General features: G+C 37.6%; 4 protein-coding genes across 5 annotated transcripts; all 4 read left to right on the top strand.

Moving 5' to 3' along the window:
• Positions 1–19,827: 19,827 nt before the first annotated feature.
• On the top strand, positions 19,828–23,481 carry LOC141708620 (outer envelope pore protein 16-4, chloroplastic). Its single transcript, XM_074512336.1, has 6 exons — positions 19,828–19,982; positions 20,095–20,146; positions 20,258–20,289; positions 20,413–20,446; positions 22,506–22,573; positions 23,021–23,481. The coding sequence occupies exons 1-6, from the start codon at positions 19,908–19,910 to the stop codon at positions 23,153–23,155; spliced, it is 396 nt and encodes a 131-aa protein (XP_074368437.1). The 5' UTR covers positions 19,828–19,907; the 3' UTR covers positions 23,156–23,481.
• A 3,281-nt stretch (positions 23,482–26,762) lies between these two features.
• On the top strand, positions 26,763–45,435 carry LOC141702243 (uncharacterized). The gene is made up of 3 exons (XM_074505937.1): positions 26,763–26,963; positions 44,403–44,831; positions 44,887–45,435. The coding sequence occupies exons 1-3, from the start codon at positions 26,763–26,765 to the stop codon at positions 45,433–45,435; spliced, it is 1,179 nt and encodes a 392-aa protein (XP_074362038.1).
• Positions 45,436–47,165: 1,730 nt separating this feature from the next.
• Positions 47,166–47,639, top strand: LOC141702228 (uncharacterized). The gene has a single exon (XM_074505920.1). It carries the CDS (start codon positions 47,166–47,168, stop codon positions 47,637–47,639), a length of 474 nt encoding a protein of 157 aa, XP_074362021.1.
• A 7,833-nt stretch (positions 47,640–55,472) lies between these two features.
• Positions 55,473–59,431, top strand: LOC141708619 (caffeoylshikimate esterase). Of its 2 annotated transcripts, XM_074512334.1 has the most exons (9): positions 55,473–55,741; positions 55,831–55,857; positions 55,968–56,058; positions 56,178–56,210; positions 57,045–57,191; positions 57,470–57,600; positions 57,710–57,847; positions 57,939–58,037; positions 58,799–59,431. In XM_074512334.1, the coding sequence occupies exons 1-9, from the start codon at positions 55,721–55,723 to the stop codon at positions 59,183–59,185; spliced, it is 1,074 nt and encodes a 357-aa protein (XP_074368435.1). In that variant the 5' UTR covers positions 55,473–55,720; the 3' UTR covers positions 59,186–59,431. The 2 variants fall into 2 exon arrangements, with proteins under 2 accessions (XP_074368435.1, XP_074368436.1); XM_074512335.1 differs by lacking the exon at positions 55,831–55,857 and having other exon boundaries at positions 55,474–55,741; positions 58,799–59,429.
• The last annotated feature ends 12,658 nt before the right edge of the window (positions 59,432–72,089 follow it).

The raw sequence follows: 72,089 nt of genomic DNA, 5'->3' as shown, positions 1-72,089 counted from the left end.
ATATTCGAATATGGGGTTGTCCAGCACATGTGCTGAACAAGAACGCGACTAAGTTAGAATCTCGTACAGAAGTAAGGTTGTTTGTAGGCTACCCCATGGGAACGAAAGGATATTTATTATATAGTCCGAAGAATTGGGATGTCATTGTTAACACCAATGCAAGATTCTTAGAGGAGGAATATATAATGAATCACAAACCCATGAGTAGTGTCGTTTTAGAGGAACTAATGGGAGGGACAAATATTGCCCATGAAGCTGTAGTACAAGTAGAACAACCACAACATAATGTACAACCTGTCACTAATACCGCACCAGTGCCTCGTCGTAGTGGGAGGGTTGTTCAACAGCCTGATAGATTCATATTTTTGGGAGAGTCTTCAGACTTGGTCCCTGGTGAACATGATGATGATCCCCGTACATACGAAGAGGCAGTACAAGACAAAGATGCAGATCTTTGGCAAAAGGCGATGGAATCTGAGATAGAATCAATGTATTTTAATCAGGTCTGGGAGCTCGTGGAACCACCCAAAGGTATAAAACCTATTGGATGTAAGTGGATCTACAAGAAAAAGAGGGGATTAGATAAAAAGGTGAAAGCCTGGAAATCAAGACTTGTTGCGAAAGGGTATACTCAGAAAGAAGGTATCGATTATGAGGAAACCTTTTTACCGGTAGTCATGCTTAAGCCAATCCGTATTCTTTTATCTATAGCAGCTCATCTCGATTATGAGATTTGGCAAATGGATGTCAAGACAGCTTTTCTTAATGGAAGTCTTGAAGAAACCATCTATATGCAGCAACCAAAAGGATTCATTAAGGAAGGCCAAGAGCATCTGGTATGTAAGCTTAAGAGGTCTATTTATGGACTTAAACAAGCTTCTAGAGACTGGAATATTCGTTTTGATCAGGCAGTCCAGTCATATGGATTTGATCAAAGTCCAAGCGAATCGTGCATGTATAAGAGAAGTGAAGGTAATGCAGTGGTTTTTCTAGTACTATATGTAGATGATATTTTAGTCATTGGAAACAATGTTGAGATATTGTCATCAGTAAAGGCATGGTTGTTCAAACAATTTGACATGAAGGACTTAGGTGAAGCGGCATACATCCTTGGGATCAAAGTTATAAGGGATCGCAAGAAAAAGGATGTTAGCTTTATCTCAAGAGCCCTACATTTATTAAGTATTAGCTCGTTTTAACATGCAGAACTCCAAGAAAGGTTTTTTACCTTTTAAGCATGGAGTTGCTCTATCTAAGAAGCAGTGTCCTTCGACACCTAAGGATATAGAGAGCATGAAAGCAGTTCCTTATGCTTCAGCATGTGGAAGCTTAATGTATGCTATGTTATGTATGAGGCCTGACATCTACTTTGCTGTAGGCATGGTTAGTAGATATCAGTCGAACCCAGGTCAGGAACATTGGAGTGCAGTAAAAACTATACTCAAGTACCTGAGAAGGACTAAGGAGTATATGTTAATTTACAAGGCCTCAGATCTATTTCCTTTGGGATATACTGATTCAGATTTCCAATCAGATAGGGATAAGAGGAAATCAACCTCGGGATATGTTTTTACTTTGGGAGGTGGAGCCGTTATATGGAGGAGTGTAAAGCAGAAATGCATTGCAGACTCCACCATGGAGGCCGAGTACGTGGCGGCCTCTGAGGCTGCCAAGGAGGCTGTATGGTTCAGGAACTTCCTTTTGGACTTAGATGTGGTACCTAATTTGTCTAGGAGCTTGACGGTGTATTGTGATAACACTGGTGTTGTGGCAAATTCAAAGGAACCGCGAGACCACAAAGCAGCTAAATATATTGAACGTAAGTATCATCTCATACGAGGAATCGTAAAGTGAGGGGATATAGTTGTGGCTCACATATCATCAGAAGACAACCGAGCAGATCCTTTCACAAAGAGCTTGCCAACCAAGGTTTTTGACAAGCATGTGGAAGCGATAGGAGTCAGATGGATGGACACATAGATATTTATGTAATATTGGATTAAATAAACACTGATTTACACATAGAATATTTTGAGTATAAGTGGGAGATTGTTAGTGTATACTGAAAATATTTATTTGAAGTATGCACATTTATTTCTGGCCAGTTTATTTGAGAATCATTTGAATGTTTACATGTTGTCTAATATTATATATTGTGAACAATCTAGTATCAAATGGGATACAGAATATTAGATTGTTAAATACGGTTATATAATATAATAAGGTTCACAGCACAGGTGGTGTTGGACAATCCACTGGTATGGCTGTAGTATTATTTAGATTAGTTTATATTGACTAATAAATAATGCTAGTATACTTTGTGTATATTGAACAGGATCAAATTTAGAATTGTTCCGATTAAGAAGGAGAACTAAGAGTCTATGTTATTATTAATGCTTAGATTCTTAATCCGGAAATAGTAATTGACACGTGTATATTATTTACATGCTTTGATTTATATATGAAATAATTCTTTTAAATTATATCATTATATTTTGGGTGATGGAATTATATACATGGTGGATATTATTTATTGAAGAAATCCATGTCCTGATAATATTCGGGTTAATGATGTCCCCTTGAAAGCTCAAAAAGATTTAATTATGTGAAACCCTGCAGGTGGAATTTATTCTGGCATAATTAAATAAAGGTTGAGTGGATGATCAAGGATAAAAGATATTAATTAAATAAATTATCAGTAATTTATTTAATTAATGGACATATGATATTTTAAACATGGGGAATTTAATAAGCAAATAATATTGGAACCGAATTAATTAAATTACGGTATTAGGAAAGGTAGTGCAAATATTAATTCTTTAGTGGATTGAATTAATATTTAATTACATTGGGCTAGGCTCAAGATGTAATTAGAAGGCCCAACCTAATTATCCATGGTCCCTATTGTAGTCTATATATATTCTTATTCTCTTCTTGCTTGACAATTGTGTGAAAACATATTGTAGCCACCAAGGAGCAAGAAGAGAGGATAACTTGAGAAGACGGAGGCCACACTTCGCTCAAGGGAATTTGGGAATACAATAGAAGAGCGTGGAATCAACCATTAACAAGGTAATCCTCTTTTCGTAATCTTTATCGTAAAATGTAGTAACACCCTAAGTCCGTGGTTCCCAACATCCAATTCCATCATAGTTATAGCATCTTTCCTTTGACTTGTCAAATTTTCCAGACTTTGATTCCTTCCAATCAGTATTTCTTATGACATTCCTCTTATCAGAGTTTGAGGAACTAGAACCTTTTCTGGAAAAACTTTTCCCTTTCTTGAAGTTCTTGTAGACCATCTTCTTGAAGCTTTTAACCAATAGAGCAGCCATTTGTTCCATGTCCTCATTGTTATCATGATCAGTATCAGTATCTCATTTACTATCAGTATTTGAGTCATCATCAGAGTTTGATGACTCAGTATCAGACTTTGCAATCATAGCTTTTCCTTTGGAGTGAATTTTCTCCTAGCTTTTTTCCTTTGGCTTCGCTTCAACTCTAAGTGCAATTGGTCTAGTCTTGGATCCTTTTCTCTTGCTTCTTTGCTCCATCTCTAGTTCATGAGTCTTCAATATACCATAGATCTCATCTAGAGGTATTTCATCAAGTTCATAATTATCCCATATTGATGTGACCTTAAAGTCCCACTTTTCAGGGAGTGCAAGTAGAAACTTCAAGTTTGAGTCCTATAAATCATATTTTTTGTTGACAAGAGATAAGTCATTCAACAACTTTTAAAATCTGTCATAGATCTCAGTTACAGAATCATTATCTCTTGAGTCAAAGTGACCAGATTCTTGAGTAAGTAATGTCCTCCTGTTCTTCTTGATAACAGTGGTACCTTGACACTTTACTTCTAAAGTATCTCAAATCTCCTTTGCTATTTTACATCCAATAACCCTATTGGACATAACACTATCAAGATTGTTATGCAAGATATGTCTTACTTTTACATCTTTCATAATTATTGAAAGATCTTCAGGAGTATAGTCCTTCTTATCCTTATCAACCATCTTTTCTTCTTCTCCTGCAACAGAAACAACTACCTTCATTGGTCTATGAGGACCATCATAAATCCTACTTAGATATTTAGGATCTGTAGCTTCCAAGCACATGGCCATCCTAACTTTCCAGATTGGATATTCATGTATCTTTAGGATTATAACCTTGATAGCTTCATACCTACTCATATTACTGTTAATCTGTGATGTGGTTGGGGTGGTTGTGGTGGATTTCTGTGGTGCTTCTTTGTCTACCATTAAAGATTGATTTTCAGATCTTAAATTGTTTATATGTCAACAACAAGCGCTGATACCAATTATTAGGTATGTAATCAACTATAGAGGGAGTGAATACAGTTTATGTAAAAAATTCGATAGAGTTTTAACAAAATCAACAGTTTTTATATTAATCTGATAAAAACTGTTACACAAGTACTCTCTCAAAGGATGAACAATTATCCTTGAGAGCTGCTAGGTTATCTGAAAGATACTATAATTCTTTAACGCAACGCATAAAGAGTAAACCTAATATGTGCTTATATAGTGCACAATTATACAATCAATAAGGAATCATATTCTATTACAATAAGGAAACCTAATACATATCCATGTATGATTGCTTCTGGATAAAGTTCTTGATTGCCTTATATTCTGCAATCCTTTTCCTTCTCGAATATTTACTGAAGTGTCTAAGTCCTGATGACATCAACTTCTGATCATCAAGTACTGATGGACAAGTACCGATGACGTCACCTCTAGTAAGTACTGATATTAACTCTTGATAGTTTATCACAAGTTTTACTAAGTAGTTTTTATCAGTTATCTTTGCATAAAATTTCAACAAAAATTTATAATGCTCCCTTGATTTGGGCGTGCTCTTCCGTATAACTATGAAGGTTCTTCCAACCATTCGAGAACTTTAAATATTTTCCAAGGCAATTTTGTCAAGGCGTTTCCACCGTTAATGCGCGCCCTAAAAATTAGATACCATCTAAGAATGTATAAATATTTCGAAGATCGAAATATTTTCTAAGTCGTAATCTTGAGGACGCGCCTGTTTAGTCATGGCATGTCCCAGGACTTTTGCTTTATCTGACCACAAATGCTTTACTTGCTGCTTTTGCCACATATTTAGAACATGTCTCTCGATTATTTAAACATTATAAGTTAAGTATTATTTGGGCGCTTCCCTTACAGGGCGCGTCCTCAAACATTTATTTATGAGTTCTTTACATGAATTTGCTTAAATAAATTTCACAAGTAAATTTTGTTAGAGGCGCTTCTACCCTTAGGGCATGCCTTGATGTACTAGTTCAATGTAATGTTGTGGGCGCACCATAAATAACCTAGGACGCATCCTTTAATACACGCAGTTGGATTCTTTTTTCTTTTATTGATAATGCGCTTTAGTGTGAAAATGACACCAGTCCCACGGCTACTATGCTATGTGGGGGAATTATTTGAAAATTTTATCCTGCAACTAGTTCTAAGTTATGTAGTCACATATACTACCCCCCCTTGGCTAGGAGGAATTTATTTGCTACTAGTCTATTACATAAAATTAATCATGGAAATGAGGGGGACAAGGCCACGCCCTACTGATAATACTTTCGCAAGTACTCCGCATTCTAGGCTCGGGGAATGAGCTTGCCATCCAAATCTTCCAAGCGATAAGTCCCTTTCCAAAGTATAGCTTTAACTTTGTATGGTCCTTCCCAATTAGCTCTAAGCACTCCATGTTGCGTTACCCTTGTATTTGGCATAACCTTTCTCAAAATGAGATTTCCCACTTTATGGGGTATGGATTTCACCTTTTTATTGAAGTACCTGGAAGTCCTCTGTTGATAAGCAGCGAGCTTCAACTGGTAGTTTATTCTAGCTTCGTCCAAAAAATCCAAGGGGAGCCTCTGATTAACCACTGCATCTTCCTCAATGACCCAGCTCCCACTTCCACGGGAATCATAGCTTCATACCCGTAAGTTAACATGAAAGGGGAATCACCAGTAGTTGACCTTGGAGTTGTGTTATAATACCAAAAAACCATTAGCAGCTCCTCTGGCCAGTTTCTTTTCTTTTCATCCCACTTGTCCTTCAGAGTATGCTTAATGATCTTATTTATGGCTTCAGTCTGACCATTACTTTGTGGATGATAGACTGCAACAAAGTCCTTTTTAATGTGCAGATCTTCACAAAGCTTCTTTAATTCTTTACTATCAAATTGCTTCCCATTATCAGATATGAGCTTGTACGGAATACCAAATTTGCAGACTATGAAATTGAAAATGAAATCTCTGATTTTCTTAGCCATGATCATGGCCAGTGGCATAACTTCTGCCCACTTTGTAAAATAATCAACAACAACAATAACATATTTCACACCCCCTTGGCCTTGGGAAGTTCTCCAATGAGATCGATTCCCCACATGGTGAAGGGCCAAGGACTTGCCAACGAAGTTATGGATGTTGCAGGGGTGTTGGAATAATTGGCAAACCGTTGGCAGTGATCACATGCCCTGACAAATTTGAAAGCATCCTCTTTCATAGATGGCCAATAATATCCTTGTCTAAGGACTTTAAGTGCCAACGAGCCACCCCCCGAGTGGTTGCCACAGATACCTTCATGCACCTCCCTGAGAATATGATATCCCTCATCAAGATCCATACACCGCAAAAGTGGTTGGTTAAAACCCCTCTTATATAAAATTCCGAGTCCCAGTAACACGCTGTCCATTTGTCAGCCCATTTTTGCCAAAGCATCCGCATTTCCATTCTCTTTTCTTGGCCCACCTTCCAACTTAACATTACCAAATCTTTGGAGCAAGTGCTGCACACACCTCATGTATAGCTCAGTTCGAGGGCCTCGAGCTTGGAACCCTCCATTAACTTGATTTACCACCAACTCTGAATCACTATGAGCTATCAAATTCATAACCCCTACTTCCAAGGCTATTTTTAAACCATTAATTAGGGCTTCGTATTCGGCATCATTATTTATAAGTGAATAACACTCATCAAATGGTGCCCTTCCGGGGTAATCAGAACATTCCCGACACCTGCTCCATTACTATTTACAGCCCCATCAACATGCAGAATCCACCAAGGGTGTGGGAACTCTTCTCTCACTTTGTTGGGGTTATTTCCTGTGAGGAAGGTTCTGCCAACACTATAGCCTTCTCATCTACCTCTGAATCAAAACTCTAGTAAGAAATCAGCCAAAGCCTGTCCTTTAATTGCGGTGCGGGTGCAATATTCCTAATCAAATTGTCCCAACTCAACCGCCCACTTCAACATTCTACCTGATGATTCTGGCTTATGCAAGACGTTCCTAAGAGGGTAGGCAGTGCGTACCTCTATCTGATGAGCTTGGAAATATGGTCTCAACTTTTGTGCCGCAAGGACAAGAGCATATACAAACTTTTCCATGTTGGTGTACCTAGTTACGATATCTAACAATCTCTTACTAACATAATACACTAGTGACTGGCGACCTTCTTCTTCTCTTACCAATGCCGCACCGATGGAATACTCCGATACTGTCAAGTAGAGGATTAACGTTTCCCCCTCCTCTAGATTTGCCAGCATATGAGGGTTTCCCAATTGTTATTTGATCTTCTGAAAAGCCTCCTCATATTCCGAGATCCATACAAAATCCTTTCTCATCCCCTTAATAACCTTAAAGAATTCCTTGCACATGTATGAATATTTAGAAACAAATCGGTTTAGTGCCGCAATCCTTCCCGTTAGGCTCTGTACCTGCTTAACGCTGGTAGGTTATTTCATGTCAAGCAGAGCTTTGATTTTTACGAGATTTGCCTTGATTCCTTGGTGGTTCACCATGAATCCCAAGAATTTCCCTGACTCCACGCCAAACACACATTTTTAAGGATTCAGCTTCATTCTATATTTCCTCAAAATATGGAACATTTCAGCCGGGTTTGCTATATGATCTCCATCTTCCTTGGATTTTACCAGCATATCGTCTACATATACCTCCATTGTCTTTCCTATCTATCTTTTATACATCTTGTTTACCAACCTTTGATAAGTTGCCCTAGTGTTGATAAGTCCAAACGGCATTCCAATGTAGCAATACAGGCCTTGATCGGTGATAAATGAAGTGTGCTCTTGGTCGGGTTCATACATAGGGATTTGATTGTAACCTGAGTATGCATCCAAAAAACTTAGCAAAGCATGACCTGCCGTGGCATCAACCTACTGATCAATTTTCGGAAAAGGGAAACTATTATTTGGACAGACTTTGTTTAGATCAATAAAATCCACACAAGTGCTCCACTTCCCATTAGGTTTCTTCACTAACACCAGGTTTGCCAACCATTCCGGGTAAAAAGATTACCTGATCAATCCGACTTTTAAGAGCCTATCTACTTCCTCTTCCAAGGCTACGACTTTGTCTCCACTTCCTGCTTTGCGCTTTTGTCTAACCCCTTTGTTTTTAGAGTCGATATTCAATCGATGGCACATGACTTTCAGATCAATCCCAACCATATCTGTATGGCTCCATGCAAATACATCGAGATTTGCCAAGAGAAATTTCAAAAGTCCTTCTTTCAGCTTAAGATTCAACTGAGAACCATCAAAAATTTGCTTGCATCCTTCTCGTCAATTTGGATTTCAATCGTATCCTCAACTGGCCCCATTTTTTCCATGGGAAATAGAATTTGTGGATCCAAATCAAGCTGATTGTGATCTTTGTTACTTCGTTTAGAAGGCGCATCCTTTAGAGGGGAGGAGTATCAACTTCTTCATAAATCTTTCTGAAAGAAGGCGCGCCCTATGTCCCAGGGGCATCAGCTTCTTTTGAGTTCTTTGGTGTTAAGGGTGCACCCTCATGAAGAGGGGCATCCACCTTGTACACAACTTGCTCTAGCATCTGTAAAACATCAGCTCCTACTTCGAGCCGTTCTCCATTAACATTTGCTTGGATTATGTTGTTATTTGGGAGCTTTTCTTCTTCCAAAATTTTGACCCTGAGAGAATATTTTAAGAATAACGTTGCTGAAGGCCTCTTGGTGGAATATTCATCCTCTTATTCCACATAGTAATGGATATGAATCTCCTCAATTGGTTGCTCGATTGTTCCCTCTGGTTCGTCGTTGGAGGCATCCCCGACTTGGACATCCTTTTTTGAAAACCCCTCATAGCCTGTCGGTAACATTCTCGGGAGTCATATAGGGAACCTTTTATACTGCCAACCCCATTTGGGTTAGGGAACTTGATTGTTAGGTGGTGAATTAAAGTGATGACCCTCATCTCCCTGAGAAAAGGTCATCCCAACAGCACATTGTGGGACGACTCCTGATTTAAGACCTTAAACTCGAGCATCTTTATTATGGAGAGAGGACTTTCACCCAGAGTACATGGAAATTGAATTGATCCCGTGACTCTAACGCCTTCACCAGAAAAAACCATAAACCCAAGAATTCTCCCCTGACATGTCTCGATCAGGAAAACCCATTTTCTTATAAGTGCTGTAGTAAAGGATATTTTATGAGCTTCCATTATCCATGAAAGCTCTGTAGACGTTCTGAGTTCCAATTTGGAGAAAAATGACCAGAGCATCATTGTGAGGGTGATGTACCCACCTAGCATATGCCTCTCCGAAGGTGATATCCATTGATTCTCCCTTGAATACTTTCGGTGGTCGAGTTTCCACCCTATGAATGTCATTCAATTTACTGAACTGGGCTTCCCTTGCATATCTTTCCAAGGCTCGATTACTACATTCCATTCCAGGGTCTCCTCCTAATATTGCTTGAATGCTACCATCCCTGACAAATTTGTTCTCCTCCAAAATCTCATTATTGGACCCACAAGGAGCGCGACCTCCTTCCTCTATTACTTTGTAAGACCATTCTTGTTCCTCCTTACTTCCTAAACCACCCATTCGCCAAGATAACCCTCTTTTATCAGAGCCTCGGTTTCATCTTTTAGCTGCTGGCATTCATGAGTGTTGTGCCCGGATGATTCATGAAACTGGAAACACTACTTTTTGTCTTTCCTTTGCCTAGATGATAGAGCCTCTAGCTTCCTGAAAAGTCCCTTATTATTATTTACTTCAAAGATGTGCTCAATCGAAGTGGCCAAAGGGGTATATCTGCTGGTTCTGCTGTCATAACTTGAGGGGGACTCCATTCCCTTCGCATGGTTGTGGCATTCACCCGATTTGGGCTTCGACTATCTCTTCGGTATCTGGGGCTTAGGGATCTGTCCCTCTTTCTTGCTCTACCTCTCTGGCTTGCTTGCGAGGCCGGTCAAACCTCCGCCAAAGATTGTTCCACTGCTTTAAACGATTCTGCTAAGGCCAAGACATCTGCCATAATAGCTGGATCCTTCCCTTGCACGTGCTTCTAGAAATCCGAACCAACTCTCAATCTTGCTATCAAGAAACATTTTAAAGCTTCATTTGAAGCCCCTCTCACACCGGTTGATTCGGCGTCGAACCTTTTAAAGTAAGACGTCAGACTTTCATTCTCCCTCTGTTTGACGTTGGCCAAAGTCATAACCGATGGAGCATACCTCACAGCTGCTTGGAAATTTTTCAAGAATAAAGTTTTTATTTGATCCCAGGAGGTGATTACTCCCGGTCCAAGTTTTCGGAACCAGTGCTGAGCACTTTCTCTAAAAGTTGCAGCCAAGAGTCTACATTCGGCCAAGTTCAGAACTTGATAAACATCCATCTCTATGTTAAAATGTCCCAGAAACTCCACAGGATCTGAACTTCCATGGAACCGCAAGTCAGTAGTCATTTTATGATATCCAACCGACAACTGAGCCTCTCTTACTGCTACAGAGAATGGTGAAGGAATTTCAGCTGTTGATGTTACCCTTCCTCCTTCCAGATGAATAAGTAGCCTTTGTGGGTCATCCACATCAAAATTTCCCATTCTAGGGATGGTTTGCACATTGTGTTGTGGATCCTAAGGTTGAGGCGGAGGTTGCACTACTTGATTTCCACCTGAAGGTGCTGGCTGTTGATTAATATTTTGGGCATCTGTTTGTCCTCCTCCCGGAGGTACTGGTATCTCTTGATTTTGCCCTTGATTTCCTTCCGGATTTTCTCCTTGACCTCGTCCGTGGCCTTGAAGAATCTCACGGTCATAAGTCTGAACATCCCTTCGGTCGTCGTCTCTCGTGTGATTATCTCTTTCAGCTCAATCATACGTACGAGAATCCCTATAATTACGATAATTTGCGGCGGTTGTCATCCAGGTATCTTCCACGACCTCCACCCATTCCTCTTCATTGAGGTCTTCTCCCACGATCGCTTTCATAGTCCCGACCATACCTATCCATCGATCCCCGGAGAGGAGCTCTCTCATGGTCATGGTGCCTCTCCTGATTCCCAGTAGGATTCAGGGGCACACGCGTTGATCCACGGGTCGTCACATCTCCTCAATCGGCTTCTTCCTACCACTCTAAAAGTAGCATCCTTAGTTCATCATCTCCCAAACGAATCCCCAAACGATATTTCAAGGCAGCAAAACCTCGTTGCTCATTGGTCGACATGGATTCCGCTTGTCGCCGCTCCTCCAAAGTCCGCCCAGATCGGAGCGGGTGAGTAACCACCCGATTATCAGCTCGCGGAACCTCTCGCCCATCAGTATCTTCATCAACAAGTTCAACAATCAGGGTTGTGTCATTGGAGTAATTCAGACACCGCAGTGTAATTGGCACACGCTCGCCTCTGGATTGGCCTTGGCCAACCGGAGTGTCCCTTCTAACCATGGGAGCCTTTCTAGATGCATGAGAAGAGCGGTTATAATGAAGGCCTCTCCTTATCTTACTTCGTTCCACCGTGCTTAGCCTTGAGTCGAAACAATTTAAGGCATCTCCCATGCGATACAGGTGCTCCAACAAATCCACGTTGCTAATCAGACTGGTGGTTGGCCCCCAATGTTTGGGGTAGGACTATCCAACGGAGTTGGAACATAAGGTTCATCATAACCCTGCCCAAATCTTGATTAGCCCCTCCTTCTTGTGCTAATTTGTTGACGGAGGAATTTGATAGTAATAAAATTTGAGGTTTGTAGCCGGAAACAAGATTTGTGAAGGTGTTATTCGTCGAAAAATGTGAACAATATTTGTTTGGAAACGTGAAAAGTGTTTGGTGGTGGTGATTATTGGTGACTGAGATTGCTTAGGGTTAGTGGTGGCTCCTTTGCGCTCTCAACTCCTGACCCCTTGTAATTTTCCTATGTATCCCTATTTAAAGGGAATCAATTCTTGGGGAACAAGAAACCTAATGGGCTTAGATCTCTTATCCCGAGGCCTAATAGGAAACCTACTGGAAACCGTCTTCTACGAGGTTTAGGAATCTCCGCTGATGAGGCCTAACCACAAAGGCCCAAGACTCGTCCGCAGCTTCAAGACTCCGCGGATAAGACAACTCCATGGCCAATGATAACCTTCCGCTACCAGCTGTTTCTCTAATCCGTGGACGCATGTATAGTCGTGGTTCACCCTAAATGTTGGACTCATTCTTGTCCCCCGGATAAGGAGCCCCTACCAGATTGCAGGACAAGTGATCCCAAACTTTTGGGTGCGAAGTGTAGGATGTTTCAAAGTCTCCCAACGAGGACACCCGTTGACAACAAAGATAGAGCTCCCAAAGCACACACCAGAATTTACCCCACATCTCCAATTAGGACACTCATTGACTACAGGAGGAGGCCTTCCGTCCAGGCATACCCCTGGAGGTCTCTGACCACGGACACCATCTTCCTATGATTACATTACAGGAAGGAGTTCTTCAATAAAGTACCTGCAGCAGATACGTTAGTAATAATAACCTCCTTCCTCTTTGATGCATCCATAGAACTCATCGAAGTAACATGTTTAAGTTCATTCCCAAGCCACTTCCTTTACCAAGGGCGCGCCCTAACACCTCCATATGTTACGGGCCAGCTCAAAGATCATTCCAAAATCCCTTCACATAACAGTAGGGCGCGCCTTCTCATATCTATGAGGGCGCGCCTTGAAGAATCAAATCATCAATCTGTTAGTGTGTGTGCCCTAGAGATAACACTATTATGTTTATGTTATGAGACATTTGAATTATTAATTATGATTCTATGGATTATTCTTTAGTAATTTATTATATCTTAATTTTCTGCGATAAAATGTTAGATTAATAAATATCCTTGGAATATGATATGTAAATCTATATCTCTAAGTACGTGACTTAGAAATGAGATTATGAGAATAATATTGATATTCCTAAAGGTCCCAAGTCAAGTACTATTGTCAAGGGACGATAATAAATACGTTGAGACTAATGTGTTTGTTGACCGATGATCACATCTAATTGATCATAGGTGTGGTGATACTAAAGTCAAAACACTGGCACATGTATTAGATTCATGGTGCTGGATTGACCAATTGTGATGTGACGCCCTCAATCTCGGGGTTAGGAAAAGAGGACCCACACACCTTTAATCTACTAATTAAATAAACATAAACCCCGATTAGCTACTAACAGGATCAAACAGGATAAAGTATGAGACAAGATTACAACTACCAACCATAAAATATAACTTACAACCCCAAAATAAATCCAAATAAACATAGTCGATCCCGGCTTGGAACCGACAGATAACCCATTGTATCTTTACAACTCTCTGGCTAAGCGCTTGCTCACTTAAAACATTACTACCTGCTCTGGCAACCGGAAGCCCTCAACACGATAGGGACCACCAGGTACGCTCTTACGAGCAGTGCGCCTAAGCCTGGCATCTTCTTGCTTAACTACCATGGTTAGATTAAAACAAAACATATGAGTATAAAACTCAGCAAGTAACTAAACAACAGTTCTATGATATAAAATCCACAATATACTTTACTGATCTCAGGGCATTCTACTTTATCAATTCTAGGTGGCAGATTTCTATTTTTAGGTTATGCAAAGGGGCTATGAAGAAGATTTTTGGGCTTTCAAGGAACAAGGCTCAAGGCAGGGTGAAAGCCGATATTCATCACAAACCATTAACAGGATCACAAATGATCTTTCGAATGGAAAAAGACAATCTTTTCATTATAAAGAATCAATTATATGATCAACAAAATTAAAAATCAGGGTTCACGAGCTATAAGCTTCACAATATCACAATCAACTCTTTACAAAGCAACATAAACCATTTTCATTTTCAAAGAATCAATTACTGAGTAGGAAGTTTAATTCCTTTTTAAAATCAATATGGAACCCTTGATTTGACCACTTTATCTTTCATTTCATAATAATAATACGGGTGATCATCCCATACCAACCTCCATCCAGTCTTTAAGTTACCAATGGCATAATTTCAGCCTTAAACTGGACTAGCCCCGCTAGCCTCTTACTATGACTGGACTAGTCCCACTAACCTCTTACATCCCAATCCAATCCATTTGGAATTCGTTTGGAAAACCTTGAGTTGGAAAAAGGTAGGTTTTCTAAATTCATTTTATCATTACCAAGAATATGAAATCATTCAGACTCTTTCAAGTCGAAACTCTTTCTTAAATTTAATTTTGAGAATTCAAAGTTAAGGGAATGAATCAGGAATAAGCAAGGTTCAATTCTAGGGATCTTGATCAATGATAACATGGTACTCAAGTTAGCGAAACCAAAACCGTTTCAAGGATCAATAGGGAATAGGGTAAACAAGGAATGAAGCATCATTACAAGGGGTTCGTAAAGGTACTTATAAGGTTTATAATCGTTCATGGTATAACAAATAAGTAGAACAGGAAAAAGAGTTACCAAAGGGGTTGGATCAATAAGCTTATCAATAACAATTTCACAGGATCAAAGACAGGGTATCTCAATTCAATAACAGGGGTTCATTACTTTAACATTTCAATACTCTACATGGCATGAACAATATCCTCTCTATAACTATTTACACAAGTAATTAGAGTTACTTTACTGAATTCGTTTTCCTGAAGGTTGAACTACTGCCACCTAGTATACCTTTCCCTTTCCTAGCCTGAATGCCCTCACGCTCCGAATCTACAATCAAAACCAAAACCTTAATCAGTTTCTCAACTCTCGTTCTCAGAACGTTCATTCAATACGATAGCTTGATTATACTCTTGACTCGAACTATACGAGTATAGTTAATGCACACATGCATATAGCACATAACACATTCCTTTTCATAACCTTTATACCTTTATATACTCAATAATCAACTTATACTCGCTTAACCTTGACTATTCTTCAAATCAAATGATTATAACTCATGCGAGTACACGATTCATACACAACTAAATCTTTACGACCATAACTATCACTTATAGCTTTTAAAATCAATCAACTTAGTTTCATTTTCTATTATTCCTTAATTCGAACCACATACCACAATCAAACAATCAAATCCATAAATATTCACATATACACACCCAATCATTCTTTGATTACCATAAATCAAGTTTTAAGTTTAAGTTCATATGGCCTATTCGGCCTTATTGCAAATTCCAACCACAAAATCAACCAATTTCCACTTTAGCTCACATAAACATATAGCACAATTAAAAACCTTTAAAAAGAATCACTATCCTTTCTTTTAACATCAAAATTCGAACCATAACCATATATATACAATCAAATTTCTCAAAAATTACCTCATGCAACTTTAGTTCTAGCATAATCCAACATTTAAACTAACATCCTTCTCTTTATTAACAAAATTCGAACCAAATTATACATGTATGCTTTTATGTAATTCAAATTCATTTCTTAATTAAATCAAACACTCATTTTAATCACAATTTCGAATTACTCATTAAAACACCGCTTAGTGACTAAATCCCTAATCGAACTTTTCAATTAACATACATGCATCACTTAGCATCAAACCAATCCCTTTATACTCATTTTTCATTCGGCTATAACCATAAATCATATTTTAAAAATCAAACAATGACATGCATCACTAATTCCTCTTTTAAATCAACATGCAATCTCATTTCTTGCTAATTAACTTAGTTTATACCAAGAATCAAGTCACAAAATCCCATACCCTTTCATTAGTACAAAACCCGAACCAAACCATTGCATGCAACAACAATTTCACTTCTTTTAAACCACTAACCAATCTAATTTCTCACTATTATTCTAAAATAACAATCCACAATCACTTTATTCAACAAAAATCAAATCAATAACTTCAAAGATCAAAACCATTCGGTTTTTAGACAATCACCACATGCAAGTACCGAAACTAAGTTTTAAGTGTATTAGAGCTCAGTAATTACATCATCACTCACAACCGGTTCACCGTGGTGCCCTCATTCGAGGGTGTCCCACCACGAAACCCCCATTTTTCCATTAATTCCTCAAAATAACTAACATGCACATCTCATATATCATTCATTTGCAAAGAATCATGCTTAAACAAGATGATGTTAACAAGAACAACAAGAACCGAGAGGTTCTCGGGTGAACACACACACATCGAGCACACACAACACACACACCTACATGCAAGTGGATATACACATATGCACACTCTTCTACCTACATATATGTGTTTATCATGAGGACTTGGGAAGGATTTGTGAGATTTAGCAAAGGAACAAGAGATATACCGAGAGAGAGAAGAAAGCCGAGAGAGAGAGAGAGAGAGAGAGAGAGAGAGAGTGATCGAGAGATAGTGAGAAAGAAAGAGAGAGAAAGAGAGCCACGGAAAGAAAGAAAGCAAAGGGGGGGGGGGGGAGAAATGAGCTTATATATAATAATGGGCAAGGGTTGTTTGGTAATTTACTAATCCTTTCTTTTGGTTAATTTACTCTCTCTTTTTACTCCAATAAAATAAAAATTGAATATTAAATATATCCCTCTCAGAAAGTTGAAAATTATTGCGAATGACAACTTTAAGACGTAGATCTCGAAATTAGCTTTCCAACTATTACTCATAATAGACGTTTGAGCGTACGGTTGATTTTATATGATTTTTACAAGTTTGTGCCAATAATAACATTTTATCACATAAAAATCATTTTAAAAACAACGATCATGAAATAAATTCGTCTATCATTTTTAGAAAGTCTCTAGGACTATTTCGAAGATAAAAAAACAAATCCCATGCCTTTTAATTACTTAGAAAATTTTATAAAAATGTACAAAGGTTAAATAAACCTTATTTATATCAAATAATTCCCTTAAAAAAATATCACAGATCACGTATTTACGCATACAGACAAGCAAGCACGTATACTCACACATCACAACTTATGTCTGATCTTAAAATTTCCCTTTTTATCATTATTTCTCTTTTCGCGTACCGGGTCACGTTCAGCCGGACGGCCCGACACTCAGCGTTTCAATTACGCTTCACAATATCATTACTGACCGACACGTCACTTAGAACACAATACTTTATTTAAACATTCATTTCACATAATAACACATATTTCACATTTTAAACACTTTAATCCCTTTTTAGGACGGGTTCCGTTCTACCTGACGGCCCATCAACACAACTTAACTCCTAAGCTGACTCTTTAAATTGGAACGCTTCTTTCTACGCTTCTAGATACTTATATACCATAAAGACAATTAATCAACACCTTAATCACATAATTTATAATCACATCACATAAATCATACTTTATTGACTTAATTACGTCGCAAAATTCTCAATCATCACATGTGAGATACTACATGTTTATAATGTCATAAGTTAATCTCACAATGATAATGATGTATAGGTCCTTAGACCTGAAATCATTATATTTCTATACGAGAATTATTATTATTTTGATACTATTAAAAGTTATCCTTGACCGGGTAATAATAAAAGTAGACATTGAGTATATTATGAATCATATGAGAAATATGAATGATATATATGAGATTTAGTCCTCCTATATTAAAGGAGTGATATTATAGGCCTCTTGATTGAGTAAAATTATAAAATGCATGGTCGTGCTCAAATATTGATTTGTTTAATAGTTTACTCATTAATCAAGGAAACAAGGATTAAACGTTAACAGAGGATGACACAATGCATGTCTCGAGTTTGATCTATAATATAAGGCTAAAGGGATTATATTACATTGTAAATTATTCACGAAATGTTTAATTGAATCACCAATTAATATTATTACTAGATGCCACTCATTCTTTATAATTTTATTATTAAAAAATAAAATTATTGCCAATGTAATAATAACCTAAAGGGTCACACATAAAGAATGTTTAAAACAAAGTGTTATTTAAAATATGAATTCAAATATTTTATTATTATTAATTCGAATTTAATTATTAAATTAATTAAGTGAGACTTGATTAATTTTATATATATTAGAATTTGAATTTAATAATAATATAAACCCGAAATCAAAATAGGTCATTTTTCAGAAGCCCATTAGGTTTAAGGTTAGGCTTTAATCCTCTCTCCCCTATATATACATTAAGATGTATATTTTTAGGGTTACTTGTCACATTACGTTTTTGAGAAAAAAAACCTAGCAACTCTACATCTTAGAGAGGCTAGAGAGAAAGAGAGAGAGAGTGGAAGAGGCAACCAAATTGGCTAGTACCGGCTCCGGTGATTGTTGGACGATCGAACGTTCGTGTGGATACCTTGGAGAGCAGATCTTCGCAAGGAGGGTTGCTATGGTTCATCAAGATCATAACTTCCATTACAATCAGAAGGAAAGCTTTATTAAGGTAAGTATATATTCTCCATAATTATTCAGTCATTATACATAGATCATGTGGTAGGGATTCATTTTTTTTCTTTTCCGTTGCGTTTTATTGCTTGAATCCCTAACACAATCAACAAACTTCTTTCCCCCTCATCAATCTGAGGACTCTTTTTCCTGCTAATGCATTATCTGGGTGCGTGTTCAGGTCTGGAGGTTTTTCCTATTTTCACTATTTCAAGGGTGCGCCCACTTCATTTACAACAAAAATAACTTGCCTTCTCTTTTCCTTAATTTCAGGAATAAATATTCTAATTTCATCTAATTAACCCGATTTTGACCCGAATATTCTTTATACCGATATTTGGGCATAACAACAGTGTCAGTAATCGAGTAATTCCTAACAAAGTTTAAATTTTAACTTAAATGCCATACGTGAACTTTTGCCAAAATATTCTTCACTTTGTTGCATGAGATTGGTGCAATCCATTTTATATTCACCCATATTTTTACTAAATTATACATATAGTTAAACATGAAATGTTATGGCAGTTGTCTCACATCAACCTAAACAAATAAAATATACACGGATTCTCTGTATAAAGTGAACTGATACCGTTCTCCTAATAATAGGTCCTTACTTTGAATAATTTGGATCAAACTAATCAAAAGTCCATAAGAATCATATTGAGCCAATCAAAAATTTATAAGAATATCACTTCAATTAGCGTGTCTTTATGATATGTGTTATGCTATTACGCAAATATAAGATACATTGTCTCTTATAATATATTTACGGGTAATGTTACGCAACTCAACGTATTTGTCAATCACGATGCATTATGTATCGTATTTTCTTGGCATCGGTATTGTGGACACTTAAGGTCATCACCGTCGAAATGCCACTTTAGATATAATTTATAAATTATGATTTTAAAATGGAATTCCATCATAGTATCTATTTTACTGAATTAATATTCTAACACTTGTTAAATTATTTAAGGTATTTGCATATATATTTACTTATAAGAAAATAATCAGTAAAAAAACAATAACTCATTTTTGAGAAAGTTCTGATAAAAAGTATGGTAATACTAAAAATACCCGTTCGGTTAATATTTTTAATTCAAAAACATAAATGTTTGGGTTAGGTGAACAAGTTGGGCCAACAAAATTTAGCAAAGCCCACCGTTTTATTTTCGATAACAATAATGTAAAGAAATTAAAACGAGAAGAAGAAAGGTAGAAAACGGAGATGGAAACGGAAGAATTGACCGACGACACTCCCTGTTCTTCGATCGCCGTTGATTCCATCCTCCGTATTGGATATGTACTCTCTCTCTCTCTCTCTCTCTCTCTCCCCCTCTCCCCCTCCCTCGCTATATACATGAACAACTATCTGTACGTATTAATGCTGTATACACATTGGTATATTTTGGCAGGCAGGGTTTTTATGGGGATTGTGCTCAGCTCCTTACTCTGCTAGCAAATTAGGTTATTTTTCTTTTTCTTACTTCTTTTTATGTTTTTTTTTTTACTTTTTGTGATAAAAATTAAAATTTTAAGTTGCTGTTCTGGTTTTATTTTGTGTCTTGATTACTATAGGTCTGGCTGGTGTTCCTCGCGCATCTTTCGTGGTAATTTAACTGCATTGCACTTTTTTTGGTAATATCAGTTCATTTTTGGTATAATTATTCGTGTATTTGCGTGTGTGCTGTGTTGAGTTACGGTGTTGTGGCTCATTCTATTTTTTGCGACAGGCGAAGACAGTTGGAACATGTGGACTTCAATGTGGTAATTATATACTATTTTTGAATAACTTTCGATGTGCCTAGTGATGCTTAATATATCAATTTTTTTCTATCTCTACATTCGGTATTGCACTATGATGTTTGTGTAACTGCATGCCATTTGAATTTGAAGTACTTGGAATGTTGTTTTTCACCAATTGGGGCTGTTGCTGGTGTCATTTTACTATTAGTAGAACTTTTTTTGCTAGGCTTTTTACCGCTCTTATGCAGATCCCTTGTTTGCATTGTCACCACTATATGACACATTTCTACACCTGTTTTTTTGTGTTCGATTTTAAATTCTGGTGTTGCACATGTTTGTATTTTACCTGATACATATTTCATACTTAATAAAAAAAACATTACAAATTCTTCTTTGCAGTTTCTTTTAGAGCCGGTCAACTCTTTCATGCAAACATGAGGCTTTGAAGATGAAGCCTATCCCCCCTCCCAAAAAAAAAATCAGTGAATCATATAGCCAATCAAATACGATTAAATAAGTTATAATTTGGAAAAGAAGATGGGACCTGATTATGTTGATATGATATGCCAGATGAATTATAATCTTAAACTCATAGATCAATTCTCCGAAGCTAGGTTCAATTACAAAGAGATACACGAGTTATTTAAATAATATAAACTACCCTATACTAAGCGAAATAAGGAATGGAGAAAAGATAAAGGAAAGGAAACTTACCTTCACCTAAGACCTTAAAAAAGAAATATTTGAAATTTAAACAATATGCACTATAGGCTTTTTTTGGCGTCGCCCTATCTTGCTGGAGGCAGATAAAAAGCGTTTGATTTTTATTATAAGCATGACCTTTATTGATTTTAGTATAGGAGAGATCACATATTTAGTTTAAAAAATCTTTGCAAGCATGTGTTTTTTCATGTAAGACCCTGGGTTATAGCAGGTTTTTGTATTCATCCCTGTGATTCCTATTTAATAAAATAATTTACAAGTCTTCCTCTTCGAGGTGACAACTCATAATGGTGTGGATTTCTTTTTAGTCTTCCTCGGTTTTTTGTATGCGTCCGTGTGATTCCTATTTAATGTAAAAGCCTTCCTCTTCGAGTTGACAGCTCATAATGGTGTGGATTTCTTTTTAGTCTTCCTCTTTTTTTCTTGTGGTTCATCTACTGGCCATTGGCTAGCTCACGCTCAAACAATCTTGAGCTGTTTGACATTGATGAAGAATAATTTGGTTTTGGGAGCTTTACCATTACTTGTGAATCTGAAAATTAAGTGTCTCCGGAGGACAAAAGATGAAAATAGTTCAGTAGAGAAAATATAAATTTTGATAACTTTTTAAGGTTCAACTCTTGTTAGAAAGAAAAGGAGACTGATTAATTGCAGTATGAATAGGCATTATTGATGTGCAATATGTAGGAATTTTTTTCCTGTAGAATATATGTAATCTGTTTTAAGCATATTTTATCTTTCCTTGTGTATAACTTTGAACTGGACTATGTGTCTATGTGTTTATGAGTTTTCGTTTGTTATAATTATACAGTTTGCAAAGCTTGTAAACAGAGAAAGCCATGATATTTAGTTGATTACAAATATTATTGCAATTTCTGCCACCATTAGGAACATTACAGTCTACAATTCTGTAACTTAAAATTTTTGACCATTTAGTTAGTGGGTCGTGTACTTATGTGCAAGTTTAATTGGGACTAATTACTTGTAAATATGTCCATATAGATGGATGAAATGCATGAGTGAAAATCATAAAAGAAATAGGCCTACAAACATGGAAATAGCTGAAAGTGTATAAATGATAGAATGCAATTTTCATTTGAAATTGAAGAGAAATGCGTGGAAAGAAAGTACTCATTTTTATTTTGGAAGGAACACCCTCTTTATTAAAATTATGGTCCGTTTAATCCAGGTAGACACAACCTTGGACTTGAATAAGCACTGAGTATTTTAATTTGGCTTGATCCAAACACAACCTGTAAATTAAATTCACTCTCATGAATTAACCATACTCTCTTGTTTCATTCGGATATTATTTATAATCTCTTGTTTTATGTTAAGATTTTTCAATCTTTGTTAGGATTGTTTGCTGGAATTTTCTCCTTTTCAAGTTGTTGGATGCAAAGATATCGAAGGGAGAAGGATTGGGTAAGTCAGCTATCTTTGCTGGAACTGCTGGAGAGACAAAATTTATATGTTGAATTGATTGACCGCATAACGCGTTTTTTATTTATTATTTATTATTATTATTATTATTATTATTATTATTATTATTATTATTATTATTATTATTATTATTATGTGCATGGATCTGACCAGTTAGGCGTATTTGCTTCTTAAGACCTCTTCCTTGTTCCTACCTCCTACTATAAAGTTTTAAGTTTTGTATGCATCTAACTGTAACAGATTCTTGTGTATAATTGTGTGTGACAAGGTGTTGGTTGATTTTAACTATAATTACATTAGTTAGAACTTAGAAAAGCAAGTTCTCTGTCTAGGTTTATGTAAAAATGCTTGGATCCTGAAGTGTCAGTTTCATTTATTAATACGTAAATATATTTCAAATGGATGGCCTTATTCTATGTGATTCTGCAGGTAAATGCCTTATTTGGTGGTGCTATAGCAGGTGCTGCTGTTGGTGCAGGGACTCGAAACTGGAAACAGGTAGCTGTGCTTGCTAGTGTTGTATCTGCCACTCTATCGGCTGCTAATGGCTCTAAAGTACTATAAAGTGCATCTTTAGAAGAAGTTGAGGTAGCAGGATGCTGCACATACATTGATTCTTTTTCTTCTGTCGCTTGCTGCTTGCGATTTGAGGAGTTTTGGTTGTACTATGGAAATGACTAACTGAGTATGTTACTTGCCTTTAAGCAAAGAAGTAGTTTCAGAGGCTTTTCTAAATATCTTACCAACTTTTGTAGATTGGGTTTGGGTGTATCTGTAAAATAGATTATGCATGTCAGGGAAGAAAATCCAAGTATACATTGTCACTTGAAGGATAGTGTCTCAGAACGTGTGATTGTCAAATAATTCAAAGTCAGGCTTGTAAAATGATCCATCTGCTCTTTTCGTCTAATCGACAATTAACAATTAAAGGGTAATCTAAGTCCTAAGAACCTCACCCAGAAGAGGGAGCAATCTATACAGTATATAATGATGGAAATGAGGTATACCTTAGTATACCCTAGGAACCTCACCCAAAAGGGGAGCAATCTATACAGTATATAATGATGGAAATGAGGTATAATTGGTGTGTTTGGAAAAGAATTGGTGTGTTTGGAAAAGAACGCTATTGTAGTTTTTAGATTTGAATCATAGGTATTGGCTTCAAATCTTATCTACCAGTAACAAATATTTATATTATTAATTATATTTTACCAGCTTTATACCCGTGTCGCACGGGATAATTATAAATATTTTTTGATAAAAAATTTGAAGTCAAAAATTATTTTTTACTTTACTAAATTTTAATACAAAAAATTTATTCCTTAATTTTTTATATTTTTTAAGTATTTTGTATTTATATATTTAGTTATTATTACATTTTTATATTTTATCATGACAACTTTTGTATAGTATATTACTATTTTAAAAAAAATTACGCCTTTTAAAGTGTTGTTAATATTTATAACTCTATTTCATAATTATGCATAATTATTTTTTTATTTTATTTCAATATTTTAACATTCTAATAACATGTAATATATATTTGTACATATTTATTTTTAAAAGATGTATTTTTCAAAAGAATTTTTTTTTCAAACTTGTTTATTTAGTTGTTATTACATTTTATATTTGATTGTGAAACATAATTAAAGGAGTTTGATCAAAAATTGAAAAGTTGGTTGCAATTTGTACTTTACTACTTTTTCAAGTGTGTTTTTAATAATATTTTATAAATTTTCAGTTTTTGTAATAATGTGTACTAAACTTATAATAATTGTTTTTATTATTTAATAATATAAAAAGTTAATTTACACCTGGGCCATGCACATGAAAATTTATAAATAATTTTTTACATAAGAATTGTTTTTTGACAAAATGAGTTGGATTATCTATTTTTTTCATATGAATATCTTTTACCAAAAGTACTATTGTTTTTTTATTTTAATAACTTTATTTAAATGATGATGATTCTGCTATTCATAAATTTTCAGCGTATATATTATAATGTATATATATAATAACAACATACTCGGAGTAGATAGGGTTGGATAATGATATAATAGGTTAATGATTCATTATTAATTATAATATTCTCCCTCATCACCAATCCTTAATTACAATATTAGCCTCTGCGACCGAACCATACCTCTTTTAATCCCATTAGCCACGATGACCAAACCATACCATCTTATCTCCTTTATCGAATTATATATAGGATATAATAATAACTTGGTATACCACACCATACCATTTATCTCCTTTACTCCAATTATATATGTTATACCCAAAATTTGGTATTGGATCAATGCGGATCAAGTGCGGGTTAATTACAGTCAAACTCGGCGTTGCGTTGCAAAGGAGGGCATCAGGACGCGTCCATGATGCCTAGGACGCGTCCACCATGGTGAGAGTATTCACTAAAGGATGGTTTCGTGGCAAAGAAGTTTGAAATACGCGCCTACGAGGTAGGACGCGCCCTGTATGTATGGAATGTCATACAAGCGTCCATGAAGGTCAGGACGCGCTCAGTGTCGTAGGACGCGTCCTGCGATGGGGAGATGTAATTTCAGGAGTGAGCTGGGGGCAATGCATGCATGGAAATGAGCAATGAAAGGTTATTTACACTAACGTATCTGTTGCAGGAACTCTTTGAAGAATTCCCTCCTTGAGACGGTCAAGGAGGGGGATGTCCGTGAAAAACTTGAAGGCCTCCAGTGGTATGCCTGATGATTGAAGGCCTCCTCCCGTATTCAACGGGTGTCCTCGTTGGGGATACGGGGTCAACTCTGGTATGTGCTCTGGGAATTCTGTTCTTGTATTCAACGGGTGTCCTCGTTGGAGAATTTTGGAGTCATCCTGCACTTTGCACCCAAGAGCTTGGGATGACCTGTCCTGTTATCTGGTGGGTTATCCTCATTCGGGGGATAGGCACGCATCCGGAATTTGGGATGAACCGTGGCTATACCTGCGTCCGTAAATCAAGGGAGATAGCTGTAACAGAGTATTATCCTTGCGCAGGGAGATGCATTATCCGTGAAGTACTACGATTACGAACGAGTCTTGGGCCTTCGCGGTTGGGCCTCATAGTTGGGCATTCCTAAAGCTAGCGTAAGATGGATTCTGGATGGGTTTCTACCGGGCCTAGGAATAAGAAGTTTAAGCCCATTAGATTTCTTGTTCCCCAAGAACTACGTCAGGCTTGATCCCTATATAAAGGGTACGCAGGCACATTGAGAGGGGTAAAAAATTGAGAGCTGAAAAGGAGCCACCACTTGCCCTAATCAATCTCAGCCACCAATTAACACACAACCACCATACACCGCTTGATTTTCCGGCGAAGAACCATCGTCATAGATCTTAATTCTGCCGAGAAACCTCAAACTTTGTTGTTACTGGATTCCTCCGTTAACAAATTGGCGCTAGGAGGAGGGGTGCTGATTAATATCATAGTCTTTGGAGGAAAAGATGTCTTACAATCATGATAGAAGTTCTTACGATGGAAGTGATAGCAGATCTGAAGGAGAGGGCGAGGGAGGCTACACTCGCCATGAACCCTACGTACCCAGAAACATGGAAGATCCTTCGAGAGCTTCATATGTGGGAGGAACACCTCCAGTTCTCATCAGCAACGCTGATATCTTGGAGCAGCTGTACCGCATGGGGGACACTCTGAACAACTTTCACTCAAGGCTGAGTACGGTGGAGCGTCGCAAAACGAGGAGGAGTGAACGTTTACCCCGCCGTGGCCACGCCGTGGCCACGCCATGGGGAAAGCACCTGCGGTTGAGGGAGATGCCCAGGATGCTCGTGTTCAAGCCCGTGGAGGGAACCCACGTATCACTCCGCGACGCTTGGAATATTCTGATGATGTAGAGCCTATTGTGGAGTTTATTGATGAGGACACTGATGGAAGAGAGAGGCCTCACACCAACAATCAGGTTTTCCCGCATCCGCATAGGTCAGGGCGTACGATGGACGAGCATCGTCGTGCGGAAAATACCCAGAATCGAGATGAGGACAAAAAGACATTTTTCAACCCTAAAGAGAAGGCTTGACATAAGGTTGGAAGACGATGATTTGAGAATATTGCTGCTAGAATGACAAAAGGAAGGAAACGCTGGAGAAACGAGGCCCCGTGATACGACGCGTGTGCCCCCTACATATTCAAGGGATGATAGGGTGCGGCACCGCGAGCACGAGCGTGCCCCTCCGCGAGGAAGGTTTGGAAATTACGGTCGAGGCTACCAAAGGAATGGACGAGGAAGGATGGGATACCAATATGCAAGGGCGCCATATAATGGGAGACGAGATGGAGCACCCTCAACTGATGAAGCACCTGTCGTCGTTTCGATGGCTTCTCACAGTGTTACAGGCAATGGGTACAGGACGCGTGCTAATGACCGGGACGACGTTCGAATTCAAGAGAGGTTGCAAAACAATGATGAAATACTAAGGCGTGTGAAAGGATATCTTCGATATATTATTTATTTTGGTATTTTTACGATTAACATAAAATTAAGAACACGTAGATCCTCTCCATTAGGACATGAATTTAATTGATCCAAATCAGAGTCAAAAAGTCAAACTAGCAAAATCATGTCTTTTAAACAGATAAAAGAGATATTCCAATTTTACAAAACATCAAAACTATATCTTTATGAAATATATCTCTAAGGAAATATGATCAAAGAAGAAATATTAAGATATGATGTTTCTTAGATCTGTGTTGCAACAGGAATATAGCAATAAGCTCGAATAAGGAATATTGCAGAAATATTCTTTAGAGGTCTCGTGCTATATCAAAAATATTTAACTCTTCACTCCAAAATATATCTCTACATATATTAAAAGAGTTTTTATTCAAAGATTATTAATATTTAAGGTTGGAATATTAATATCCAGTTCTGCAACTCATTTATGAATACTTACAGTAATTTTCTCCCGTTTCGAAAAATAAGCATTTCTCAGAGAAAATTATTCAAAAATACTAAAACACATTTCCTATCATCCAAATATATTTTATATATTAGGAAATATATTTTAAGTATTTATACAAGTCAAAACTTTGGTCAAAAGATCCATCTCCTTTATTTCAAGACCAACGATATTTTTATTCGGAAGAAAGGTTGATATAACAGTTTCATTTTTAGATAAAATACTTCCACATACTAGAATGACTTGAAATTTGGTATGGATCATTTAAATGGTATTTTCTAAGTATGGTAAAAATTTCGTAGCATTCAGAGAATTTTTGTCTGGGCACAAAAATCGAGGCAGTTGGTCCCACAGTTGACCACGTTTGACCTAGTTACCATTGACTAAAGTTGACCAAAAATTTTAGGACATCATTTTATATTATTTAAGTATTTATCATATTTTTTATGGTATTTATTTAGGATTTTTTAAGGTGATCATAATTAATGGTGTTTAATCCTTAATTAAAGTGATTAAACAATGATTAAAAGAAAAGGAAAATATATATTTAATATATATATATATATATATATATATATATATATATCAGCTGAGATTTGAATGAATACTAGTTTGTGCTTCCTTCCCACTTGCAAAAAAACACAACCTACTTGCCATGTCATCAATCCATGTGATCACTCCATCCACCATTCATTCCTTCTCAAATCTCAACCATTCAATCCACACAACTTTTCCTATAAATAAACCCCCACCCCAACCCATTTTCTTTAAGCTAAAGAGAGACAAAGTTTCTGGGATTTTTTCAAGAAGTGCTTCTCTACATCTCTTTTAAATTCTATACACACATCTCTTCTCAAAAACCTTCTCTCTCTTCTATATACTTATATATATACAAGGTTCTTGAAACCCAAGCTTAGCTTCACCCAACCAAGCTTTATCCCACCAAGTGAGCTCATCCACTACCACTTCCCGGCCTCCCGAAGGGCTGCCCAAGTTCGATCAAAGTGCCAAAATCCGGCCGAACCTCCGGCGAACTTTTCCGACCGTTTTTCAAAAGTGGTTAGTTTTAGCTTCTTATTTGAGTTCTTTTTATTTGAGCTTTGTACTTAATCTCTCTACTTCATCTTAAGCTCTAATACAAGATCTCTTATAAACAAAGTTCTCAAGAGAACTAAGATTCGAACTCGGAATTCGAATAAGTACTTGATCTTCACATAAATCATCTCAAAAAGAAGATCTATAAACAAAAGTACTTTATCTCCAAAGGGGAAATTATATTTGACCCAAGTTCACGAGTTAGCCAATTATTTTTATTATTGGATCTTGGATAACATTATTCGTGCACATAAAATATTACGAAGTAAAGTTTTAATCCCTTCTAACATCTCTAGTGTTCCGGGGGATTATAACTCGATCTATAAACACTTCGTAATTTGTCAAATATCAAAACGGATTAAGTTCACGAGTTAGCCAATTACTTGCACTTTATTTAATTGGATCTTGGCTAACCATTTCGTGCACATAAATTATTACGAAGCAAAGTTTTAATCCCTTCTAACATCTTTAGTGTTCCGGGGGATTATAACTCGATCTAAAAACACTTCGTAATCATCCGTTAAAATTAAGGACGAATCAAATCCACGAGTTAGCCAATTAATTTACGCTATTTAATTGGATCTTGGCTAACACATATCGTGTATATAAACAATTACGAGTCATATCGTATAAGCCCCTTCTAACATCTTTCAGTGTTCCGTGGGGTTATACTACGATATCTATAAAATACTCGTAATTATTCGTCCAAACTTCGAAAGCCCAATCTTAAGCCAATTACTTGCACTTATTTAATTGGATCTTGGCTAAGACTCATAAATCTTATAAACGTGCTTGAAGTTAAAAGAGTATACTTTGACCTTATAATCGTCAATATACAAGTATACCTTAAAACCTTAAGTTGATATACTTAAAGGTAAAATTACAACTCCGAGGTTGTAATTAAAGTATTCTTCGATCTATAAATATATAATCGAAAGAAGAAGAATACTAAAGAAGTCATAAACCATAAGTGCTTAATATAAAAAGACTTCTCATATTACTCCACCTATCTATTTAATCTATAAAGGAGTAATCATAAAAATACTTGGACTACTATTTATTATCTTAAAACTCAAGTATTCTTATTTTGTTTAATATTCTTATTTGAATATTATACTATTTGTGGGCTAGTATAGTAACATACTAGTTCAAACTATCTTTTTTATCCTTGGTTTGTGTTAGGTCACACACACTGTAGAGGGGGTGAATACAGTGTATAATACAATCAAATCGAACTTTAATATATTAAGTAACAGAAAACAAACTTTATTGAAACAATAAACTCTGTTACAGTATGGAACTGTTACCTCTCAGTGATGAACAAATATCACGAGAGCTGCTAGGGTTACAATGAATAATCTTCTCGAATATATTAACACTTTTAGTGTAAACCCTATGTCTGTGTTTATATACTACACAGTTACAAGATAATTGCTAATTGATATGGAATATAATTCTGCTTCCTAAAATATATCAATCAGATATCTTTTCTTCCAAGTATTCCATTCTTCATGGAATTCCTTCTTCATGCATATCTCTTCTTATGTTTATCTCGATCTTCTTTCTTTTAATCAGCTACTGTCCTTCTCTGATCATCCTTCAGCACTTAAGTTCTGATATCTAACTTCTGATGATTATCTCCTGATAATATAAGTACTGATATCCTTAAATCCTGACTTCCAGTATAAGTACTGATTAACAGTTAAGTAAGTAAGATCTGAAATCTAAACATAAATTATATTAGCCATGACATTATCAAATATATCTAACAATCTCCCCCAACTTGTAAATTAGCATAATATACAAGTTTAACAGATATTTGATGATGTCAAAAACATTAAGTACAAATGCATGAGAATTAGACTAGATAACTACAACTTACAGTCCTTAAAGCTTTACCAATATTCAACTTCTGATAACAACTTCAGTTTGTACAAATATCAGAATTTAAGCAGTTGTAGATCTTCGACTTGGCTTCATCATCTGATCTCTCTGATGTCAGGAGTTGTTCTGAGATAGTTCTTCAACAAACATTTCTCGGCATATCTGAGTTCATCAATCATTCTCCTTTTGGCATCTTTAAGCTCTGCAGTATCTTCACCAGTTTGAAAGATTGCAGCTCTGAGATCATTGATCTTTGCTTTTCTCAACTCCTGATCTAGTCTTATGACATAGGCTTTGTCAGACTCCAGATTGAATTCAAGTCCCTTAATACCAAGATATGTTCTGATCTGTGCAGTATTAGGCTTCATATCAACAATATCACCATTGTGATCTCTGTACTTTGGAATATATGTGCTGTCAGACTTAACAAAATAAAGCATTTTCTGTCTCTGAATCTGTTCTTTTAAGTAGTTTGCAGCAGTCCCTGTTATTCTGTCATCCACTTGAAGTAAGAAAAGTACATGCTCCAATTCTTCAAAATACTTCAATGGAATGGCATTTTGTCTTATATGATAAACCCTACCATCTGTCATGAAATACAACATGATGTATTCTTTCAAGTAGGTATGGTAAACCATCTGTACAGATTCCAGTTGATTCAATCTCTCAGGAGTTGCTCCAATACCTGGTTCACTCAAGGAAGTTGGATCATTAGTAGTGTTGTGTACTCTTCTTTCATCAGCACTTCCCAATCCAGTTTTATCTCTTGCTTCCTTTCCAGTGACTACTCTAGCTTCAAAACCACTTGCAGTAGTCTTCAAAGATTGAGTCTGTTTTGCTTTAGTGAATCCTGGTAGGAGTGTCTTTGATCTATTTTCTAATATCAAGTTAACTTGAGCTATGTCAGAGGTAACTTGCTTCTTCTGAATATCAGAACTTACAATTTCTTGACTCTGAACAACTTGAGCCATGTCAGAGGTTGTTTTAAGAACTTTTCTTGAAGTCAGAGCAAGATCATCCTTTTCATAAGTAATTTCTTCATCCTCAGGAGGTACATAAACCTTGATAGGTTCACCAACCTTTTCTTTACCCTTGGATCTTGGATCTATCTGTGGTTGTGATCTAGCCAATGTTGCTTCAGTATGTGTCCTTTCTTTGATCACAATGCCTTTGAGTTTTGGAAGTGGCTTTTTACCAGAAGCTTGAGATTTAGATGTGACTTTCTCTGATTTAAGTCTGGCTTCTTCTTCCTTTAAACTTTCCAAGTCCATTCCTGGATTTTCCTGAAGAAATAACTGTCTTGACATTTCCTCATCAAGATCTAGAAGATCATCAGAACTTATCCTTTTACCAGCAGCAGAACTTATTCTTTTCCCAGTATCAGAACTTGTCCTGTGACTAGCTTGTCTTGATGTGAATCCTCTACCTTGACTATGACCTCTACCCATTCCATAGCTTCCTTGATCATCTTTTTCATTATCCTTTCCTGTCAGTGTCTTGTCAGTCTTGCATTTGGACTTAATCACTTTCTCCCCTTTTTTGGCATCAGCAGGTAGTAGAAGAGAGAGAAGCAATTCCACTGAGGATTGGATTTCAGTTAGTTGTGATTGCTGAGAAGCTTGATTTTTCAGAATTTCATCAATCTGAGCTTGTTGATGATCTTGAGTCTTCTCAATATAAGCAATCCTGTCAATGGTAGGTTGGAAGAACTTTTTCTTATCAATTTTTCAAACTTGTTCCTGTTTGATAAAGTTCTCCTGAATCTTGTGTAGCTCTGCATGAGTAGTTGAATGAAGACCTTGTAAATGTTTATTACTCAATGCAGTGATTCTAAGCTGAGTTTTGAAATCATCAGAATTTAACATCTCATCAGCTTTAGTCAAGTTCTCAGCAAGATGCTTGTCAGTTGGAACACATGAAACTGAGTTCCATTCCTTAGTCCACTCCTGGCCTGCACGAGTTTCACTCCAAGGTACTGGTGCTTCTCCGGTAACAAACTTCTTAACCAGTTCAGACTTAGGAAGAGTCTGTTGAGGAGTAAGTCCTGAAGGACCTGCTTCATCAGCATCTACAGTTGGAGCAGCATCACCATTATCTCCAGCATGTGCAGCATCAGAACTTAAAGAATCAGTATCTTCTGATAAGACAACAGTGTGAGTAGCAATGGAGGCTTCAGCATCCTCTAATTGCTGATCTTGTTCTAACTTCTGATCAACAGCCATATCCTGATGCTCACCTAAATTCTGATCATCAGCATCTTGATGCAGAGAAGGTGTTGTTGATAACTCTGGAGTTTGAACAACATCAGTAACAAGTGTTGTGGAAGGAATATTTGTTGTTGGAGCTTCTAAGAGAATTACTGCAGGCACAACCAAGTTTTGAACATCAATATCAGCACTTGTGCCTGGATCAACAGAAGACACAGAGGGTGTGTTAGCCTTTTCAGAAACAACTTCCTGGGATGGAGTTGATGGAGAAGAAGTGACTGGAGCAAATTCCTTGTCTTGTGAGATTAGAGATTCCTGATCCCCTTCCTTAGCTGCTTCCTCTTCATCATCTGAAACTGGCCTTTTTGCCCTCTGTTTCTTGTATCTCGTTGTTGATTTGGATTCCTTGGGAGTTTCAGGAACTGTCATTCTTCTAAGCCGTTTGAGAAGCCTAGATCCCCCAATTCCAGAATCCTTCTGAGAAGTCACTTTCTCAGCTTCACCTACAACAGCTTCGGAAGAAGGAACCTGTTCCTCAGTATCAGATTCATCTCTCAGTACAGTCCTCCTCCTCTTTTGAGGTGTTTGAGGAATAGTTTTTATTCTTTTTGGCTTGGAGGATTAGGGTTGAACAGTCTGTGAAGTAGAGAGATAGGATTTGAGATAAGTCCTGAGGGTAGGTTGAGTAGTATGAGAGGTAGTTGCTGAGGATGATGGTTTTTGGGTGTTTGTGGTTGGTTGGACATCAGAGTAAACAGATCTATAAGTATCAGGATCAGCATTTACTAGGATCTATTTTACAGACTGAGGAATCTGTAATGGTCTAACCACTTTTTTCTTAGTATCAGCATTTACCAGATCATTAAAATATCGTTTTGCAACTCTAAAAGGTGGGGTTGAGGAACTGACTAATGGAGGTTCATCAGTACAAAAAGTATATATGAGTTGACAGAATCTAGCAAAATAAACAATATTTCTATCCTCTGTCATCCTATCCCCAATAAAACTAATTATTCCAGTTGCAAAATCAAAATGAGTTTGATGGATAATAGCATACCCTAAGTGCTGACTCAGAATTGGGATAGCATCAAAATTCGAACATTTGATCCCAAAAGCTTTGGTGATGCAGTCAAAGAAAAAACTCCATTCTCTTCTGATATTGGCCCTTTTTAACTGCCCAAGCTTTGCCACACTCTTTTCATATCCCAAATCAGCCATTAACTCCTGAAGTGCTGATTCCTCTGTAGTTGAAAAAGTACAATTTTTTGGGAGATGTAGAGCTTTGCGTATTGTACCATGAGTGACTGCATAAGATGAATCACCCACTTCAAAAACAATACTGGGAGTGCCATATTTACCACCATCATCAAAGTGCCCAGTCCGCCAAAACGTCAGAACTTGTTGACTCGAAAAGACTCCAGGCTGAGTTAATGCATACCTAATCTCACTGTGTGCAAGAAGATCTTGCACAAAATGCAATTCAGATGGAGCTTCAGCATGATCAAGAATTGCAGCATAGTTGTTTGGAACAAACTTAGCTCCATCAATGATTAAATCCTTAGGTGCCATGTGAAAAATTGAGATTCAAAAGTGCTTGTTAGGTGTTTGATAAAATGTCTGTATGAAAAACCAACGTGAGAAGAAAGAGAGTAAAAGTAAGTAAAGAGAAAAAAATACGAAGAAAATAAAGGATTAAAGAAATCCTCTCTCTGTTGTACTTATACTCTGAACAAAAATGTTACCGTTGGACACCTGTCAGACATGTAGTTTAACGGATAGTTACTGGGCTCGAGAAAACAGGAATCATTACTTACTCAGTTGCCTGTTTTCAAGGAAAAACCGTTCCACTTACCCAGATATTCCATTAATCAAGGTAAAACAGTATTATTTCAAAATTGAAACCGTTCCCACTGAGTTAATTATTTTTCACTGCATCATTAATATTCGGAAAACAAATCACGTAAAAATGACCAAGATAAATGAGATGAGTAAGTGCTGATAAAAAAATCAGAACTTAAATTAAAACAGAATTTATATGGTCATCAGAATATCAATCAGGATTTAGCAATGCATTACTAAATATCTTAGAGACAAAATCTTGAAGCAAACACAAATTTCATTAATATATCAAGAGAATATATTTATGAAATTGAAATTACATCAGTACTTATACAAGATTTCCCTAAGCTACGAAACCTAACATCAACAGCCTTAGTCCTAGCTAAGAAGCCTGACAAAGCTGATGATGAAGAAAAACAGGAAGAAGACAAGATTAAATCATTTCTTCTTCTTCCTACTCTCGACAAATAGAATGGCGAGTCTGATGATTCGCTCTTGCTGGCGGAGAGCTGCCAGTCTTTCCTCCTCCATGCGCTCCAGATGGCGATGGTAATCCATATAGAAGAACAGGAGGTTTGTCAGTACCTCCTGTGGGACAGAGTCCCATATCTCCTCAGGAATGACTGTGACATGCCATTCCTGCTGCCAGTCGGCACAGCTTAGCTCCATATTGAAGTTTTGGTAGTTCAAAAACATGTTGTATCTGACCATTGTGTTTTTGAAAGAAAAAGTATGAAGATAAGTGTGTGAGAAGAATTTGATGGAAAGGCTGATGCGAAGTGGCTGCTTATAAAGGCAAGAGAATGCCAGGAGACGTAAAAGTATTTAATGCTGACATGTAGAATTAATTCTACCTCGTCTCCCTAGACTTTGAAAAAGAATAACATTCATTGGAAAGAGGAAACATGGTTTAAAGCGCACAACAAACAAGTAACATTGGACTGTTCAGGTACAAATACCATTAACCCTAACCATAGTGACTATTAATCTTCCACTTCAACATATTCAAATATTAACTGAGACTGTTATCAAATTTTATTCACAGATAAGTCAAGTAAAACATTAGACTGTAATATCAGAACTTAGACTTATATCAGAACTTAACAGTCATCAGAACATAATTTCTGAACTCGAAAAAGGAATGTCTATCTTAGTAAGTTCTTATACAAGTTCTGAGTTATACTCTTCAGAACTTAATCATCAGAATATGCAACCAGAGCTTGTCCTCAGAATTTGTGCATTAATGACACAATGACTGTTTATCTAAAATAACACAGACCACCACAGAAATTTTCATCATTCAGGTGGAGTGATTAGTGTGTGCATTAAGCTAAATAACAGACAAAGAGTAAGGTCTGATTCACTTCAGTACATCTTAGAAATAAGGCATAACTAAAATTTTGCTAAAGAGCTGTCATTGTCCTGAAACCTACTGATGAATGAGTTCATGCTTGAGTCCACCTCAACTATTTTGTGCTAATTTTATGCATCTTTTGAAATTCTATTTTACAGTGGCTTCTCAGTGTAAGTGAGTCACGACTGCTTATAAGAGTTTATGCTATTATCAGAGTATTTCTCCAGTAATCATAGAGTGTGAAAAGTCACCAAGAAAATTTGCTTTTCTAATGCATATTTACTTAATACCAGCAATGCACTTGGGTCGTCCCTTCCACATTTTTACTCTAGATCTCAAAGGAGTACCTGATTTTATTCTTTGAACTTTTTGCTTTTTCTTTTGATAAGTGAGGTTTATCAGCACTTAGTACAATCAGCAGTTTTACTAGTATCAGAACTTAACAGATGAGTAGCACTATTCTAATTTATGACTTAGTAATAAGATAAACAAAGTAAACTCAACTAAGCTCAATTATCAGAATTTGCTAGTGTCATAAGATTTCCACTGAAATAATTACTTCTTACATGGAATCATTTGTTTATTGGAGACTACTAGGTCAGTATCTAGCACAGTTATCCTCATAGGATTGAATAGTTACTTGAACAGACATATCACTTATCAGAGTTTAGAAACATATATCAGACAACAATCAGTACTTAAACGTGTATTTCAATTAAGCACAGAATAAACAAAGAGATTACATTCTGTAAATACTGATCATAAAGTCTGATGCATCAGAACAAAACTAGACATATTTAGAAAAAGAACCTGAGACCATTCCAAGTTCATTTACCAATCTTGTAAAAGTGGCTTCACATAGTGATTTTGTGAAGATATCTGCTAGTTGTTGATCTGTTGGAACAAAGTGCAATTCCACTGTACCTTCATCCACATGTTCCCTTATGAAGTGGTACCTGATGCTGATGTGCTTTGTCATAGAGTGTTGAACTGGATTACCTGTCATAATAATAGCACTTTGATTATCACAGTAAATAGGGATTTTGAAATATGTTAACCCATAATCCAGTAACTGATTCTTCATCGAAAGAATCTGTGCACAACAGCTTCCTGCAGCAATATACTCTGCTTCTGCAGTTGATGTGGAAATTGACTTTTGTTTCTTGCTGTACCAAGAAACCAATCTGCCTCCAAGAAATTGGCAGCTTCCACTTGTGCTTTTCCTGTCAATTTTGCAACCTGCAAAATCTGCATCTGAGTAACCTATTAGTTTAAAATCTGATTCTCTAGGATACCATAATCCCAGAGCAGCTGTTCCTTTAAGATACTTAAAGATTCTTTTTACAGTTGTTAAGTGAGGTTCTCTTGGATCTGCTTGAAATCTTGCACAAAGACAGGTAGCATACATGATATCAGGTCTACTAGCAGTTAGATAGAGTAGAGAGCCAATCATACCTCTAAGTCAGTAATATCTACTGATTTACCGGTATCCTTATCCAGTTTTGTTGCAGTGGCCATAGGAGTGGATGCACTTGAACAATCTTGCATTCCAAATTTCTTCAGCAAGTTTCTGGTGTACTTGGTTTGACAAATAAAAGTGCCTTCTTCATTCTGCTTGACTTGAAGGCCCAGAAAATAGCTAAGTTCCCCCATCATACTCATCTGATATCTTGACTGCATTAGTTTGGCAAACTTCTTGCAAAGTTTGTTATTTGTAGACCCAAAAATGATATCATCAACATAAATCTGAACCAGAAGTAAGTCCTTTCCATGGTTGAGGTAGAACAATGTTTTGTCTATTGTTCCTCTGTTGAATCCACTTTCCAGAAGAAACTGAGCTAAAGTCTCATACCATACTCTAGGAGCTTGTTTGCGTCCATAAAGTGCTTTATCAAGCCTGTAGACATAATCTGGATGTTTGGTATCTACAAAGTCTGGAGGTTGTTCAACATATACCTCCTCCTCCAATTCTCCATTGAGAAAAGCACTTTTCACATCCATTTGAAAGACAGTAAACTTTTTGTGAGCAGCATAAGCCAAAAATATCCTTATGGCTTCTAACCTAGCAATTGGTGCAAATGTTTCATCATAATCAATTCCCTCCTGTTGAGAATATCCTTTTTCAACCAGCCTTGCCTTATTTCTTGTAATTATGCCATCACTGTCAGTTTTGTTTCTGAATACCCACTTTGTACCAACAACAGATCTATTCTTTGGTCTTGGCACTAGGGTCCAGACTTTGTTTCTTTCAAATTCATTTAACTCTTCCTGCATTGCTTGCACCCAATCAGCATCTTGAAGAGCTTCTTCCACTTTCTTTGGCTCAGTCTGAGAGAGAAAAGAATTGTAGAGACATTCATTTGAAGTACCTGTTCTAGTTTTGACACTGCAGCAGGATTTCCAATTATCAAATCAGGTGTATGTGATTTTGTCCACTTCCTTGTAGATGGAAGGTTTTCTCTAGAACTGGATGCTCCCCCATGATCCATGCTATCTTTATTTTCATTTTCTGATGCTCCCCCTGAAACTATGCTCTCTGAGTTGGATTCTTCAGTATTTAGATTTTCAGCACTATCACAACTTGGCTTATCAGAACTTGAAAAGCCAGATGCATGTTTTGATGTTTCTTGAGATGTGGTAGGATCTTGAGTATGCTCCCCCTGCATATGTGCATCTTCCTTTGGCGTAGTCACCACAGTTTCAATAACATCAGAGTTTAATCCATCAGAGTTTATAGTATCAGGACTTAGACTGTCAGGATTTTCAGTATCAGAATTTGAGTCTTCATTTTCAAATCTCAGCTGATCATGGTCAATGAAATCTTCAAGACCAGTAATCTTCTTGTCATTAAAAGAGACATTGATAGATTCCATGACCACTTTTGTTCTCAAATTATAGACTCTGAAGGCTTTTGTGGAAAGTGGATATCCAACAAAGATTCCTTCATCAGCTTTTAGATCAAACTTTGATAGCTGTTCAGGATGAGTCTTGAGAACAAAACACTTGCATCCAAATACATGAAAATATTTCAGATTTGGCTTCTTTTTCTTCACCATCTCATATGGTGTTTTTCCATGCTTGTTAATGAGTGTTGCATTTTGAGTAAAACAAGCAGTCTGCACAGCTTCAGCCCAGAAATAGGTTGGAAGCTTTGCTTCTTCAAGCATTGTACGTGCAGCTTCAATGAGAGTTCTATTCTTCCTTTCAACAACTCCATTTTGCTGTGGAGTTCCAGGAGCAGAAAATTCATGCTTTATTCCATGGTTTTTGCAGAACTCTTCCATTATCAAATTCTTGAACTCAGTGCCATTATCACTCCTTAAAATTTTTACAGAATCTTTGACCATTTTATCCAGTTGTTTGACATGATCAATCAAGATAGATGCAGTTTCACTTTTTATGTGCAAGAAATACACCCATGTGTATCTGGTGAACTCATCCACTATGACCAACGCATACTTCTTCTTTGCAATAGACATGACATTTACTGGACCAAATAGATCAACATGTAGTAGATGATAAGGCTCAAGAATTGATGATTCAGTCTTACTCTTGAATGAAGATTTTCTTTGTTTGGCTTTCTGACAGGAATCACAAAGACCATCAGGAGCAAATACTGACTTTGGCAGTCCTCTCACAAGATTTTTCTTGACCAGTTCATTTATATTGTTGAAATTTAAATGAGAGAGTTTCTTATGCCAATTCCAGCTTTCTTCAATTGATGCTCTACTCATCAGACAGATTGTAGAACCATTAGTACTTGTTGAAAGCTTAGCTTCATAAATGTTACCATGCCTGTATCCTTTCAGAACAACTTTGCCTTTAGATTTACTCACAATTTCACAGTGTTCTTCAAAGAAATCAACATGATAACCTCTGTCACAGATTTAACTTATACTCAGTAGGTTGTGTTTAAGTCCTGAGACCAGAGCTACTTGTTTAATTATGACATTTCCAAGATTGATATTGCCATATCCCAATGTTTTTCCAATGTTGCCATCTCCATAAGAAATACTTGGGCCAGCTTTCTCCATAAAGTCTGATAGCAGGGCCTTATTTCCAGTCATATGTCCTGAACATCCACTGTCCAGAACTAGAATATTTTTCCTGTTGCCCTGCAATCATAAAGACCACTAATTATTAGTTTTAAGGACCCAGACTTGCTTGGATCCTTTGGCCTTATTAAGTTTGTTAACATTTGCAGCGGATTTAGCATCAGAGTTTATGTTAACATTTTTCTTATCAGAACTTACACTATCAGACTTTGAATCAGAATTTACACTAGAGGGAACAATGAAAACTTTCTTCAAAGAAGGTTTTATTTGATAATAATCATAGTACAAGCTATGATATTCCTTACAAGTATAAATGGAATGCCATAAACTACCACAATGAAAACAAGGATTTTGTGGTTTGTATCTAACAGACTGACTCTTAACTCCTGATTTTGAAGGTAAGGAGTTAATATTCTTATTCTTCCTGCAAAAAGAAGCCAGATGGTTAGAACTTCCACAGTTATGACATATTTTCCTAGAGGCATCAGGAACAGGTTTATAATTATTGCTTTTATTCACACCTTCCTTTCCATTCCTATTTTTCATAGGTGATTTTACCTTGTTTGCATTCTTAACATCTTCCAGCTTATGCTTAAGCTGCTTCTTTGTCATTAAGCCTATGTTCACTTCAGCTGTCTTTTCCTATTTTAGTTTGTCAGAAGTTAATTCCTTTGTAACTTCTGATTTCTCATTTTCAGACTTTACAGTTACAAACTTAACATGTTTTAACTTTGGCTTTTGCTTATCAACAGGCTTAATTTCTTCAGTTCCTTTATCATTCTTATCTTCTCCATAACCTAAGCCCTCTTTCCAGTTTCCACTACTTAGCAAATTTTGAGTTGTTTTGCCAGAATTAGTCCAAGTCCTGATAATCTCTCTTTCCTTTTCTAACTCAGTTTTTAGAGATTCATTCATTTTTAGCACTTCATCCCTAACATAAAAAGCATCATCTCTATCCTTCTGAGTTTGATGGAACATGACTAACTCTTTTTCTAAGAAATCATTTCTTTTCTTAAATGCAAGATTTTCAGAAGTTAATCTTTCACATGTTAAAGTTTGATCTCTATAACTAACAAACATGGTTTTAAGATATCTTCTCAACTCATTAATATCATCAGTATGAAAAGCATAAGTAGTCTGAGGTACCTTTGTTTCAGCAGCTTCAGAACTGCTCTCAGCACTTTCTTTATTAGCATTTGCCATCAATGCATAGTTTTCCTCACTTTCAGAGTCTGAGGTGTCTGTCCAACTTTTCTGCTTTGTGACAAGAGCCTTACCTTTGTCACCCTTTACCTTCTTGCAATCAGGAGATATGTGGCCTTTCTCACCACAGTTATAGCATTTAACATTGGTGTAATCTCCTCTGTCAGACTTTCCTCCTCTGCCTTCAGATCTTCTGAAATTCTTCTTATCAGAACTTATGCCTTTCCTGGAAAACTTCTTTCCCTTCTTGAACTTCCTGTATGCAATCTTTGTGATTCCTTTCACCATAAGAGCACACAACTTCATCATCTCCTCATCAGCATCAGTCTCAGGCAAGCTTTCAGAATCTGAGTCATTATCACTTTCAGAACTTGATGACTCAGTTTCAGACTTTATGACAAGAGCTTTACCCTTGTCTTTCCTTGAGGAAACTGCTTTGGGAATTCTTCTTCAGCCTTAAGAGCAACTATCCTTGACTTTCCTCCTTTCCTCTTGCTTCTTTGTTCCATCTCAAGCTCATGAGTCTTGAACATACCATAGATTTCGTCAAGAGTTGTTTCATCAAGATTATAGTTGTCTCTTATTGTCGTTGCCTTCAAATCCCAGCATTCAGGAAGAGCTAACAGGAACTTAAGGTTTGAATCTTCAAAAGTTTGACAAATCTATCATATAAATCATTCAATGACTCATTAGTCTTTGAGTCAAAGTGTTCATACTCTTGAGTGAGTATTGTCTTCCTGTTCTTCTTAATTGTCTCCGTTCCCTGACACCTTGTTTCCAGAGCATCCCATATCTCCTTAGCAGTCTTGCAGTTGATTACCCTATTTGACATTACATTATCAATGGCACTATGCAATAAGTGTCGTACCTTGGCATCCTTAGCAATTGATGCTATATCTTCAGCAGTATAATCACTCTTCTCCTTTGGTACGGTCTTTGCTGCTTCACCTGCAACTGCAACAGCGAGCTTGGTTGGTTTGTGAGGGCCTTTCTTGATTCTATCAAGGTATTCTGGATCTTTTGCTTCCAAGAACATGGTCATCCTTACCTTCCATATGGGATATTCAGATGATCTCAGTATGGGAACCCTGATAGTCTCATACCGACTTTGAATTTGTGGCTTTGGAGGTTCTTCAGTTTTGGTAGGCTTAGTTGGAGTTTCTGTGTCAGACATGATTGTGTATGGATCTTTAGCTGTATGTGTGTTAACAGATTGGCTCTGATACCACTTGCTAAGTCACACACACTGTAGAGGGGGTGAATACAGTGTATAATACAATCAAATCGAACTTTAATATATTAAGTAACAGAAAACAAACTTTATTGAAACAATAAACTCTGTTACAGTATGGAACTGTTACCTCTCAGTGATGAACAAATATCACGAGAGCTGCTAGGGTTACAATGAATAATCTTCTCGAATATATTAACACTTTTAGTGTAAACCCTATGTCTGTGTTTATATACTACACAGTTACAAGATAATTGCTAATTGATATGAAATATAATTCTGCTTCCTAAAATATATCAATCAGATATCTTTTCTTCCAAGTATTCCATTCTTCATGGAATTCCTTCTTCATGCATATCTCTTTTTATGTTTATCTCGATCTTCTTTCCTTTAATCAGCTACTGTCCTTCTCTGATCATCCTTCAGCACTTAAGTTCTGATATCTAACTTCTGATGATTATCTCCTGATAATATAAGTACTGATATCCTTAAGTCCTGACTTCCAGTATAAGTACTGATCAACAGTTAAGTACTGATTTGTCCTGTTAAGTAAGATCTGAAATCTAAACATAAATTATATTAGCCATGACATTATCAAATATATCTAACAGTTTGTTTCGTGGATTGTCTTATTAGTGTTGTAGTGAGGTGAAGTGACGTGAGGTGATTCTCGTTCTAAGACCCAAGTCCTAGACGTACTAACGGGGAGTTAGTAGTCTTCGCACCGTGAAGAAGAGGAAAGACCCAAGACCAGATCACTAAGATCCAAGACCGACAAAAGCTAAGGAAGCCAAGTCCACACAAAGGATCTACAACAACTTTGAAGAAATAGCGGGGAGTTATTGTCTAAGATAAGTTGTGTAGGTAATACATTTATTTTGAGGCAGTGACCCTTGTATTATGCACCAAGACAAATACTTATAAAGGGTGTAAAGGCTTCTCCGCCTACTAAAGGAGCGAGTTTATTATAAGGGAAAATCCCGAGTCCGGGAGAGAAGCTCGGGGACTGGAGTAGGGGTGAGCGAATCTATTAGAGGTTGTGCCATCGCGAACCTGGATAAAATCACCGTGTGGTATTTTCTTTCCTTGCACTTTATTTTCCGCACATATAAACTGCATAACCACTCGGTAAAGTTTTAAAAAGGGATAAAATATTTTTAAAATGCCACAACAATTTTTAAATTGGTAATTAAGCTATTCAACCCCCCTTTTAGCTTAAAATAGCCCTCTTACGGGACCTTACAGCGTGGTCAGGAAGAACCTCGTGCACTGGGGAATGTCCAAAATTAAGATGAAAATTTACCACAGCCGCAACCTCAGGGCGAGGGGCGGCAAGATCCACCGGTACACCCGGGGGGTAACCAAGTTGAACAACCAGCTGTAGAGCAACCCTAACAACTTAACGTTCAGACCATTCCTGGAGTAGGAACATTTAATGTGAATGATCTTAAGAGGCTGCTCAATCATCTTGAAGAAGGTAGGGTAACAACGACCGCTCAAGCCCCATCCCCTTCATCGGTTGTAGTGAGGGAAGCACAGCTGCCTGCGTGATACATGAACACAACTAATGACTTACGTTTTCATGGAAACTCCGACCCCGTGGAATTCTTGGGACGTTTCAAGATTGAGATGGATGTCTATCAGGTACCTGACTTGGCACGATGCCGTCTTCTTGCGGCCACCTTTAGAGAAGGTGCTCAACAGTGGTTCCAAAAACTTGGTCCAGGAGTTATCACATCTTGGGAATAGATGAAAACCTTGTTTCTGACTCAGTTCCAGATTGCGGTGAAGTATACGCCACCTGTTACCACGCTGTCCAATGTGAAATAGAAGAAGGGGAAAGCTTGACTTCGTATTTCAAAAGGTTCAACACATAGTCTACCTTGGTGAGAGGCGCAACTGACGAAATATGAAAATACTTCTTATAGCTGGTCTGCGCGTGGGAACAAATTTCTAGAAACACTTGCAAGGAAAGGACCCTGTGTCTTTAGCTGATGTACTTGCGCAGGCAGAATCCTTTAAAGCAATTGAGCAATCGCTTGCCGAGATAAAGCAGAATGATAATACCCATAACTCCAAGGGGCAAACTAAGAGGAGAGACAGATCCGCGAGTCCAGATTATCGGCGAAATGCCCGAAGCCCTAATAGGGTGAATGTCGTGAACGTGCGGAGAGAGTGGAGTCCGCCGTCGAACTATGAAAAAAGGGTGAGCAATGACACTCCGCTGACAACATCCATTGATCACATCTTTGAGGTAAATAAGGACAGAGGAATCTTCAAGAAACCAGACCGTTTGACTTCATGGCAGAGTAGAGACAAGAAAAAATATTACGAATACCATGAGTCTACCGACCACGACACCCACGAGTGTCGTCACCTAAAAGATGAAATTGAAGAATTGATCAAGGCTGGATATCTGGGAGAGTGGATTAACAAGGTAAACGACGCAGATGGAGCGACGACAAGGGGAAAGATGAAAGGCATCCCCACAGGAAGAGGATGTTGAAAAGCCAACAGAGGTTAAGTTCCCAAGGGCTGGAAGTATTCGGGCAATCTTTGGAGGACACCCATTTGTTGGTGATAGTAATCGGGCGTTGGAGAGAAATACTAGAGAGGCACGACACCCACCACTCACCAATATTCATAGCTTGGAAGATAGACCCCCAAAAATATTCAAAGGGGAATCTGCTGATATTACGTTCAGAAAAAGAGATTCAAGATGGGTACATCATCCCCATAATGATGTGCTTGTAATAACTATGCTTATTGGGGTAATGAACGTGCATCGAGTCTTCTTGGACAACGGGAGCTCTGCGAACATCCTGTATTGCAGCACGTACAAGAAATTGGGTTTCCTGAATAGTGACATGAATTTTGAAGATGCACACGTCTACGGTTTTACTGGAGAGGTAGTAAGAGTTATGGGTTCGGTTAGGCTTCTTGTCACGCTTGGGGAAGGAGCTCTGTCTGTTACTCAAATGATAGACTTCAAAGTGCTAGATCAGGACTCCGCGCACAACGTGTTGGTGGGCAGGCCTTGATTGCGAGCACTCAGGGTAATAACCTCGATACATCATTTGATGATAAAGTTCCCAATGCCTAACGGAGTGGGCAGTCTGAGAGGGTCGCAATACGAATCACGTGACTGCTATCACAAGGCTTTTAAAGAATTTCACAGGAGAAGGTATGAGGGAAAGGGTCTTCCATTTGAAGATGCGGCGGATATCCAGGCAAAACCAAGTGGAGAGATTCATGCCCATTATTTTGTGGAAGATCTAGAGGAAGAAGAAACTCATGTCACCGAGACCCCTACTTTGACATTGGGAAATGTTTCGAGGATCCGTAGTGTGGAGGAAATCGTAGTGAATCATACATAATGAATTGTGCGGAAGGAGGTTAATGGAGAAAAGTTGGAATAAAGAAGTGAGATTTTACAAAGCCTGGAAAGTAACCTCAGGGTGGAGGCTCCTCAGAGACAGGAAGCGTCCTTAGAAAATGAAAATCAAAGTGAGGTTGATGCTCCTCAAAAGAAGGACGCGCCCTCCACACCTGCAATGCATGGAGCTATGCCTTGCACTGAGGTGGATGCTCCTAACTGCAAGGACGCGCCCTCAAGTGGAAAGATGGAGGTGGAAAACCCTCGAGACTTCGATGTCGATCCTGATTCTAGGATCCCTACGCCTGCTGAAAAAATGAGGTCAGATGAGGACACAATATCTGTTCCAATCGACAAAGATGATCCAAGCAAGACTTTAAAAGTAGGATCTCAGTTAAGTTATGAAATGAGGGAAAGGCTTACCCATTTTTTGATTAAAAATCTCGATGTCTTCGCATGGAGTCATTCAGACATGGTGGGGATCGACCCAGGGGTAATGTGTCATCGGTTGAACATCTTCCCTAATTGCACGGGCATACGACAAAATCATCGCCCGATGAGCGGGGAAAGGGAGATAATATTAAAGGAAGAGGTGGATCGACTGTTGGAAGTGAGGTTGATTAAAGAATCCTTCTACCCCGAGTGGCTTGCGAATTCGGTGCTCGTGAAAAAGCCAAATGGGAAGTGGAGGACGTGTGTAGATTTCACAGATCTCAATAAGGCTTGCACAAAGGACATTTTTCCGCTCCCACAAATCGATCAGTTGCTCGACGCAATGGCAGAGCATGCCTTGCTAAGCTTTATGGATGCATACTCCAGTTACAATCAAATCCCCATATACGGCCCCGATCAAGAGCATACATCCTTCATCACTGATAGAGGGTTATATTGCTACATAGGGATGCAATTTGGATTGATCAACGCTGGCGCGACCTACCAACGGTTGGTGAACATGATGTTCAAGAATCAGATTGGAAGAATCATGGAAGTGTATGTAGATGACATGTTGGTAAAATTGAAGGAAGCAAATAAACATATCGAGCACCTGATGGAAATGTTTAAGATTCTAAGGAGGTTTCGCATGAAGTTGAATCCACAGAAGTGCGTGTTTGGTGTTGAGTCAGGCAAGTTTCTCAGGTTCATCGTCAACCATAGAGGAATTGAAGCTAACCCTGCAAATATCAAGGAGCTGCTAGACATGAAATCTCCCACCGGTGTGAAGTAGGTGCAAAGCTTAACTGGAAGGATCGCCACGCTGAACCGATTTGTTTCTAAATCATCCGACAGATGCCAGGAATTTTTTAAGGCGATTAAGGTGGCAGGGAAAGACTTTGTATGGACACCAGAATGTGAGGAAGCTTTTAGGAGGATTAAGGAAAACTGGGGAACCCACCCATGTTGTCAAAACCATTGGATGGGGAGTCTCTGATCCTATACCTTGCAGTTTCTGAGTATTCAATCAGCGCAGTGCTAGTGAGAGAAGAGGATGTGCAACAGTCACCAGTGTATTATGTGAGAAAGCGATTGCACGATGCTGAAATTCTCTATACAAGTATGGAGAAGCTGGTTTATACCTTAATCCTTGCATCAAGGAAGTTGCGCCCATATTTCCAAGCCCATAGAATTGAAGTTCGTACAATATATCCTCTGCGGAAAGTCTTTCACAAGCCAGAATTATCGGGGAGAATGTTGAAATGGGCTGTGGAGTTGGGACAGTTTCATTTGGAGTATATGCCTCGCACAATAATCAAAGGTCAGGCTCTAGCTAATTTCTTATTAGAATTTGATTCTGAGGCTGATGATAAGGCTTTGGAGGTGTCGCATCCATCTCATACTGAGGAGGTTTTAGAGGAGTTTCCATACCCCTGATGGATGTCACATGTGGATGGAGTAGTTAACAGTGGAGGAGCAGACGCAGGTATAGTACTCATATCCCCGGAGGGCCATCATCTGGTGAGCGCAATTCACTTCAAATTCTATGCGACAAACAATGATGCGGAATATGAAGCATTGATCAATGGCCTAAATATTGCTTTGGAAATGGGAGTGCAGAACTTAATTGTAAAAAGTGACTCGGAGTTGGTGGTAAACCAGGTGAATGGGGGGTTTCAGGCACGAGGACCGCGAACGAAATTATACTTGAGGTGCACACAATGCCTGATTGGAAAGTTTAAAGAGGTTAGGCTGGAATGTGTACCGCGGGAAAAGAACAGCAATGTGGATGCTCTGGAAAAAATGGGATCCCAGCAGGAGGCTGTGTTGTTGGGATCCATACCCTTAGAAATCCAAGAGATTCCTCGTATCCCAGAGGTAGAGGTGATGCAAGTAGATGAGGCTCCCAAGGAAACATGGATGATGCCATTCTCGCCTATATTCATAAGGGAACACTTCCTGAGGATAACTTCAAGGCTCGGTGACTCCGTTAACAGGCTGCAAGGTATGTGGTATATGATGAAGTTTTGTATAAAAGGGGCTTCAATTAACCATTGCTCAGATGTGTCGATGAAGAAGAGGGAAATTACATCCTAAGGGAGGTAAATGAAGGAATTTATGGTAATCACTCGGGGGGTAGCTCATTGGCGATGAAAGTTTTATGCCAAGGTTACTATTGGCCCACGATGAAAGAGGATTCTGCGAACTTCGTTAGAGCATGTGATCGCTGCCAACGCTTTGCGAATTATTCATCTATGCCAGCAACGCTCTTGACGTCTATGGTGAGCCCATGGCCATTTGCTATGTGGGGGATTGATCTTATTGGAGAGTTATCTAAGGCTAAGGAAAATGTCAAGTATGCAGTGATTGCGGTTAATTACTTCACTAAGTGGGCTGAAACTATGCCATTGGCAACTATCACAATGATAAAAATCAAAGACTTTGTTTTCAACTCCATTGTGTGCAGATTTGGAATCCCTTACAAACTTGTTTCTAACAACGGAAAACAGTTCAATAGAAAGGAGTTACGACAGTTGTGTGAGGATTTGAAAATTAAGAAGGAATTTGTAGCGTTTTATCATCTTCAGAGTAATGGACAAATAGAGGCGGTGAATAAAATTATAAAGCATACCCTCAAAACTAAACTGGAGGAGCATAAAGGAAATTGGCCCGAAGAACTCCCGAAAGTGTTGTGGTCTTAGACTACTACGCCAAGATCTACTACGGGAGAGTCTCCGTTTATGCTCACTTACGGATACGAAGCTATGGTCCCCGTCGAAGTTGGCTCAGGATCGTTGCACAGGGATCGTTACACAGAAGAAGATGCATAAATTAACCAAAGGCTTCAATTGGACCTTTTGGAAGAAGTAAGGGAGAATTCTCAGCTAAGGCTCGCAGCATATCAACAGCGTGCTGCAAGGTACTACAACAAGAAGGTAAAGGGACAACTGTTGAAGGTGGAGGATTTGGTACTCAGGAAGGTGATGCCAAATACAAAGAATCTTCAGCACAGAGTATTTTGGAGCTAATTGGGAAGGACCTTACAAGATAAAAGAAATTTTATGGAAGGGTACTTATCACCTTGAGGACTTGGAAGGGAAGTTGGTTCCGCGAGCATGGAATGCGGAGCATCTCCGAAAGTATTATCAGTAAGGTGCGGCTTTGGCCCCTTACATATTATGTTTACACTTTCAATTATATATTTAGGACTGTGCCTAGATTATAGGCTAGAAGCAATAAAATTCCTCCTAGCCTAGGGGGTAGTGCATGTACTACTTAACTTAGAACTAGTTGAATGATCATATTTTCGAATAAGTTCCCCATAGAGCATAGTAGCCGTGAGACTGATGCACTTTTGACACTAGAGCGCATTATTCAATAAAAGCTATGATCATTTAAAAATTGTATGTCATTTGAAATATTTTTTACCTTGACACGACGCGTCCCACGTTACATAGGACGCGCCCATGGCTGAGGTTGATGCTCCTCTTAATAGGACGCGCCCTCTTGGGGTAATGCTCTACATTTAACATTTTTGAAATGGAGTTAATAATATGAAGTAATTTTATCCCAGGAGAAAGGTTTTACAAAATACAAGGCGTATCCAACTAAGAAGACGCGTCCACTATACAATTCACCAAAGAAAGCAACATCGGAAACATGGATGATTTTTGATATAAAGGAAGGACGCGTCCAGTAATAGGACGCTCCCAATCTGGCATTTTATATAATAATTGCAACACTTCAACATTCTTTCCTTCTAAAAAATGAATGGTTGACGCGTCCATCTATGAGGACGCGCCCACATGATAAAACTATTTAAAAGATGAAAAGACAAGCAAATTAAGAACAATTCAAAGTGCATCATCCAACAAATAAACAGTCATAAGCTTACAGCTTGCAAGGCTTAAAGGGACCTGCACCCTTGAGATAGTTCGGAAAAAGTTTATAATAAATATAAGACGCGTCCTAAGCAGTGGGCGCGTCCTGGGGTTTGTCCTGGTCTTTTGGAGAAGAAGGTGGAGGCTGGGCCTGAAGTGGAGAAGGCGCAGGAGACGCATCATCCTCTTCCCGACCTAGGATAATCCGTTTATTCTTGATAGAGTCTGCAACCCTAATTCTGAAATTATTTACCCACTTCTGGGTATCTTCATCAAACTTGGAGAAGGTGTATTCTGGGTCATTTGCTATGAACCCAGAACACCACTCTTCAGAACCAGCTGCAAACCCATTTTGATACACCAATTTCTTCTCTTCTTTCCAGCCGTGCAGTCTGTCATCATTCAGAGTATCAAGCTCCAGCTGTATGGTGGAATTTAGAGTGACTACGCTCTCCATAGCCTTCTCCACATAGGTGACATTACCTTCAAGTTGTGTCTTCTCACCCTCAAGTCGCGCCTTGTCCTGTTTCAACTGAAGGATTTCAACATCCTTCTCTTTGGTGAGCAGTGTAATGCTTTTTTATAGAGATTTGGTCTTATCTTCAGCTTCACTTTTTGCAGTATCTGTGACAGCAAGATGCGCCCTAAGTCTGGAAACCATGTTGGCATTTTGCCTTGCGTGCAAGTGAAGCTGGTTGCTGCTCTCACCATAACTTCCTCAGTCTGCTGCTCAGTTCTAAAAGTCCAGCCCCTTACCTCCTCCTCAATGAAAGTCCCAGATGAGGACGCGCCAAGATATCTGAGGACACATGATTTGTCATCCGTAACCGTTTTTTGGCGTTTAGGAGGCGCATCCTCCTTATCAGAGATGTTCAGCACAGTAGTATCAATGATCTTTGATGGAGGGGAAGGAGTTATAGCAGGCAAATGATCTTTGATTTTTGGATCTTGCTTAACAAAAGCTTGCTTCCTGGCTCTCAATTTCTTAGTGGCCCCAATGGCAAACCCTTTGGGAAGAAAAGTCATATCTGTGACATAAATATGGAAAAATATTAGACATGGACGCGCCAAGTTAAGAAGAAGCGCCCTATGTGATATGAAATAGTAATATTAAAATAACAAGTGCACGTAATAATTTTGTACACAATAAAAAAGTTATGAAGACTGGACGCGTCCTGTGTGATATGACGTATCCTGTGAGAACCATGCGATGTAACAGTCTTATGCAAACATCTAAATCATATAAAGGATACGAAGACGCGTCCTGATAGCAAGACGCGCCAAGAACAAAATATATAGATTGTAAATGCATATGTCAGGTAAAATGGAAGCTATGTGTATGAAGATACATGTATGATGCATCCTGAGTCCGTGACGCGTCCTATGTCTGATAATTCTTACCTTGTTCCAAGTCTATCTGTCTACTAATGTCCAGTTGGACTAGTCTTGTGGCATTAAGCCCTCTAGCCTTCTTAGAAGCTGTGAGGAAGGGTTTTCCATTATAAAAATCACGATATTTACAAATGGAGCCCACCCTTGCGGACAAAGCCCCAATCTTTTTAAGATTGGCTTCTGTGATCATCTCTTTGAGATTGAAATGTTCCTCAGCATATTTGAGCACCTTTTCTGCTCTTTTTTTTTTCTTTTTCCTGTTAATTCTTTCTGGGTTCTTTTATCTAAGGAAGAAAGATGGGGATTGTCAAGAAGGGAAAAAATAAAGAGCTTGATAAAGGGGAGGACACGTCCTGTCCTGGTTAACAGGACGCATCACTGGGAACATCACTTTCTTGATTTTAAGTTGAAGCGAACTCGGGCTCTCTTGACATCGTAGATGTAGAAGAAAAGTTCTTTCCAATCCCTCCCATGGCTCACCTTTCCTTCATTGAAGCCTTCGTTGTTTAACCACTTGTTGATGACAAAAAAGTGGTAGCCAGAGATGGACTTCCTGATGCTGAAGAAGAAGCTAAACTCCTTCATGGAGGGCGCGCCCAACCCAAGGTTGTGGTACATGATATACAAAGCCCATGCTAGCTTATATGAGTTTGGAGATAATTGAACTGGAGCAATGTCATACCATTTTAAAATCTTCTTGATGTATGGATGCAAGGGCGCGCCCACACCCAGAGAAATAAGTTTTGGAGTTAGGACCATTCTGGGGATCCTCAGATTTTCCACGTTAAAGATATGGGGCCTCATCATCCTGAAAGGACGCGCCCAAATTCCCTCCATGTCGTAATACTTCATGGTCCACCCAATATCTAGATCTGTTGCAGTGGATTTCATCCCAATACATGCCAATTTGTGTTTCTTCTTCCTCCAGACATTCTTCTCTGCCTCAGGGAGATCTTCAAGTTCTTTCCAGTCAAAATCAAGCTCTACATCACTTGGCTCCCAATGTTCCAGTGGAGAGACAGACTGTTGAGGAGATATGGGGTATTTACCAGGTCAGGAGCTCTTCCCTCAAATTCACCTTCACTATGAGGCGAAGGCGCGTCCTAAAAAGGAGACGCGTCCTATTCAGGAGATGCTTCTTGAGCGGATGGGGACGCGCCCTCGTTAGAGACGGTTTTATGTTTTTGTGATTTACTGGAAGAATGGATGATCTCGTCGTCAGTCCAATCTTCGATTGCTTGAGTACGGGCAGTTTAGGAAGTCCTTTTACGTTTTTTTTCGAGTCTTGCACTAAGGGGAACGTTGTCCATTGATTCGGAGTCTGAGCTTGCCATGAGTGAAGTTTTTGATTTCAGAGACTCAAAAAAACGGGATTATGCTTCAAGGAAAGATTCTGTTATGTGATATTCATGAAATTCGGGAATGAAAGAAATGGAAGGTGGGGAGTAGATCCCGAGGCGTTTGTTGAGAACTTTGAACGGGTGGAATAGAGAAGATGAAGACGCGTCCTCCAGCTGAAATAAGAAGGGAAAAGATTTTGAGGACCCGTCTATGTCTTAAAGAACATGAGTAAGATAATAAAAAAGAAAGTATAAAGACAGGTTTTATGCTAGACGCGTCCTAAGAAAATCTATCGCAAGAAATAATATGACGCGTCCTAGTTTGATAGCGCGTCTGCTCTATTCTTGTTGGAGCAAGTTAAGCTACTCTGGGTAAATCATGCAATCGACAACAGGACGCACCCTCAGTCATAGACGCATCCATCATAGTGGAAATGTAGCAGAATCTCAATCGATTATGGCTCATTTTGGGGAAATTTGGTCAAAACCCTAAAAATATGCAATTACTGAATCAAAAGAGCAAAATATGGGGATTCATTATATATATGTATATATACATACAAAATAATATGAAGAACAGTAAAATGGAAATGAAGAATACGAACAGTCTTTTGCTTATTAAGATTGATTTACCCGACGAAATGAAGAAATAAAGAAAGATTTGTGTACCTTGGAACTTGGGGGGTTGATTGATTGTAAAAACGTGGAAATTGGCCGGTTGAATCGCTGGGTTTTCGAACCTAACTCCTTGCTGCGGCGGTGATGGCGGTTTTGGAGAGAGAGAAAAAGAGTAAAGTAAGATTTTGGGTTGGTGAGAGGTATTTTTAGATAAAGGACGATGATGACGTGGATGATAGCTGTCACGCAATGGCTATAGAATAGTTTATTTCTGAAGAATACGTATACACAGCCATGACGCGCCCATTATGGAAGACGCGCCCTGATGTATAACGAAGGGGAAATCCAAATTTTTCTTGTGGTTTTTGAGTAAAAATTCCAGTTTTATTTTCAACTTCAAATGGAATTTCGGGGGTAGTTGTTATACCCAAAATTTGGTATTGGATCAATGCGGTCAAGCGCGGATTAATTAAAGTCAAACTCGGCGTTGCGTTGCAAATGAGGGCATCAGGATGCGTCCATGATGCCTAGGACGCGTCCACCCTGGTGAGAGTGTTCACTGAAGGATGATTTTGTGGCAAAGAAGTTTGAAATACGCGCCTACGAGGTATGATGCGCCCTGTATGTATGGAATGTCATACAAGCTTCCATGAAGGTCAGGACGTGCCCAGTGTCGTAGGACGCGTCCTGCGATGGGGAGATGTATTTTCAGGAGTGAGCTGGGGGCAATGCATGCATGAAAATGAGAAATGGAGGGTTATTTACACTAATGTATTTGTTGCAGGAACTCTTTGAAGAATTCCCTCCTTGAGACGGTCAAGGAGGGGGATGTCCGTGAAAAACTTGAAGGCCTCCAGGGGTATGCCTGATGATTGAAGGCCTCCTCCTGTATTCAACGGGTGTCCTCGTTGGGGATGCAGGGTTAACTCTGGTGTGTGCTCTGGGAACTCTGTTCTTGTATTCAACGAGTGTCCTCGTTGGAGAACTTTGGAGCCATCTTGCACTTTGCACCCAAGAGCTTGGGATCACCTGTCCTGTTATCTGGTGGGTTATCCTCATTCGGGGGACAGGGACGCGTCCGACATTTGGGGTGAACCATGGCTATACCTGCGTCCGTAAATCAAGGGAGATAGCTGTAACGGAGTGTTATCCTTGCGCAGAGAGATGCATTATCCGTGAAGTCCTACGATTACGGACGAGCCTTGAGCCTTGAGCCTTCGCGGTTGGGCCTCATAGTTGGGCATTCCTAAAACTAGCGGAAGATGGATTCTGGATGGGTTTCTACCGGGCATAGGAATAAGAAGTCTAAGCCCATTAGAGTTTTTGTTCCCCAATAACTACGTCAGACTTGATCCCTATATAAAGGGTACGTAGGCACATTGAGAGGGGTAAGAAGTTGAGAGCTGAAAAGGAACCACCACTTACCCTAATCAATCTCAGCCACCAATTAACACACAGCCTCCACACACCGCTTGATTATCCGTTAAAGAACCACCGTCGTCATAGATCTTAATTCCGGCGAGAAATCTCAAACTTTGTTATTACTAGATTCGTCCGTCAATAATATGTAGGATATAATAATAACTTGGTATACCACATTTTGCTTGGTTTGATTATCTCTTTTAATTCTGAATGTCAACTTTTTTTAATCAAATGATCAATGCCGTTAATTTATATATTAAAAAATATATAATCTATTCCGATCTATCACACTATGTAAGCAATAGTTAACTAAATACAAATTTTATTAATTTAGTGAATTACTGCAAATTTTTGCTCCATATTTTAAAACTCATGACCGGATTCCAGAAGCATATGCTACAATAATTTATCTTATCTGTTTTCTAGAAGGTAGGAATATAATAGATTATCATAGCGGTATCGGGATCGGGGGTATCGTGTACATTCAGAGTATAGTATGGGTGTGTTTTGGAATTTTGGACTTTTGATGAGCACTTCTCCCACGTCATCGCAACTTACTTTCACAATTTCCATATCTTATCGTTATTATAATAAATACTAGTAATATTTTTGAAATTATACTATCATCAGCTTCTTCTCTTACACGTAAAATAGACTGCAACTGACTAGCTCTTATCCAGATCCATTATCAACTTTTTTCTTCTGCTCTTCTTTCTGTGTCTCTCAATTCTCGTCACTTTTTTAGTTAAATGAGTTGCAAACTACATCACATTTTCATTATCCTCAACACTTGATAATGTGGATTCTTTAGCTTCTGTTAATCTGACATTTGTTCTGCTTTTCTTTTTCCTGCTTGCTTGTTGTGATGGAAGTTGAATATCATGAGGTATGTCTCTATCCCAAACCATGTTAAGTTGGGAAGAACAACTTATAATATCGAGTAATTTTGATACCATGTTACATTTTCGTTAATAGGTCGAAAAGAGTCGTGACAGATACCATGTAAGTAACTAACAAGACCTAAGGAGTGGTGATACTATGTTAAGTAATTGACGAGTCCTTAAAAAGAGTGTATAGAGACTAAGTTTCTAATGTGAGTGTATGTTTATTAGGAGTATATCAGAAATTCAAGAGGAACTCAGTTATTTACTTGCAGATGGTTGCCTTTCTCTTCTCCAAAGGCCCTTGTTTTCCTTTGCCATGGTACGATGTCCTAAGCTATTTCTTCTCATCCAACTTTCACATTCACTTGTGTGTTCGTATTTTTCTTAAAAAAATATAAATTTTGAATAAATGAATTCATGAAGGTTGGTTGGATGCAGGGTATGGCATGGAATGCAGTGGGTTCATGAAAGGTAAAGAATAAATGTTTTCTCGTGACTTTTGTGTTTTTTACCTTCCCCCCTTTGATTTTTCCTTGAGTGTCTTTCTCATATACTATGTAATCTTATATGCCTTCAATTAATTAGTCCTTCGCAGAAGCAGTTCCGATCCCATTCAATCGAAAGGTTTTCGACACATGTGACTCTTTCTTGTCCCATCAGTTTCTCACTTGACTTTCTTTATGAGTACCTACATGCTTTAGTTTGCTCCTACATGAAAATTACTAGTTAACCTAATTGATAGTCTTTCTTAATAACATTATTATGTTTATATTATCAATAGCTTGGGTAGGTAGAAATCACAAGATCTAAATCCAAACTGGAAATGCAGGGGATTAAATTCTTAACCTTTTTTTTGCTCAACTACTTAGTAATTTCGCAGAACAAGAGAGATAATCTACCATTTGGACACTCCTGCATTTTTCACCTTTTTATCTTCCTTTCAATATCTTGGTATTCCTCTTTGAACTGCCATAAAAATCAATTAGATTATCTTAATTGTCATCGTAACAGCAGAATTTTTGGTGGTCGAATAAACTTAATTTGGTGATCATATGCACACGCTTGTACTTTGGTAACGTTAGAAAAAAATTCGATATTGGTAGTTCTGACTTGAATATATTTGTACTTTAGACTATTAGTTGGTTACTTGGGTTAAAGAACAACTAAATTTTGGGAAGTTGCCCCATCATCTTGATTCTAGTACATGGTTACTTCTCATGTGCTGAGTCTCTGATGTTTTGCCTTCAATTCACATGTATATTTGGGTCAAGACTCTAACCAAATTTCATCTTGATATTTTTTAAGGTTGCGGGAACAGACTAGCAAGCTATGGGTATGCTGTTGTGGGGATTGACTATGAGGGACATGGGCGTTCCATGGGAGCTCGTTGTTACATTAAGAAATTTGATAACATTGTTGATGACTGCATCAATTTCTTCAAATCAATTTGTGGCAAGTTATCTAAACATATGATTTGCTTCTTGCTTGCTTTTAATTTCAATGCACAAGAGTATAAGTATTTTAGTGACACTTTCAATCTATATGATCTTCATTGATTTCTGGAAATGAGAGGAGAGTGGGGCAATTTGTAAAGAAAAATTAAAAAAACCAAAAAATATGATGTATATATATATTCTATGCTGAAGAAAAGTGAAGCTTTACAAGTATGTAAAAATCATCTCTTGATATTGCTGCTGAAGGCTGGGTAATATTGTTTGCTTGAACCTCAGGACAGGAGGAGTACAAGGATAAGAGAAAATTTCTGTATGGAGAATCTATGGGAGGAGCAGTGGCTCTACTTATTCATAAAAAACACCCTGATTTCTGGGATGGGGCTGTCCTTGTAGCGCCAATGTGCAAGGTACTCAGCAGATAATATAAGAACTTGTATACGTATGTAACAAGGATACAACTTATCTAGAAGCTTCAAAAAATTGGCAAACTCATGCTTCTACTAATAATATGGCCAGATATCTGAGAAGGTGAAACCACATCCTTTAGTTATAAGTATGCTGACAAGGGTTGAAGATATTATACCAAAGTGGAAAATAGTTCCCACAAAGGATGTTATTGATTCAACTTTCAAGGACCCTGTAAAGAGAGAAGAGGTAAATATATCATTATGGCATTTGCCGAAATTTACAGAACTTCAATAAATAAAACTTTTACTTACAACTCCTCTCTCCCTAAATATCTTAGATACGTGGAAACAGGCTGATTTATCAAGACAAGCCCAGGCTAAAAACCGCACTGGAAATGCTCAGAACTAGCATGAACCTTGAGGATAGCTTATCCCAGGTTATCTATGCTGTACACTTTCAGAATATTTATGCTCATTTTCATATTCAATTTAGTGGAGTCCATGCTTTGGTTCATATGTCTCAGTAATCTATAAATAGTTTGCTCAAAGATTTGCATACAATATAACAACAATCTTTATTCCTTGAAGTTCTATATTATGTATCATGTTCATGAGCAGTGTCTTGTATTTAGTATGCACCTCTCTGTTTTCTGTTATTTTCTGGATAGAACTGAAAAGAAAAACAATTGCCCTTTTGACGGTTAGGAATAATTGAGTGCGACTTGAGTTAATTTTCTTTTACTCCCTTTGATTCGCAGAATAGTCACAAGCATGATAATTATTCCACTTAGTACTGTTACACATTCACCTGACACGAGGAATTAATGCCACAATACATCATTGTGTATCTTGTTAACCTAATTAATGCTTTAACTTGTAGAACTTACAGTCTTAACATCTGGTCATTAAATTCAAGAGTTATACAAGGAAAGGAATCTGAACTCATGACCTCTCCCGAGTAAACCTGACCTCTACTTCTGAGGTGTTAGTAGAAGTGTCAGTATGAATCTCATACTTCTGATGGTGTACTTAGGAAATGTTAAAAATTTCCTTTACAAATGGAAACTGGTAGTTTGAGACTTCATTATCAGTATGTTCCTGTCTAATTAATTTGGACTCTACCAACTTGGCTGCTGAAGTTGAAGATATAATGGGACAGATCTGCTAATCAGGTGTCTAATTAAATGGTGCATTGCAGGTGACACTACCCTTCTTTGTATTGCACGGGGAGGCAGATACGGTGACAGACCCTGAAGTTAGTCGAGCATTGTATGAGAGAGCTAGTAGTACTGACAAAACCATGAAATTATATCCAGGGATGTGGCATGGTTTGACATCAGGTGAACCAGACAAAAACATTGATGCAGTATTTACAGATATCATAGCATGGCTTGACAAAAGGTCCGATGACGAGGGTACAATTACTGCAGAACCATTGCAGAGTTCTAGCTCCGGCATCGAAAAAATTAAGACCGTTACATCATCGATAATCATATCAGAAGAGAAGCAAGAGAAGAAAAAATCGCATGGAAAATATCTCTGCAGATGGAAAGGAAACCGTTTACATCACCGTTCAGCACTGTAGACCCTGGTTCTCTTTTTGACCTTGCTTCTTATGCCCATATTAAACATGGCGAAATGGAACATCTTTAGCAGCTTAATGTTCTTGTAATTATATGCCTTTTAAGAGCCTTAAGTTATTATGAATGAGTTATTCTATGACGCTGTTTGTAACTTCAGGTTGGAAGTATTACAACACAACTGAAAATCTTTTAGCATTGTCCTTTGTTTGTCACGTAACAGATATTCAATACATGTATGTGTAAATTGTGTTTCTGTTTCTCATAGATGCTTTTACGTATGCAGGACGCACCCAATATTATCAAAAGTGAAGAGAAGTTCAGCAATATTATATGTAAAGTGAATAAATAACAGATGATATGAAGGCAATCAAAAAGCAGGAGAAGAAAGCTATCTCAGTAGCTTAGATGCAAAAATATCAATAATAATGCCCTTAGCCCTGTGTGAGTACAATGGGAATAGATATATAACAACTACTAGTCTGGGACCTAGGCTACTGAACACTACTGGACAGAAATAACAACTTCCATGGATCCTTTTGTAAGTTTGTGTCCATCATTGTCTTATTATTGCAGAAGAGAAAAGGTTGTTGGTGTGGTCCTCTTAATACTCCCCCTCAAGGTGGGAGCGACCGGAAGGAGCAGTCAGCTTGCGAATGTGTGCTTGATGGAGGTGGACAGGTAGGATTTTGGTGAAGATATCTGCCACCTGTTCTGCAGAAGATACTTTTTTGGTGATGATGTGCCCAGCTTTGACTTCATCTCGGACATAGTGGCAATCGATGCCAACATGTTTGGTCTTTTCGTGCTGAACTGGGTTGGCTGCGATAGCTAACGCAGCTTGATTATCACAGTACATAATCGTTGGTGGCAGTTCATTGAGTCCAAGATCTTTGAGGAGATGCTTCAACCAAGTGATTTCACAAGTAGTAACTGCCATTGCCCGATACTCGGCTTCTGCAGAGCTTCTTGCCACAACTGTCTGTTTCTTGGCCTTCCATGAGACTGGTGAATCTCCGAGAAAGATGCAATAACCAGTCGTGGACCTTCGTGTGATTGGGCAACTGGCCCAATCACTATCACAGAATGCTTGTACTTGAGCAGCACTTTTTGAAGCCAAGAGAATGCCCTGAGATGTTGTACCAACCAAATAGCGTAGAAGTTTCTTTGCAGTTTGAAAGTGAGCAGTGGTTGGAGCTTGCATAAATTGACTTAAGAGCTGCACTGAATATGCAATGTCTGGGCGAGTTATAGTTAGATAAATCAACTTACCGACTAGTTTCTGATAAATGGTTGGATTGGGCAAAAGTTCTCTTTGATCATGAGTTAATTTCAGATGAGAGTCCAAGGGAAGTTTCAGAGGTTTTGCAGTAGAGAGTCCATATTCAGCTAGGAGATCCTTTGTGTACTTTTGTTGCGATATGAAGAAGCCTGCTTGTGTTCGATCTATTTCCAGCCCGAGAAAATACCGAATTGGCCCCAAATCTTTCATGTGAAAAGACTTAGTGAGCATTTCTTTTAGATGGTTAATTAATGCCTCATCATTCCCACATATTAGCAAGTCATCCACATAAATAAGAACGACTGTAACAGAGGTCTTCAACTTTTGTATAAACAGACAGTAATCTGACCGGGACTGTGCAAATCCAAGTTCAAAAAGAATCGAGGACAATTTAGAGAACCATTCACGGGGAGCCTGCTTTAACCCGTACAATGATTTAAGGAGAAGACATACCCACTCACATGTAGACTTTGCTGAAATGTCATTAAGTTTGATTCTGCAACCAGGATGAGAATACCCTTGTGGTAACTTCATATACACGGTTTCATGAAGGTCACCATGCAAAAACGCATTGGTGACGTCCATTTGGATTGTGTGCCAATCGAGAATAGCTGCTACAGCAAGTAAGGTTCTGATAGTTGTCATCTTTGCCACAGGGGCGAAAGTTTCAGCATAGTCTTCTCCGTATGTCTGATTGCATCCAAGTATTACCAACCGAGCTTTCTTTCTATCAATTGACCCATCAGAGTTGTATTTGGTCTTGAAAAGCCACTTGCAACCAAGGGCCTTTTTGTGAAAAGGCAATGATGTAATTTTCCAAGTGTGGTTGTTTTCAAGGGCCTCCAGTTCCACATTCATAGCTTGTACCCATCCAGGATCTGTAACGGCATCTTTAAAATAGAGCGGATCGTTGTGAATACTCATATTTGACATAAGGCATGTGAATTCAGGCAATACGACAGTAGTAGCAAGATTTGAGATATTTTTCACAGGTGTGGCAAAAGCTTGGAAGGTGTGATATTGTTGCAGATATGCTGGTGGTTTGTGGGTTCGAGTCGATTGCCTGAGAGGAGGTTGTGGTGGCGTGTCTTCACTTGACTCAGATATGTGAGTTTCAGAGGTGTGTATAAGTGATGTAGGTTCAGTATTGAGAGAAAGAGAATCTGATGGAGGCATACATATGTCATCAAACAGTGAGCTAGGTTGTAGCACATTTTTTTTCACTGGTAGTGGGTTCATGTAGTTGTTTACAGAATCTGGGTGGAAAGGGAAAATAGTTTCCTGAAATTTGACATCACGTGAGGTGAAAGTTTTGTTGGTGGTTAGGTCTAGTAACACGTAGCCTTTCTTTGTGGCAGAGTAGCTGACAAACACACAGGGAACTGCCTTAGCATGAAACTTGTCAGTAGTAAAGGATGGGTTTGTGGCAAAAGCAAGACAACCCACCACTTTGAGATGGGAGTAAGTTGGACTTTCTTTGAACAGAGCCTCATAGGGAGTGACATTCTTCAATATTGTACTTGGTAATCTATTCATTATGTAGACTGCAGTTTCAACACAATATCCCCAGAAAGACAACGGGAAATGAGCTTGAAATCGAATGGATCTTGCAATTTCCAAGATGTATCTGTGTTTTCTCTCGACCCTAGCATTTTGCTAGGGTCTATGAGAGCAAGATTGTTGGTGTTGTATGCCTTGTTGAGCAAAGTAGGTTAGACACTTGTGATCAAGGAATTCGAGGGCGTTATCTGAGCGAATGACCTTAATAGAGGTGGAAAAATGGTTTTTTACATAGTTGCAAAAGGTCTGGAACACAGCTAGGAAATCAGATTTATAGGCCAGAAGAGTCACCCAAGTATATTTGCTGTGGTCATCGACCAAAGTAAGAAAATATCGAAAATTTCCTTTGGTCAGAACCTTATATGGCCCCCATATATCTAAGTGAATTAGATCAAATTTGTGTGATGAATGGGCGTCGCTAAGATCAAATGGTAATTTGCAGAATTTGGCCATAGGACATGTCAAACAGATTTGATCGCTGTGTGGATGTTTTGGAATGTCAGGAATAAAGTGAAGCTTGGATAGAGGTAAGTGTCCAAGCCGATGGTGCCAAGTGCTAAGAGAAGTGGAATCATTGGTAGCAAGACACGTGATTGATGATTTTTTCAAGGATGTTAACCATTTGACTGGGTTTAGAGTATGAACAAGATAGTACAACCCATGTTTAGCTTCTCCAACTGCTATCACAGACTGATAAATACGATCAAGTATAATACAATGTGTAGGCAAGAATTTAACCTCATAATCATTTGACTTGATGAGTTTTTGAACAGACAATAGATTGTGTTTAAACTTAGGGACACATAGTACATCAGTCAAAATTAAATTGCTAGATAAACAAACAGTACCAGTGTGGGAGATACTCACAGTTGCACCGGTAGGAAGATTGATTTGATTAGCAACAGTGACAGGAATAGGTGACTGAAGGTTGGAGAGATGTGGAGTCATGTGGTCAGATGCTCCAGAGTCGAGTATCCAGTCATGAGATGATCTAGTGTAAGCAGCAAAACAATTTATCATGCCAGAGAATGGAGTTTCTGGTATATCTCCCCCTGAGGTTGAATTCTGCATGTTGGTGTATTGCATATCTCCCTCTGATACCATGTTGAGTAACCAGCTCATCTAAAACCTTAAGGTCTTAGAGGAAGGCCCCAATAGGATCATATATTTAACACCCCCCTCACTCGAAATCCCATTTATGGGTCGAAGAGTGGAACACCGACGCCCATCTTTGGAGCATTAATTGCCTTTAGTGTCCATAATAAATTGTGAGAATGTTGGGGGTGGCTGGGAATCGAACCTTAGTTCTCCCGCCAACCTAAGCTCTGATACCACGGAGAAGAGTGAAGGTTCAGAACCACTGTCTGATACTTGAGGAGCATGAGCAAATTTGTTGCCTTGAGGTCTGGGATTGGGCTTCCAACGAGGTCTGTTTGTGACATTGGTAGATGTTGATGAATGAGTGGGATTTGGGCCTTTATAATTCGAGTGCCATCGTGGATACCCAACCACGGACCAACATCGATCATTGGTGTGGCCTTTTCCTCCACAAAGAGTACATTGAAAGGTTTTCACTAATGGAGCTTTGCTATACATTGCTGTGATATCAGGTTCTGCAGATTTGTGCCCATAAATCATATCCCTTTGCGCCTCTTCCTGTTGTAAAATGGCAGATGCACTTTCTACGCTAGGCAAAGGAGTTAGAAGTAACAACTGACTCCGCTGTGGTGAGTATACATCATTTAATCCATTTAAAAACTGAAATAATTTAGACTCTTCACGCTGAGTATTAATATCATTCAACAGTTTGAGAATTTCAGGTGTTTGGTTGGCTATAGCAGGCAAAGTATTCAATGAGTCAAGTTCTTCCCATATTGTTTTTATTGCAGTATAGTAATCGTTAACAGTCATAGAGTGTTGTTTCAGCTCATAAACATCTCTATTTAACTTGTACTTACGAGAACCATTAGTTAATGAAAAACGTTGTTCTAGATTCTGCCAGATCTCTTTTGAGGTGGTCATGTAAATAACCGATTTACAAATAACAGGGGAGATGTTAGATGTAATCCAGGAGATAACCATATTATCACATGTTTCCCACATTTCAGTTTTAACAGGGTCGTCAATAGGAGGCAAAACAGTACCTTTAACAAATCCCAGTTTGCGTTTGGAGGCAAGGCTGATTTCCATTGATCTCTTCCAGGAGCGATAGTCCGAGCTGCCTTGGAGTTTCTCCACTTGAATAGAGGTAGCACCATCAGAAGGGTGTAAAAACAACGGGTTAAGCATGTCTTGATAGGTTAAACGAGGGTTTTGATTTGCAGCAGCCATAGAGAAAGAACAGATATATAGAAGAGTGAAACAGAAACTAGATCTGGAATAAAAAGGTGCAAGAAAGTGTAGATATAACAGTCTGCTTCACGAAACAAAATAATCAAACAAGAGCTCTTATCAGCTCTGATACCATGAAGAGAAGTTCAGCAATATTATATGTAAAGTGAATAAATAACAGATGATATGAAGGCAATCAAAAAGCAGGAGAAGAAAGCTATCTCAGTAGCTTAGATGCAAAAATATCAATAATAATGCCCTTAGCCCTGTCTGAGTACAATGGGAATAAATATATAACAACTACTAGTCTGGGACCTAGGCTACTGAACACTACTGGACAGAAATAACAACTTCCAGGGATCCTTTTGTAAGTTTGTGTCCATCATTGTCTTATTATTGCAGAAGAGAAAAGGTTGTTGGTGTGGTCCTCTTAATAAAAAGAAATTAGTAATTTGCGATCACAAAACTCACAGCAAATTGAGTGCAGACATTAACATTGACACAATGTTCGATGACATTACTCATAAAAACCTTAATATTTTGCAATGATAAGTGATACTTTGTAAGTGAGTGCAGAAAATCAAAATAAGTAAAGAAGATCGAGGAAAACTATTAGAAAAGAGATGAGCATTCGCGGTTCAAGACAAATACTCAAATGATATTGATAAAGAGACCAATGAAGAGTTTACAATTGTGCACTCACGACAAATTGAAATGAAACAATCTTCTACCTCTGAAATGAAACAATCTTAACAACATATAATCACGTATGACGATGAAGTGTATTCATTATTAGAGCACTTGTAGCCGTTAAAGTGGTTAGTTAAAATCATGTACTATGATACATACGAAATGATATCTCACACAGTTGTACACTGATACAAATTAAGTAATAACCAAGTTTATATACTCGGATATATATTACACGTGCTCTTTTTTTTCTCTGCTCGGCCAGCAATGTTTTCTACCGACCAATATTCTTCTTTCCCGTAACTGGTGCTATCACTTTCAATGATGCTCCCATTCAGAGGCGAGGTGGCGGCAGCCCCAAATTTTGTTATAAACATGAAATTAATATTAAAGTTTATAAAAAAATATTACATATTTATATATTGAGTAATAAAAAAAATTATTTTTAATTTTCGCCTCCTAAAGAGTATTCAAATTTAATAAATTTAGTATTAGTATTAATGATGTTTACAATAATTATGAATTTAAATATACGAATTCAAATATATTTTGTATATTGAAATAGTTAAAAATAATATTTATTAATTTATTTTAATATAAAATAAATTAAAAATTTGTAATAATTATTTTTTAAAAAAATTCGCCACCTTAAACTACGGTTTCTGACTCCGTCACTGCTCCCATTCCCCTTTAATTTTTAGGAGAGAAAACTCAACCCTCGAGATTCAGTCCGTGAATCTTTCGTGTTACCTCTCACTCATATAATAATGACTCTGAGCCATATTTTTGTCTATTTCAATACTTCTTTTTCCTTTTTTCTTCCTTTTCATTTATTCAAAATGCCCAACAAACTTTTTTATTCAAAATATTAATAATATTATTATTTTAAATAATATATGGAACAAATATAGAAAATAGTGCTGAAGTGAAATAACTTTTTAATTTCTTAGAGTTTAGGTAATCATTGTTTTACTATGAGCAATGTTATATATCAATTTTTTTTCCCCGGAATGGCACATGCCATATTTTAATTCGCAGGATTTATATTAATACACAGTAAGTCATTTTATTTATTAATGAACATCTAATAACACTTTGATAACTCATTATTTGAAAACGATTTTAAAAACTGTTTGGATAATTTTAACATTTCTCTTTTATTATATTTGAAGGGGTCAAAAAATAACCCCATTAGAATCTATATATTCTTAATGTGTGCTAAAGAAGGAGTCAAGCAAATAAGATTTGCCAAATGGGTCGACCCGTTTAGCTATTTTAAACTAATTAAAAAATAATTTTTAATACATATAAGGAAACATAAACCATTTTCTTGCAATTGAAAATTAGTAAAAAATTAAAGAGCCCACATATCATTCGAATCACAGGTCCATATCATACGCTAACTTATTTTCAAATTTAAAAATCCTCACAATTTTCTCTCCTGATTAACCTGTAACACCGTCCAAATACGGGGTATGGATCTGGGATATTACTGCCACTAATTACATTATTAAACCTGTACAATATTTATACAAATATATAATTACCCCTTTTCTCCTACGACTCGGGATCTTTTAATGTTAAGGTGTGAAAACAAGAACAACTTACTATCTTTATTACAACAACCCGGATAAAAAGGTCTTACAAGCTTTCTTTATTACACACCATCTATCTATGCCAGTTTTAAACTAAGTTTCTTTTATTCAAACAACATCTACATCTGTTCTTACTACACCTGCTCGGACATCTCAAAACTCTCTTCTGTGATTGGAATTAGCACCCTTGGTGCCAGAGGGTCCTGTCGTCTGACCCGCTTCTTGACCACTCGGGTATGGATGAGTTTATTCTCGGCCTTAACTGAAAAATAAGGTGAATAACAATAATAGGGGTGAGCCATAATTGCTCAACAAGCCTGCAACATATACATGTATATAGTGTAAAGAGAAAAAGTTAAATGAACCGGTAATCTGATTACTCGTGTAACCACATGATTCTGCAGGGAATAATGAAAGCCACTATCGGCGAGTACCAAATGAATTAGACTGGACACAAAAACCAACATATGCACTATAACCTGCTGATCAGTCAGGATATAGCGTGGATCTATACCCAACTGCATAGACCCCCACCAACATATAGGGGGTACCCAGGCACTATGACCTAATAATCAAGGGTCCGGTTCATACGCAGCCCGTATCATAACCATCCTCAGCATCCGTTATAATCGGCATGCTTTTGATGTATCCCAATATTGCAATATATCAGAGTATATGTATATGTGTGTATATAACTATTGAAATATGAATAAATGATTCAATGAATTATGAGAAATCAGGAATCGAAACAAATTATGAATAAAGGAACAACAGTTGTGTATCATTGTTTGTGAACAAGAGTTATCAGGGTATAGCTGCCATGGAAATTTGAAAGCAATTCACTATTCTGAACTTAGAATAAGGGAAAAACTTGCCTGGTACACGCTCTGCTTCAGGTAGTTTACAGTTCCCTATTTCTGGATTGATTCTCCTTGTTGGGGTTGAATCTATCAAAGAAAGATACTCGTTTAGTTGACTTACATCGTAATCGTATCTCAGACTAAGACCGCGTAGCCTTTATCGTCTACCCGTACGATTCTATCTGACTCGTATATAAATTATTTAGCATTGAGGACTCAAGTACTCACATAAATCACATATCACATAAGACACATAATTGATTTAGGCTCACAAATATTTTTAGAATCGAAATCGGATCTATATTCGCATTAACAATATCTGACTCGTTTCCTAATTTTCTGGAATTTATTCGACTCGTATTTATAAATAATTAGGTTCGTAATTACATATATACTGTAAGCCGACTCACTTTTGAAAGAAATTAAGATTTGTAACTATTCTTAATGGATTCAGGTCATTTTTCTGAGTCTAAGGGTTTTCGTTTCGATTAAATCGGATAAATGGTTCAATTATTACACAATAAACAAGAATAATCAATTATCAGTCAATTATAATTAATTATAAAAAATAATTGAACCTCAAATATATATTTGAATAATTATCCAGGAAAAATCAAATTTAAAAATAATTTTCCCATAATTTTTGGAATTAAAAAGAATTTATTACAAATTATTCAATTAAATTAATTAATTATAAAATAATTAATCAATTTAAATATAATAAGTAATTAGAAAATAAATAAATATTTATATTTCCAAATTTCTAAAATAAATAGACAACAGATTGAATTTATTACAAATTATTTAAGTAAGCTGATTAATCAATAATTAATTAACTATTTTGAATAAATAATCAACAAATAAGTATTAATTAAGTAGTTAGATAAATAAATAAATACCTAAATAAATAAATTTTCAAATTTGTAAAATAAGAAAATAATTTAGAATTATTTACAAAATAAATCAGATAATTAATCAAATTATTTATTGGATTTATTAAATAATAAAAATTGATTTTTCTGAATTTTATAAAATAGAAATAATATAGAAAAATACAAGAACATATTTTTAAAAATCAATTCAGGGTTTTCAGGATCAAAACCGGGCCGACTACCGGGTTGAAACCGGGTTGACTCCGGGTCTTCAAGAACATCACCGGCCACCGCCCAAAATCCGGTGCCGGCGGGTTTTCCGGCGAGAGCGAAACGGAGATGAAACCACACGGTTTTGGGCTGGTTTTTCTCCGTTTTTAATCCCCACGTCACTGAAACAACACCCCATCCCCCTAGCCTTCAGCCTCTTCGGTTTCGAGGCCGGAAAACGCAGAAACGCCGCCGGTAACGGCGACTTTCCGGCGAGCTCAAAACGGAAACGAAAATCGACAAAACCGGTACCAATCAATTGCAAATTCGACGATCTAGACATTTATAACATTCAAATTTATCTCAGCAACGTCAATCAAAAACACCCAAATCGAACTTTAAACCCGAAATTACAATTCTAAAATTGAATCATCTAAATACAAAATTGATAACAGGAATAGAAAGAGGATTCAAAGGGTTTCACTTTTATTACTTACATGACTAATTTGGTGAACAGAAACACGATGAAATTGCAGATTGATTCCAAGAACTCCAAACCCTAATTGCAGAGAAATTGGGAAATTTCTTGATTTTTCTGATTTTTTTAATAATTTTAATTAATTAATTAATAGAAAATAAGTTATTTATATTTGTAATAAAAATACCCCTAATAAAAATTAAGGCCCCAATTATACATCTAATAAAATTAATTGGCCCTTAATTTTAAAAATTTTGAGTATTAATTTTGAATTTTTAAATATCCAATAAATATAAAATATTTGCCAAAAATTCCCAAAAAATGTGAATAATACAAAAATGCAAAGAAAAACAATATTTGATAATTTCATGATCCTATTTTTGTGGGGATTTTGACACCCGAAGGGACTTGGAAAAGTCATTTTTCGTGAAACGAGAAAATTTGTAAAATGACTGGATGTTCAGAATATCGCTATGGTATAGGTCATATTAGGAAAAATAGGGCCAATGATTTTGCATGAAATATCAGCTATTAAAACACGGTTTGGGCCGTGCAACTTTTGATTTAAAAGCATTTAACTTATACTAAAACACCCAATAATTACCTAGAACACGTTCTGACCGAAACAGAATACACATAACACATAACAATGAGGGTTTTATAACTCAACACACTTAATAACATAATAAAACACATAAATCATCTTTATTAAGATATAATACAAACGTAATTTCTCATTTATTACATCCTCCCCCTTTATTAGGATTCTGTCCTCAGAATCTTGCTAGGAAAATAACTGGGGATACTTCTCTAATATTTCACTTTCAAGCTCCCAGGTTGAATCTTCAACTATAGGATTATCTCCACAAGACTCTTACTAATGGTACAGATTTATTTCTCAATACTCTCTCTTGTCGATCTAAAATTCTTATTGGCTGTTTTATATAAGACAAATCAGCTTGAAGCTCTATCGGCTCATATTCTATTACATGCCTCGTATCAGGGTTATATTTCTTAAGCACTGACACATGAAATACATTATGGATATACTGCATATACGGAGGTAAGGCTAATTTGTATGTGACTTTTCCAATTCTTTTTAAAATTTCAAATGGACCCACGTATCGTGGCTTTAGTTTGCCTTTGTTGTCAAATCTAGTCAATCCTTTCCATGGTGATATCTTCAGTAATACATGTTCTCCTTCTCGGTAATCCACATCCTTTCTAGTTTGATCAGCGTATTTGCGTTGTCGATTTTATGCTGCTACAAGTCGCTTTTGGATAAGCTCTACTTTTTCCTTGGTCTGCTGAATCAGTTCAGGACCTAGAATTTTACGTTCTCCAACTTCATCCCAACATACAGGTGATCTACACTTTCTTCCATATAAGGCTTCATAAGGTAGCATTCCAATGCTGGCGTGATAGCTGTTGTTGTACGAGAATTCTACTAGCGGTAAATATTCATCCCAACTGCCTTCAAAATCTATTGCACATACATATAACATATCTTCAATTGTTTGAATCGTCATTTCACTTTGCCCGTCCGTCTGTGGATGATAAGCGGTACTCATATTTAGCTTAGTACCAAGGCATTCTTGAAATTGTCTCCAGAACCTCGAGTTAAAACGTGGATCTTGATCAGATACAATGGATACAGGGACTCCATCTCTATCTCTTTAAGATATAAATGCACTATCTTGTCAAGCGAGAATCTATCGTTGATTGGAAGAAAATGTGCTGACTTTGTTAATATGTCAATAATAACCCAAATCGCATCATGGTTTGCTCTGGTTCTCGGAAGTCCTACTACGAAATCCATTGCTAGGTGTTCCCATTTCCACTCTGGAATATCTAGTGGTTGTAGTAATCCGCTTGGACACTGATGCTCTTCTTTGACTCGTTGGCACGTATAACAATTATTGACCCATTCAACTATTTCTTTCTTCATGTCTGGCCACCAAAAGTTTTCCTTCAAATCTCTGTACATCTTCGTGCTCCCGGGATGAATTGAATATCTTGAATTGTGAGTGTCTCACAAAATTTCTTCTTTCAATTCCGGTACATTGGGTATCCAGATTCTCGAGGAAAATCGTAAGATTTCCTTGTCATCTTTCTGACTTATAATTTATTCTCCTGTCAAATTTTCGATTTCATGATTCATTACTTCTTCCTGACACCTTCTTATCTTTTCCAATAATTCTGGCTGGAATGTCATTGCATAGTTCATTTCAGTGGAGTTTTCTGGAATACGAACTTCAATTTCCAATTTATCAAATTCTTCGATTAACTCTTCTGAAGATGTCAAAATATTTTCTTTCTTTTCGATTCAATGCATCTGCTACAACATTTGCTTTACCTGGATGATTGTTGATTGACACATCATAGTCTTTGATTAGCTTTAGCCAACGTCGTTATCTCATGTTGAGTTCTTTCTGCGTAAAAATATACTTTAGACTCTTGTGATCCGTGTAGATTTCACATTTCTCTCCATAAAGATAATGTCTCCAGAGTTTCAGTGCGAACACAATGGCGGCTAATTCCCGATCGTGCGTCGGGTATTTTTGTTCATAAGGTTTCAATTGTCTAAAAGTATACGCAATTACATTGTCGTGCTGCATTAATACACATCCAAGTCCTCGATAGGAAACGTCACTGTAAATGACGAAGTCTTCTTGATCATCTGGTATCACAAGTACAAGTGCGGTAACTAGTCGATTCTTCAATTTTTGAAAACTTTCTTCATATTTTTCATTCCATACAAACTTTTCGTTCTTTCTGTTCAATTTGGTTAATGGCGTAGCTATCTTTGCAAAATCTTTAACAAATCTTCTATAGTAACCAGCCAGTCCCAAGAAACTTCTAACTTCCGCCGAGTCTTTGGTCTTTCCCAATTTAAAATAGCTTCAATCTTTGCTGGGTCGACTTGAATTCCTTCAAAACTGATTATATGACCTAGAAATTGTACTTCCTTTAACCAGAATTCGTATTTGGAGAACTTTGCATAAAGTTGTTCTTTCCTCAAAATTCCCAA

This window comes from Apium graveolens, chromosome 2 (assembly GCF_009905375.1).
Source record: "Apium graveolens cultivar Ventura chromosome 2, ASM990537v1, whole genome shotgun sequence".
Taxonomy (NCBI): Eukaryota; Viridiplantae; Streptophyta; class Magnoliopsida; order Apiales; family Apiaceae; genus Apium; species Apium graveolens.
The sequence above is the reverse complement of the archived record's forward strand: the minus strand, read 5'-3'. Positions and strand labels throughout refer to the sequence as shown.

Coding starts and splice junctions, on each gene's coding strand:
- LOC141708620 (XM_074512336.1), top strand. CDS start 19,908: ATGGAAACGGAAGAATTGACCGACGACACTCCCTGTTCTTCGATCGCC. Junction 20,147..20,257: donor TTACTCTGCTAGCAAATTAG/GTTATTTTTCTT, acceptor TGATTACTATAG/GTCTGGCTGGTGTTCCTCGC. Junction 20,290..20,412: donor TTCCTCGCGCATCTTTCGTG/GTAATTTAACTG, acceptor TTTTTGCGACAG/GCGAAGACAGTTGGAACATG.
- LOC141702243 (XM_074505937.1), top strand. CDS start 26,763: ATGATAGGGTGCGGCACCGCGAGCACGAGCGTGCCCCTCCGCGAGGAA. Junction 26,964..44,402: donor GGCTTCTCACAGTGTTACAG/GCAATGGGTACA, acceptor GTACTTGCGCAG/GCAGAATCCTTTAAAGCAAT. Junction 44,832..44,886: donor TGGGAGAGTGGATTAACAAG/GTAAACGACGCA, acceptor GCATCCCCACAG/GAAGAGGATGTTGAAAAGCC.
- LOC141702228 (XM_074505920.1), top strand. CDS start 47,166: ATGTTGTCAAAACCATTGGATGGGGAGTCTCTGATCCTATACCTTGCA.
- LOC141708619 (XM_074512334.1), top strand. CDS start 55,721: ATGGAAGTTGAATATCATGAG. Junction 55,858..55,967: donor AGAGTCGTGACAGATACCAT/GTAAGTAACTAA, acceptor TATGTTTATTAG/GAGTATATCAGAAATTCAAG. Junction 58,038..58,798: donor TTGAGGATAGCTTATCCCAG/GTTATCTATGCT, acceptor GGTGCATTGCAG/GTGACACTACCCTTCTTTGT.